We start from the raw sequence: 72,089 nt of genomic DNA on the forward strand, positions 1-72,089 counted from the left end.
CCAAACTCATCATGTTCCCTGCAGAGAAGTTCTCCAGGTGAGGCTCTCCTGGACATGCATCCAGGTGGTCACCTGCCTTGCTATCCGTCTCTCATAAGATGGTGCCAAAAGAGCCCGCCCCTGCCTGACATCTTTCTATGACTCCAGAGACCAGTCACTGAGGACAGTAAGTGATCCACAGGGAAGAAGATTCCCTGGGGAAGCTGGTTAACTAGGACCATGAGAAACCCTCTACTGTGACAATTTTCAATGATCACAGCGAGCAGTCGTACAGGCAACAAACCGAGAGGGACTTCGTCAGATTAGACAAAGCAAGTTCTACCCAAGGGCACGAAGGAAACCTCCAATTTAAATAATAAGCCAAGGGATGGTAAAAGACATAAAATTCTTATAGCACACTGATGTCAAGCTAAAGGAAGCCAGAGAGGATGCAGAGACAGCAGAGAATGCAAAGAATATTTTTAAGTATGGATTGCTTCATGTTGAAAAAGCAAGCCATTCAGCAGGAGAATTTAATAATCATACACATTGATGCACTGCTTACAGAAATTAAGTGCGTGAAGCATAAACTGCAGATGGGCAAGAAGACAAAGAAAGAGCTACAGTTATAGCCAGTGATGTCAACATGCTTGTCTCAATAAACGACAGATGGGTGGAGACGTGGCCTAGTGGTTGAGGCACTTGCCTCTGAAACCTAAGGACTCAGATGTACAAGGTGGCGCAGGCATGTGCAATTCACATGTAGAAGCTGGAGGCCTTGGTACGCCTCTTGCTCTCTCAAATAAGTAGTTTTTTTTTTTTAATAATAGAACAAATATCCAGTAATGCACATTATATTTGAGCAAAATTAATTGAATTAACTGAAACATATAGAGTACTCCACATGGAACACATGTAAAAATATTCTATTGTAGCCCACCCTGGATGGTTAGAAAGGCAGACTACTCATTTGCAAATAAAAAATACTGTCAATGAATTTCAAAGAATTTGAGCTGTGAAGTATTTTCTCTGACAACGGGGAAATAGGTGAGAAATAAATAACTGAAAGATGTTTGTAAAATCCCCAAGTGACTGGAAATCAAACAACATACTTCTAAATAACCTGTGTGTACTGTTTTCTAGGACTTCTGTACAAAATAGTGAACAGCTGTACTTAAACAGCATAAATCAATTTCCTCATAGTTTGGAAGGTTAGGAGTCTAAGATCAAAGTTCTATCATTTTAGTTTCTTCGTGTTTGTGTGTAGATGGTGCATTTTTGTTGTTTCCACATTGTCCGTTCCCTGTTCATAGGCGTCCCTTTGGTCAATATGTCTATATTTCCTCTTTTTACAAAAATAAGGGTTAGAATAAATTGGAGCTCACCAATACCATTGATCACATTAATGATGGTTACTTCCTCAATGCTTTATTTCTAAGTAATAATCGTGTTCTGAAGTTCTAGGGCTTAGGACTTAAACATACACACTTGAGGAGAATATATTTCAGTCTATAACATAATACATCAAAAAAGAAGTATAAAAGTAAGCATGAAAATGTGTGAGGCAAATGGAAATAAATAGAAATCATATCAAAGTTCACAGGAAATGATAATAGCAATACTGGTAACAGTGAGTTTCTACAGGAGAAATGGAGAGAGGCTGACAAAGCTTCCTGCATTAGGAAAATAGGCAAAGAATATCAAGCAGAAAATCAACCTGGAAATATTGAAATGCATAATTCCAACCAAAAATTTTATATATATATATATATATTCTGTCAAAGTGTAAAAGCAAAGTACACATATTTGTTTTGGCCCTACAAAGAATGCACTTTCAATGTCGAAAATATTAAATTAAATTTGTGAAAGGTATGCTCAAGATTCTACTTTATTTCAACAAAGTTGATATAGAAGGAATGGATCCAAAACAGTCATTTGCATCATCACTTCAAAAGTTTGGTAGAAAATAACTCTTTACGTGACAATTGCTTACTTAAACTGTTTCCCTTACACTTGGATATTGCACTGTATCAAACTCACCTACTTTTCTGTTAACTTCCTGGAACCAATGTCCAGTATTTGAAGGCATTTTCGTTGTAGGGATATCAAAAGAACTGAATGGGAGGCGTCGACATTAACGTTACTCTACTGCCACCTTGTGATCATTCCTGAATTCGGAAAATTTCTTTGAAAGACCGTCGTTAAATTGCACAAACTAACGAACAGCTGGTATTGACATGTTAACTTTCATGATTTTTAATACATCTTTCAACATTAAGCAGTACTTTTCAAAGAAATTCATCTGTGATTTTCTATCTGAATTTCAAATGGCATCTCTGTTACCTAGCTGTCTTAACATTATGACTATATCTCTTTTTAATGTAGACAAGTAATAGTGCATTTCATCCTAAAACTTACAAGGGTATTTGTGTGTGGTGGTTTGCTTCAGGTGTCCCCTATGAACTTAGGTGTTCTGAACCTAGGTTCCCAGCTGATGGAGATTTGGGAATTAACACCACCTGGAGGGAATGTATCATTGGGGGCGGGCTTATGGTTGTTATAGCCATTTTCCCCAAGCCAGTGTTTGGCACACTCTCCTGTTGCTATTGTGCACCTTATGTTGGCCAGGGAGTGATGTTTACCTTCTGCTCATGCCATCGTTTTCCCCTGCCATCGTGGAGCTTCCCCTTGACCCTGTAAGCCAAAGTAAACCTCTTTTTCCCCAGAAGCTTCTCTTGGTTGGGTGATTTCTACCAGCAATGTGAACCTGACCGCAACAGTGCACACGATTTTTTACAATAGATAATTTAAATAAACTGTGTGTAATTTTAGTGGCCTTGTAAATAAAAGCTGCAATGAAGAAATTTTGGTGAATGGTGACATGAAGTTATTTATTGCTGTGTTGTGCCATTTCAGAAATATATAATAAAGGACTCTATAAAAGTATTTGTATAAATTGTGCAATCAGTCCTCAGTAAAGAACAAATGTTTCATTTTAGCTACTAAGAAAATATGATGTGGAGTTAGTCTTGCCACAAACTATCAGTTATTAACTTTCTTTCAATCTTTAACTTGCTGTGTTAATAATATAGACAGGTTTACATTTCAGAATCATCCAATAATATTCATTTAACATAATCATAATTTGAGAGAGATATATGATCTCAACTATGCTTATGTTATATAAAGTAACATGTTTTATTAAGAAATGATGGGTTAATATTGGTAGAATTATCTTTCCTTAGGACATATCACACTCAATAAACCAAACACAGGAACAGTTTACACGTTTACATAATGTGACAAGGCAATGCGAATATTAATGTTAACCTTAGAATGTGCTATAAGAGGCTGAAAAGGTAGCTTAGCAGTCACAGGCGCTCCCTCTCAAAGCCTGCACGCTGATGCTATTGGCAAGTTTCCAATGCAAGCTTTAAGTACAAAGTGGCTCAAGGGTCTGTTGTGTGCAGTGGCCAGAGACCTTTGAGCACCCACGCACAAGCATGCATTCACACACACGGATGAATTTCTTGTACATTTTCTAAGTCGGTTTTACTGTTCTGTAACAAGACCTCCATGCAAAACAACTTAAGGGAGGAATTATTTGTTTGGGTTAACAAGTTCAGTTCTTGACCCATGTGTCTGGGCAGAAAGAATACCACGGCAAGAAGAGGATTGGCAGGAGAGACTCTTGACCCCACCACTGTAAATAAGCAGTAAAGAAGGGAGGGCCCGGGCCCAGATACAACCTTCCAAGTTATGCCTCCAGGGGGGGCCGCAACTCCCCAGAGTTTCCGTCATCTCACACACTTCCACGGGCTAGAAGCAGGCCCTCGGCATGAGCCTGGGAAAGAATTTTATAATCTCGCTGTAGCAAACTGTGTTTTTATGTTATAGTCTCATTGGTTTTGAACGATAATCATAAAACTGAAAGGCACATCTTACAAACCTTGTTCATGAACACAACTGCTCTGTTGCTTGTCTGTATCTTAGAAGAGCACCTTGAAGACTAGAGTGAGAAAAGCACCAGTTTCCTCCGGAGAGCTCAGCTAAACCTGCATATCTGACATAAATTGTTGGTATCAAGATGCACATAGGACAAAAATTTATTAGTATGATTAGAAAAGTCTAGAGCTCACAGTGTACGTTGGGTATGGTCACCAAAGTTAAACCCAGTTGCAGAACGATCAGCATATATTTAATTCATTTATGTAAGTCTCTTTCTTGTTCTGTTCATTTAGCTACAATATGCTATGCTATTTTTTTTTCTTTTATTTGGAATTTATAAATGACGGCAGCTTCCTGGCATTCTTGGAAGTGAAATGTTAAATTCTGGAAAGTGGGATAATTAGCTCTGAATATAGTTACAAATCCTTTTATGTTTCACACAGATATACAAAACTAATGAACATGTAATTAATAACAGCATAAAATCCTGAAATTCCATATATGCAAGAAGCAAAACTACGTTCACTAACCAAGTTGAAAGTGATAAATGAAAAGTTGACATGTTAAGCCAATTTTCAATTATTATTGTCAGTTAAAAGGCCACATTCGGATTTTTGTATCACATCAAATATTTCATGCTTTATTTCAAATAAATTCATTTCAAGTAATGTCAGATGAAATCAAATATTATCATTTGTGGGCTGGAGAGATGGCTTAGTGGTTAAGCGCTTGCCTGTGAAGACTAAGGACCCCAGTTCGAGGCTCCATTCCCCAGGACCCACATTAGCCAGATGCACAAGGGGACACAAGCGTCTGGAGTTCGTTTGCAGTGGCTGCACGCCCTGGAGTGCCCATTTTCTCTCTCTCTCTCTCTCTCTATCTGCTTCTTTCTCTCTGTCTGTCACTCTCAAATATGTAAATAAAAAATAAACAAATAATGAAGATGTGGCACATTTATACAATAGAGTTCTACTCAGCAGTAAAGAAAAATGAAGTTATGAAATTTGCAGAAAAATGGATGGACCTGGAAAGGATTATACTAAGTGAGGTAACCCAGGCCCAGAAGGCCAAGCGCCACATGTTCTCTCTCATATGTGGATCCTAGCTACAGATGACTGGGCTTCTGCGTGAGAAGGAAAATACTTGGTAGCAGAGGCCAGTAAGTTAAAAAGGAGACATAAAGGGAAGAGAAAGGAAGGGAGGAGGATACTTAATAGGTTGATATTGTATATATGTAAGTACAATGATTGTAATGGGGAGGTAATACGATGGAGAATGTAATTTCAAAGGGGAAAGTGTGGGGGTGGGGAGGGAGGGAATTACCATGGGATATTTTTTTATAATCATGGAAAATGATAATAAAAATTTAAAAAAATACAAAACAAAATTTAAAAAAATCTTTAAAAAAATATTATCATTTGTACCTGTTCATGATATACTATTTTTAAAGTAAGTGCACCTGACGAGTCTCGCTCTAGCCCAGGCTGACCTGGAATTCTTATGTAGTCTCAGGGTGGCCTCGAACTCATGGTGATCCTCCTACCTCTGCCTCCCGAGTGCTGGGATTAAAGGCGTGCACCACCACACTCAGCCAGAAACATTTTTTTTTTTTCTCTTTGAGGCATAATTTATTCTCTTTTTTAGAATTGAGTCACAAAATATATTGTTTATCAGTAACAGCTAGAAACAAAAAAAAAATGGAAGAAAAATTTAAAAATGGAAATCATATAACCAAAATAAATAAATATAAAAAGTCCAGGTGAGGGCTAGGGAGATGGCTCAGCAGTTTTAAGGTGCTTGCTTTCAAAGCCTGCCATCCCAGGTTCAATTCCCCAGAAACCACATAAAGCCAGATAGATACACAATGTGGCTTATGCATCTGGAGTTCTTTTGCAGTAGCAAGAGACCCTGGCATGCCCATACATACATATACATTCTCTCTAAGTAAACAAAACTATTTTTAACTTTTTTTTAGGTAGAGTCTCATTCTAGCCCAGGCTGACCTGGAATTCACTATGTAGTCTCAGGGGGGCCTTGAACTCACGGAAATCCTCCTACCTCTGCCTCCCGAGTGCTGGGACTAAAGGCATGTGCCACCATGCCCGGCTGTATTTTTTAATTAAAATTTTTTTTTCTTTTGCTATTTTAACTTTTTTATTTTTATTTTTATTTATTTATTTTTTTATTAGTTTTCTATTCTACAAGTACAGGCAGTTTGGTACCATTATTAGGCTCATCCATGACCTACCCCCTCCCCTTTGGCCCCTCCTTCTTGAGGTAAATGGGTCGTGCATTGTGGGGTTAGCCCACAGTTATTGGTATGATAAATGTCTCTGCAAATCATGATCCAACATGTGGCTCTGACATTCTTTCCGCCCCCTCTTCTGAAAAATTTCCCTGAGCCATGTTGGGTTCATTTTTGGTCTGCTTCAGTGCTGAGGTGTTGGGGGCCTCTGAGGCTCTGGCTCTCTGATTTGGTAGGCATTGATTTTTCTCTGTGTTGGTCTCCTTCCCCGTTGCGCTGGTATCTGGTTTATCAGGAAAACAGCACCCTTGCTTGTTTTGCCAATGTTTCTTAGTTTCAGCCGGGGCCCTTTTGAGGTTTTGATTTAGTCTAACCTAATCACTACTCCCCAATTTTCTGCTAGTGTGTTGTCTCTAACTTAAGGAATCCCATTTGCTGCCATATATAATAACTCTATGAAATTATTGGAAACTTAACCATAATTAATTAGATTTATTTTTCACTGGGTGAAAACCCTACGTTGTTGACTCAGCCTCTAAAATCGCAAGAAGGCACTTGGAAGATATATGGCAGAGATGATTTGCGCAGGCTAGGGTTTTACCACCCTTAGAGCTGTTTGGGCAATCTGGGGCCATTTGAATTAAGAAAAAAAATCCTTCTCAGAGGAAATTACTTTTATGGGTTCCATGGCTGAATAAGCCGATGAGTTTTGAATACACTCAGCTCCCTGATAAGGTCCTCAGATGAAATTTTATCTCAGTTTTACAAGATTTTCAACTGCCTTGAGCATTAAGGAAAACTTGCCAGTTTCTTTCTTTCTTTCTTTCTTTCTTTCTTTCTTTCTTTCTTTCTTTCTTTCTTTCTTTCCTTCTTTCTTTTCTCTTTCTTTCTTTCTTTCTTTCTCTCTTTCTTTCTTTCTTTCTTTTAGTGGAACTTCTTTTTAATTTTATTTTAATTTAATTTTATTTTTTATTTGAGTGAGAGAGAGAATTGGTGTGTCAGGGCCTCAGCCACTACAATCAATCTCTAGATGCTTGGGCCACATAGTGGGTATGTGTGACCTTGAGCTTGCCTCACCTTTGTGCTTCTAGTTTACGTGGGATCTGGCTTTGCAAACAAGCACCTTAACTGCTGAGTCATCTCTCCAGCCCCTTGCCGTTTTCTACTGTTACTTTAATGTTTAGACCTGTGATGGACATTGACGCCCTGAGCATCCCACAGAGAGGCCCAGTCTCATTCACATACTGACTCTCTCCCTGGACTTAACTTTGATGATGACAGGAGGACATTCGGTAAGGTCACAAGACTGCCTCATGAGACACCGGCATTTGCTTGTATGGAAGCTGCCTTGAAGTGTGCCTTAATTGTCACTTTACATTATTGCAATTTTAATGACTTGAAGATGTATATGGTGGACATGCTATGGTTCGTGATCCAAAAATGAAAGAAAAAAACCACAACTGTTGATTGTTCTTCTTATTAAAACATTGCAGACCTGGATTTATAATGTAATTTAGCATCCTCATTACCATAAAATTTCTTGATAATTATTTTTATAGTTATGGCAAAAATTTCAATGTTTTTAAAAATATATTATATTTATTTATTTGAGAGAAATAAAGAGGCAGAGAGAAACAGCAAGAGGGAGAATGTGCACGCCACGGCCTCCAATCACTGCAGACAAACTCGAGATGCGTGCACCCCCTTGTGCATCCGGCTAATGTGGGTCCTGGAGAATGGAACTGGGATCCTTTGGCTTTCAGACAAATACCTTAACTGCTAAGCCAGCTCTCCAGCCCTCATTTTTTTTTTAATCAATGTTTGTTTCCTTGAAAATATTTTTTACATAAAAGCCAGCAAATTCTTCTGTATGATTTCATGATGTGGGAAAGCAACATAGTGATAACAAAATGAATAGTCTTAAATGGAAATTAATATAAATTATTTATATATGATGCACCCAGATTTTAAAAGATTTTTTGTATTGTGATTACAGTTCTAAATATGGAGAAAAATACATAATTAGGCTAGAATCCTAAAGATATAATTAGTATTGCAATGGTAAAACAATAAAGAAAACAGCAACAATGTGCTCCCAATATAGATAAAATAATTAAATATACACCTTAACTAAAGCATCTGTATTTTACCATTGACCATCTCTTTTCAGGAGCAGAAAGCAGAGAGATGAATTGTTCTTTCCACTGCTATTAATATTGCTCTTTTTAAACCTTCAGAATGTCACATAAATTTATATATTTAATAAATAATACAATAGGCAGCAATAGTTATAAATCATTATTAAATATTAAGACCTCCTCTGTCAATCCATAATTAAAGCTGACTACAAGTGATTCCAGGCACACCGAAAGCATCTGGGAAGATGGCTCTGCAGTTAAAGGCACTTGCTCACAATGTCTTCCAAACTTGTTCAGTTCCCAAGCCACCCATATAAGCCAAACATGAAAGTGATGTGTGTGTCTGATGTATGTCTGCACTGGGAAGAAGCCCTGGCAATCTCCCTCTTTCACACACACACTCACATGCAAATGAATAATTATTTTCAAATGCTACTACAAATATATCTGCTCTGCACTTGAAAGTTAACACTAATTTTATAAGTGATAGCACCTCTGTTGAAAAATGTAATACTCTAAGTTAGACCACCAAACATTTAATGTATTTAAAACATGTGTTATTAGAAGTTTCAAATTCATTGCTGCCTACATAGTAAATTAACCAAACAAAATGAGTTACTTCCTAGAAAGGGTATTGTCTCGAGGAGCCTGCAATTGCTGTGGCTATACTGGTATTTCCATTGTTTTGCTCTTTGACATTGGTGACTGTCTTGATGTCTATTGTTTCATGTTAACAACTCTACTGACAAGACGTTTGAGTGTCTGTCCTTTTATGTTTAACTTGCCTGTGTTTTCACAGTGAAGTAGATACTTCTAGGGGCAACCTATCATCACTAACAATGAATGATGTTAGCCCAACAGTAGCACTTTGTTTTTTCAAACATTCTTGTTTCAAGACCAGGATGTTGAGGAACAGTGTCTTCCAGCTGGAAATCTGCTGTGGTCATTCCATCAAGGAAGAGAAGCCAGGGCTAGCGAAAGCCCTCTATTGCTCTTCCTAAAAACCACTTGAATTTCTAGCATCTTGGTGTAGGGATTTCTATGTGTGTTACCATAGAAACATGATTAAACTCATATATTGCTTTTTGATAGACAGAAAAATGAATACATTTTCTCATAAGTAAAATACTATGAGAACATTTGATTTTTCTGAAATGTTTCAGAATTTGCATTTGATATAAAATTTGATGTGGTTGTTTGTCCATCATTTTATTACTTAGTTTCTATCTGTTCTCTATCTTTTTATTGCTTTTCCTATGTCTATGTCCTTTTGAACCAAATATATACTACTGCATTTTTTTTTCTTTTAAATGATATGTATTTGTAATTTTGTTTTATCCATTTGTCTTCTTTATCTACACATTTATTTATTGAAGCAATCCTGAACTGGATTCTGCATCAAAATTTTCCATCTTTTAAGAATTTTTATCACTATTTGTTCCATCTGTGTTGTTACTAGTATTTTTTTCTTTCTTTTTTTTTTTTTAATACTTTGTTGTTTTTAATTTGGTTAAGGTAGGGTCTTACTCTAGCCTAGGCTGACCTGGAATTCACTGTATAGCCTCAGGGTGGCCTCGAACTCACAGTGATCCTCCTACCTCTGCCTCCCAAATGCTAGGATTAAAGGTGTGCACCACTATGCTTGGCTCTAGTATTTCTTTCTTATTGATATCAAATTCCTCCGTTTCTGTGACAGTACATTGCCATTTAATAAATAGGAATTGTAAAAATTGACATACATTTTAATATGCATAATATTCTTAATTTTGATCCAAGTGTCGATCTCTTGTCATCATAGCCTTTCATCATGAGCCATTTTCTGAGTATATATAACAGGATAAACCTACCACTTAAATTATTTTCCATTTTCTTAAGCTTAAATATCTTTATTTCATTATAAGTTTTGAAGGATATTTGTTGGATTTGCATTGTAGTTTTGTCATATTTCTTACTTCTGCTGCACTATAAATATTCTTTTCCAATTTTTGACACACTCTTTGTAATTCTGACATATATAATCATATGTATGTATATGTATACAGATATATACATGATATGTATATATATATATATATATATATATATATATATATATATATGTATCATTAGTGCTCTCAAACTTAACTGCAGTGTTCTTCAGTATGGTTTTGTGTATATCTGAATCAGAATATATTCCCATGTGTCAATATTTTTGTCATGCCAAATAAATTTAGAAAAGTATTTGTATATACCTTTTTACTACATCTCTTCTTTATATTTAATTTTTTAATTTGTATTTATATTGAGATATTTTGGTATTTCTGGTGTTTAACACTTGTTTATCGGATCTCTGGCTCTTCCTCTATTTAATCTAATCCTTATCATTTTCTCTTTCTGGTTAAATTATTATGAACTTGGGTATTTTTTGTTGTCGTGTCTTTGTGTTCATTAACACTTTGTTCATATGTCGTAATCACCTGTGATATAGATTTTATAAATATATATATAATTTACTTTGAAATACGTGTTGTTTGACTAAGAAATTATTCAACATTACAGTAGCACTAAATCATAGGCATTCAGTAGAAACCATATACAAAAGTTAAATTTTGATTTACTTGAGATCAATATCCTCCAGTGATATTATCACCAGGCTCATCAGTTGGTATTAATTTTTAGCTAGTTAGTAAGAACAAATGCTTGCCATTACCTAAAATGTTGGCTTCAAGTTTCAGTCCCTCCTGGCTGGGAATATATGGTGCGGTAGAAGGTTGGGCGCGTGCCCACAGGGAGAGAGAACAGAAGCAGGAAGGCTGTGGACAGCAGCTCGCTACAGCCCTTGAACCTGTGCTTCCAATCAGACCGTGACTCCCGTATGCTCAGCAAATCCCAAGGGCCTGCTCCTAACTAGAATTAAATCAATGTATTAAGTCCATCCGAGCACTGCCTTCATGTCCTTGCCCACCCTGGAAACGTTGCAGAAAGGTAGGTATGTTTACAAATCTCGGGCTGATCAAAGTGACAATCAAAATTAGCTATCATGTCACAAGCCCTCTCAATGTTTCATGTTTCTAAGCTAGGAAACTCATTCAGTAAGGGGACTAGTGTGTGGGTTTAGAGAGGAGAAAAACCTCACTGTACGTTTGGGAGACTCTGTATCCATAATAGCTGTTTTTGGGGGGGGCGGCAGGTTCAAGGTGGGGTCTCACTCTACATCAGGCTGACCTGGAATTCACTCTGTAGTCTCAGGGTGGGATCGAATGCACTGTGATCCTTTCACCTGTGCCTCCTGAATGCTGGGTTTAAAGGCAGGAGTCACAATGCCCCCCAACCTTTAAATTTTTTTTTGTTTATTTCTTTTTTTTTTTTTTAATTTATCTGAGAATGACAGACAGAGAGAAGGAGGTAGATAGATAGAGAATGGGCATGACAGGGCCTCCTGCCATTGCAAATGAACTCCAGGTGCATGTGCCTCCTTATGCATCTGGCTTACGTGGGTCCTGGGCAATCGAAACTTGAACTGAAGTCCGTAGGCTTCACAGGCAAGCATTTAACTGCTAAGCGATCTCTCCAGCACCCCCTTTACTTAAATAAATTCCTATCTAGTTCTAATACTGTCTGTGGCACAACACACCTGATACCTTCTAATTCCAAAATCTCTGCCATCTCTTTGAGATCCTTTTGTTGTTTTCCTAAGCTAAAAGCAAATTCTTTTGCTTTCTTGTATGCCTAAAATCTTTTTAACATGTTTTATGTATTGATTTATTTGGGAAAGATAAAGAGGCAGATAGAGCGAGAGTGGGCACACCAGGGCCTTCAGCTGCTGCAAACAAATTCCAGACGCATATGCCACCTTGTGCATCTGGCTTACATGTATCTTGTGGAATCAAATTTGGGTCCTATGGCTTTGGAGGCAACTGCTTTAACTGCTAAGCCATTTCTCCAGCCTTGTCTGGACTTTTTTTGTTTTCCTTCTTTTAATATGTACTTATTTGAGAGAGAGAGAAAAAAGGAGAGAGAGGGAGGAAGAAAGGAAGGAAAGAGTAAAGGCACACCAGGGACTCTTGCCAATGCAAATAAACTCCAGAGACATGCACCACTTTGTGCATCTGGCTTTATGTATGTCCTAGAAAACAACCACAGGCCAGCAGGCCAGAAGGCTTTGCCAGCAAGCACCTTTAACTTCTGAGCCATATCCTCAGTGAATTTCTTTACTATTTTTGTATTTCGATTTTTGGAGGCCCAGCATTGTCAATTTTAAGGTTCTGGATTGCATTACCATTTGTTCAAAGAGGTTTGCAATTGGTTCTGGAAGTTAGTTAACGTACTTGATCCCTCATTTGGTCCTTTGAGGCTTTTGTCTTTAGACTTTGTTAAGCTCCTTAGACATCCCTATTTCTGCAGTATATTACTATCATAAACTGTTCTACTATGTTGTGCTATTTCTCTGCTAGGCTTTCTCAAAGTAATGGCCATGCTAGGATCTCAACTGAATGTTCAAGAAGGTAAGCATATCTTTCTACTTTGGTTGGAAGAAATAAAAAAAAACTATGCTAGAATTGTAGGCCCTTGGAATTTCAGTTGAGCTGATGGAATTAGATTAGTTATTCTCTGAGAGTATTCATACAGATTTAACCAGCATAGTTCCATTTTAAAATACCTAACACCTAAAACTACCCTAATGTATTCTAGGCACTTCATTTCTGTAGTTCCCACCTTTGGACACTGGCATGTAAATTATCCCACCTATGAATATGCAGTGCAATCTATACTTCAGGTATCTACAAATTCTCAGTACCCCTAAGCAGAAAATAGGGAAACATCTAGAGTTTATCCTTGTCATGTCCTACTTAAAATGTCTCAGCCTCACCTTATGTTTTTCTTCAATACTAGAAGCCCATTGTTTCTTACTTTCCACCTCCTTATTGGTTATGAAGCAAAGACATGTCCAATGTCCATTATTCTGTCACTTCTAAAATCCTACTATGAATTATAAATGACTGTCCCGTCATTATTTCCCATGAATGCTCCAAGCTCTGTGAAATTTTCAGCTAATGGAAATTACTCTGGGAAGTATAATATTTTGAAATGTAGAAGCAAACATGTTTTTCTTATGATTTATATTTGTTCAGTACTATACTATGCCCTTTAAGATAAATTCTAATTTTTATGTATCATTCACTTTCATGTATGGGTCATTTAATTATTTCTTAATTGTTAACTTTTTTATTATCTTTGATTACATGATATCAAACACACACACACACATATTTGCATACATAAAATCATATAAACTAGCAAAATCCATAATAATTACTGCTTTAATCAAATGCTATAAAGGATTCAATTAAGGAATAAATATTATTAGCAAATTCTGTAAAATAAGGAATCATACCAAATATATACCTTGATTGTGCCTCATATAATTTGTCTTTTAATAAATAGAAAGTAGACAGCCATCAGGAAAAATAGAGAAAGGCCATTCCGGAAATATGCAAGAGTCAGAGTTTGGAAAGAAAACAGTAGATGTGGGGGTGGGGTGCAATGATATACTGAACTATGATACTGGAAAAGGGAATTGAAAGGAATGCATTCAATACACAAAGCTGTCTGTGTCAGGGTTAATTGGATATTTGACATGTGAGGAACAGGACACATCTATGGCAGTTCATTTATATGGTGAATTAGTTGAACAGAAAAAAAAATAATCAAAACAAGGATGCAGTAGAAAATAAGTTCCCAGAGTTTAATAAGATTCACATCAGTTTTTCTATATTTTGAGAGGACTGACAGGTAGGCATTTAGAAAAGTTGTGAGAAATCTAAAAGGCAGGTTGGAAAGAGACCCAGATTTGAAGCAGTACCGATGACAAGGAAAGGCATACAAAGATGGAAAACAATGTAAGAAGGAAACCTGAAAAATGCCACCACCTAATGGGGTTTGGAGTGAGAACATTTGGGGAGAAATCTTGCAATGAATACAAGAAATAAAATACATGCAAGAGAGGCCTTTGGGAGCTGCAAAGATGATATTCAAAGGAAAACTTTGTCTGTATTAGAGGTAATCAGATAGAAAAGAGTAATGTCCTTTGAACCTGGCCTGTAGGATGTTTATTTATTTTATTTTTCAAGATATATTGATGATAGGAGGGAATAATTGTTTATTCATGATAGGAAAGATGGTTGTTAGGAAAACATCGCATATTGAATACATATGCATGTGTGTATATGCTTGTTTGTGTTTATTTGTGTATATATTTTATCTCCTAATTTTCTTTTAGTCACCATCTGAACACTTGGTCACCCTGAAACAGCTCTCCTTTTTCTTCAGACATCGACTAGGCTTGATGAGGAAGCCAGTCATGACCAGGATCTGTGGAGCCCTCTTCCTACAGCACAGAAAGATCTCTGAGTGGGCAGGTTTCCTTCTTCTCTAATACAAACACAAGAGCATCTCACATCTTAGTGCGGGCCATATATGCACATCTTTATGGAAGTAAATGGTTCTTTTGCTTTAGAAAAAGTACCCATATATAATTAAGGTTTGCAAATAAAAATAAACTCAAGCTGTGAGCTGAGGCTGCCATTTGTATATAATTACAGATAGAAGACAATCTCCATGGTAATATCCTGACATTTTATGTATAGTTATACATATGTATATTTGTGTAAACAAAGTTCTCAACTCATTCAATTTATGAGTCATCTATATTCGCTCTCGATTGCTGCTATAAAATGTACCTCTAAGAGGATATTCTTAAACAACAAAAGTTATCCCCTTATGGCTGCAGAAATTATAGTCTCAATGAGAATCTAGGGCTGTCTTCCTTCTAGTTTCTCGGGTTCCGTGGGACTCCTTGCTTTTCGCTGAATTTTAGAGGCTGCCTTCCCTCTCCCACTTGTGACCTCCAATGCTCACAGTCTCTGCTCCCACTCCATCCTCCCTGATCATACCCCGTTCCAGAGAGAACCCCAGTGAAGACATTTCAGATCAGTAAAATAATCCTGGCTAGTTTACCCACCTCAGCATCCTCAGTTTCATTTTCCCATGTCAGATATCCCAAGGTGTCAATAATTAGTCTGTAAGATTTCAAGAGTTACCTTCTCTGTAGACTATATAATCTAAAAGATAGGAAGGTAATCTAAAAAATTCTACTTCTATCTACGTCTAAGATGCTTTTATTTTCGTTAGTTTTTCTAATTAATTTGAAGTATTATTCATTAAGACAAATCCTTTCAGAGATCTGGACATAATAGAAATTGTGACACAAAAGTAAACTTAAAATATGCTACTTTGTTAGTAAGTCTATTTTTCTTATGTTAATATTGGTGAGATATATCAAATGTGGTTTCACTGTCCTGATAGGACACATTTTTATACTAGGTGGGTTGTAAAAGCCCCATTGCACTGTAATAAAAAGTTAATGGCAGAATACCTCAATTAAACCAGCACTGAACAATGTTCTTTCCTTGCTTCCAATTGTGGCCTCCAGATGTGGTTATGAGCACAAGATGATTTCAAAGGTGAGGAGAGTTTCATTATGAAACCACAGGCTGAGCGGACAATCATCAACGTGTTGCTGAAGTAATTTCAAGTAAGTGGTTTTTCATCCATGTGTATTACTTCTAATGATATCATCTATCAAGGGAGATTGGTCTCTGCACCTTTATTAAACATCTTCCACACTTTCTATGATTTTTTTCCTTTATATTTTACAGAAATGAGGCCATGCTTTGATCATGAATACTATTTTGTATTTCTAGCCTGATGGAGCTACCCACCACCTATTAAGATTTAGAGTCAAGTTCTGAAGTGGATAAAATTGCCCACTAAGAGATCAAATTCCAGACGTCTCTTAACTACTTCATACTTGAAGATGTGGAACACAAAGCATACTAAAACAAACTTTCCGTGAGTGAGAAGGCTCAGCAGTTAAAGGCACTTGCTTCCAAAGCTTGCAGGCTCACGTTCAATCCCCCAGTACCCATGCAAAGCCAGAAGTACGACGCGGCACATGTGTCAGTGGTTAACTTGCAGCATCAGGAGGTTCAGGCATGTCCATACTTGTTCTAATCTCTCTCACTCTCTGACAACAAACAAATAAGTAGAAATGTATGTTTAACAGTTTATTTATTTAGAGAGAGAGAGAGAGAGAGACAGCGGGCACATCAGGGCCTCTGTCCACTGCAAATGAATTCCAGACATGTGTCACCATGTACATCTGGCTTACGTGGGTTCTGGGAAATCAAACATGAGTCCTTAGGCTTCTCAGGCAAGTGCCTTGATGACTAAACCATCTCTCTAGCCCAGAAATACATTTTTTTAAAAATTTTTTAAATTTTTATTAACATTTTCCATGATTATAAAAAAAAAAAATCCCATGGTAATTCCCTCCCTCCCCACCCCCACACTTTCCCCTTTGAAATTACATTCTCCATCATATTACCTCCCCATTACAATAATTGTACTTACATATATACAATATCAACCTGTTAAGTATCTTCCTCCCTTCCTTTCTCTTCCCTTTATGTCTCCTTTTTAACTTACTGGCCTCTGCTACTAAGTATTTTCCTTCTCACGCAGAAGCCCAGTCATCTGTAGCTAGGATCCACATATGAGAGAGAACATGTGGCACTTGGCTTTCTGGGCCTGGGTTACCTCGTTTAGTATAATCCTTTCCAGGTCCATCCATTTTTCTGCAAATTTCATAACTTCATTTTTCTTTACCGCTGAGTAGAACTCCATTGTATAAATGTGCCATATCTTCATTATCCACTCATCAGTTGAGGGACATCTAGGCTGGTTCCATTTCCCAGCTATTATAAATTGGGCAGCAATAAACATGGTAGAGCATGTACTTCTAAGGAAATGAGATGAGTCCTTTGGATATATGCCTAGGAGTGCTATAGCTGGGCCATATGGTAGATCAATCTTTAGCTGTTTTAGGAACCTCCACACTGAATTCCACAATGGCTGGACCAGATTGCATTCCCACCAGCAGTGCAGAAGGGTTCCTTTTTTTCCACATCCCCGCCAACATTTATGATCATTTGTTTTCATGATGGTGGCCAATCTGACAGGGGTGAGATGGAATCTCAATGTAGTTTTAATCTGCATCAGAAATACATTTTTAAAGGCAATGTTTGAAAACGTTCAAGCAAGCATGGGACATGGATTGTAATCCCAGCACTCAGGAGCTAAGACAGGAAGACTTGAAATTTCAGGGCAGCCTGGGCTACATCAAGGTGTCTGGGCTAGTCTTTACTATAGAGTAAAACTCTGTATCATGTATTAAAATGTTAACAACTACATGTATAAATAAATGAAAATAAATTATTTTAATAACCAAAAATCAAACTTTTTGGAGAAAAGGAATGAAATATCCATAAAAAGGGAAAATTTAGGGGTGAAAAATTATTCTCATTGTGTTTTTTCCAGAAATATAGAAAACTTTTGTATATACTAGGATTATATAGGAGGTCAAAAAAGACACCTGATCTATTGTTTATTATCTTGATTTATTGTGATTCCTAAAGAAAAAGTGAATAAACTGTCAATATCATCAAAAACAAAGCACTCATGCTAAAATACTTCTGAGTAGTTTGTGTTCTCACCATAAAATGGATGTGAGATGACATTTTAATTAGGTTTAATTATTCATTCCACCTTGTATACATATATCACGTTGATTGAACTCATAAGTGCGTACAATTTCATGTCTCTTATAAAAAGTATATTTTTGAGAAAATAGTAAAAAAAAATGTATGCCCCAGTGATATATTATTAGGATTTATACTCATAATTTTTCTTATGCCATATGATATGAGAGTTATGTAAATAGCACTGAATGATCCGATTACCAGACTGGGAGACAGGGAAACTTTCTTTTGATCTTTGTTTTTGTAGTTTATAACAGAATCCCTAATACCTATTTGATAATTGAAGATATCAAGCTAATGAGTACATTTGTAAAATATATTAAAATATGTTAAAGAAAGAGAATTATGACACAGAAAAATAATAAATGTTGGACTTTGTGTTCTAATGTACTGATGCTAAAATTTTGTCCTTGTTTTCTATTTCTACTCATCATAACATCATAATTCGGAGCGTGGCTGTTTCAGGAGATTCCAGCCCAGGTGAGGGAAACCTTGCAGCCATCTCTGTCCTTTCCCGCACTTTGCCAATCCGCAAAGCTGTTGGTTGTCAGCCTTGTGGGAACCCTTGACATAGGAAGGACAGAGAGCATCTTACCCCTCAACAGCAGTGCCAAGAAGCATTTGTAAAGTTCAGAGGACTTTCTGAGCCTCTGGATATTACGACAGGCCAAGATAGACAGGAGCTTAGAATTTCGGTGATCTCAGTAACAAACATGGGGTGTCCTTGATAAGGAGAGGAGCTAGGATTTAAAGTTCTACATAAGCAGAAAAAACAGAAATCATGAAAGAGAGGACAGAAAGAGAGAGCGAGAGAGAGAGAGAGAGAGGGAGAATAAGTGGCAACTACATTTCTTCGTGATCTGACAAGACGTTCTGATGAGAGATATATATTTTCTTCCATATATGTGATATCAGTGGCATTGAACGGGGCACTATTTGTGACCCTCCCTGGTAAGAACAGCCCCTAGGCTGACGGTGGGGTTGTCTCTCTACTGGACAAAGGCGTCTTTTCCCAGCAAGAAGAAAGTAGAGCCCTGACAACTGTCATTCACTGGGGCTTCTCCTCATGGAGAGATTTCTCCTCTCATCTGTTGCTACCAACTTCCTGTGTGAGCATATTTAGTTGCTAAATTGAAGTGTAACTCCATTATTTTTGTTGTTTGTTTTTTGTTTAAGAACATCAACATGTATGTGTGTGTGTGTTTTCCATGTACATGTTTGCACAAACTCATGCGCTCTATGTGCTTGCGTGCAGACCCCAGAAGAGATCACTGGATGTCCCTCTCTGTCACTCATCTGCGCACTTCCTTGATGTGGAGTCTCTCGCTTAGCTAGGAGCTATGGCTCAGCAATCATCCAAAATTCTCCAGCCACTGCCCCATGATACTGGAGTGACACATGTGCATGGCCACACCTCGTTGTTTATGTGGTAATGGGGAATCAAACTTGGGTGGTCACAAGCCCTCATGCTTTAGCAGAAATTGTACTTGTCCACTGAGACACCTCCCCTGGCCGTCAGCTCTCCTTCCTGAGTGCTAGTTATGTGATGGCAGCATTTGGTCCTCATTATGAACTTGGAAGAAAACGGATATTGTGGCACACACCAGTGATCACAGCAGCCAGGAAGCATGGGTGATCACTAAATATCTCAATGAGTGGATTCCTCTTCCATTAAAACATTCTTTTCCCATGTTTCCATATTGAAGTGCCTAGCTGTTTAAGGCAGAGATTTGCATAATTTTCTTTTACCATTCACCTGCACATTTTGCTTCAAAATTGTTTCAGTTCCTTCCTAAGATAAGATGGATCCTATCAGCATTACAGCTGCCATTTTATAGCTGATCTGACCACCTAGTTTTATGTGTCAGGCTCTTTCAGTATACTTTCTACTAATGTGAAAAACAATTTACAATGGACTAACCTCTATCTGTTTTCATCAGGAATGAGGAGCAAGTGACACTGGCTGAATTTTCCAGGAGTGTGTGATAGTGGGGACAGGATAAAGGTAAAAGTACCCCCTCTGCAAGGAGGTTAGCAGAAATTTATAGTCACACCAGGTGACTACTGGAAAAGCATGTTTGTTTGCTTTGAAGACAACAAGCCTTTTATGAAAGTATAGCACCAGTTTCTATTTATTTTGTGTGTGATGTTCAGAAATTGTTACATACTGGGTTATAGGCAGAATTGTTTTAAAAGTTTAATGTTCATTAATCCTAATTTTTATAAGCAGTAATATTTAATTATTTTATAGGATGTGTTCTGAATCAAAACATTTCTGTCTCTGTTTTCACAAATTCAACTGTAGTTATATAACTTTCATTTAAAGGGCAATTATTTTTAAATATTTTGAGGGTAATATTTGAATGATACTTTTAGTTTCACTTCTGATGTTAGATTTATGATTTTCTTTAAGCTTACTATTTATCAACTGGGACATTAATTTTTGGCTTGTTATACCAATTGTCATCTGTTTTCACAGCATTGTATGTATTAGGTTAAGCCATACAGTGTCTTAAAAATTATTGTTTCAAATTGGAAGATTCTAATTTTACCAGTGTATATAAATATATTTGCATTATATTTAAATAATGTATAAGTATATACACTATATATGCTAATATGCAATATATATGTACTCCTAGAACTCTATAATTATGCAGTGTTTTGTAAGACATATAAAATTGAGTATAATCAAAGATACAGAAGCATCTGAAAAATATAAATAGATATCTCTAATTTAGGATCAACACTTCCATTAAAGCTAGGCCTCAAGTAACTCTTCACCTTATTTAAAATAAATGTGGTGGTATATACCTTTAATTCCAGCTCTTGAGAGGCAAAGCTAGGAGTATTGCCTTGAGTTTCAGGCCAGCCTGGGACTACAGAATGAGTTCCAGGTCATCTTGGTAGAGTGAGACCCTACCTTTGAAAAACTATATCTGTATCTACCTATATCTTTATCTATATCTACAAATAAATATATTAGTGATATATGAGTGTGAAATAATCACAAAAAGTTTTCATTCAAAGTATATTTTGGAAGTAAGTTTGTTTAAAGTATTTATTTTAGACTCTGATTATGATTTAGTATTGTCACATGGCTTAAAAAAATAATCTTTTGAATCATGCACAGCTATAGATCATGCGCAGAGATTTTGTTGTTTCCTTTTTCAACCTTAATTCCCTAATAAAAACTGTTTCCATTGTTAACATGTCTCAATCATTTGTTGTGGAACAATTTCAATTCAGTACCAGAGAACAGTAACAAGGACTGCATAGTTTACAGATATCTGAACATTTGGTCCACAGAGTTAGATTGTAGGAAGCCAGGCATGGGGGCACACCCCCACATCCTAGCACGTGCTAGGTAGAGGTAAGAAGATCACTGCACGATCAGGGCCAGCCTGAGCTACATGGTCATTTCAGATCAGACAGGGTTATTCATGACAATTATGTTTCAATGGCCTATGAAACAAATAAAAAAATGAGTCTGTATGATTAATATTGATGAATCTTAACTTTCCTGTAGGCAGACAAGTGGAGGCAGCAGTTCTGTGACATAATTCCACCGGGAAGTAGTGCAACGCGACTTCTGGACTTGCTCTCCATAGGTTTCTAAATTCCTCTTACGTTTGTTCATCAAAGATAGTCCACTTTATAGACATGTATTTGACCTGTATGATAGTTCACAATGCATTGTATTTAAATCATTAAACTCTAAACCATAACTATTAACATAGAAATGTCTCCCTTGTGAAGCGCTCAAGGAAACCAATTAAATAACAGTTTTGTTTTAGCCCCTCATCAATGAGCAGCAATCGCATAAGATTCTCTGCTGGTCATCTTTCTTCTTATAGTGTATCCAAAAGGGGTTAGTATTCTGAATTTTTGGGCAGTTAAAGTGGCACAAGTGAGTCAAAATATAAAAATATATAAAATATAAAAATATATAAAAATATATAAGATATAAAAATATTAAAAAAAATTAGTTAGTATTGGGGAAGAGTGACACCAAGATGGAGAAAGCAGACCACAGCAGTCACAGGCGCCGTCAGTGCGTTTATCTTCTAGTGCGCTCCACAGTGCACACATTTGTATGGGAAGACGTGCTACTTAGCACATAAAGTTAGAAAGGGATGAAAAGTATTTTCTTATTCAAATTGGCTTCATTAGCAGAAGACATTAAGCAAGGATTGTACATTTTTCAAGGTTGGCAGAAAGAACATTGCAATTTATGTCCACTAGAGGGGACACTGTAATGCTTGAGAGAGGAAGAGAGAAGCAGCTATTTGACAGAAGGGAAGATGCATGCCTCTAAAAGTTAAACACACACACACACACACACATATATGTATATATATATATATATTACGCTTAGTAGTACTCAACTCACTACCTCACTGTACTTAGCTCTGTATAAATTCCTTAAACCAATCTTCCTGTTTAAATCCAATTTATTAATCTGCCAGTCACACCTTGGTGCGTAGAGCAGAAATTAGCAAATAGGAGCCTATGACAATGTATATTGAATTAAACATCTTACAATACGTTAATAATGACACAGATGGTTTAAAACTTATTACAGCAAGGTGTGGTGGCTCATGCCTTTAATCTCAACATTTGGGAGGCCAGGGTAGAGGGATTGCTTGCTGCAAGTCTCAGACCACTCTAAATGTCCCTAAAGACTACATAGAGAACTCCAGGTCAGCTTGGGCTAGAGAAAGACCCTACCTCAAAAACAAACAAACAAACAAAAACACATATATTCCAGTGTTTTGCATCATTTAATATTTTTTTAGAAATTAAAACAAGAAAAGTTCAAAAAGTATGACTAAGTATAATCATGTTGCTTATTTATAAATGCATTGTAAATGTTCTATTTTACAAATAACTTTAATGTGTCTGAGCATTGAAACACTGAATTTCTTTGAGAATATGGTTCCTCATTGATTTATAGCAGCCAAAATAAAAAAATAAAATAGTCTCCTTAGTGTATAAAGGGAAAAGCAATATTTTTTCCATGAGTTAAATGTGACCTTTTCCTACAAAAATACATAGGAACTCATCTTATCACTACATATTATATATGTAGGACATAGATTTAAATGACAAACGTTGATATCACTGCTATGCATTAAATAATTTTGGCTCTCTATTTAGATAACTAAAACTATTGGATGAATTTCATATATTCAAAACTAACCCCTTCATATTTTGATAAGCATACCTGTACTTGTATAAATTGTATATCTGAACCATCTTTACCCCTGTTATACAGATCACTTTATTGCATATTTCTTGATATATGGAGCAAAACTTGCAATTTTCACTATCTTATTTGGGTTTTGTATCACAAATTACTTTTCATGACATATACAATGTCTTATAACCTTTTCTAGTTTCTATTTGGCTGAAAATTTATCATTATTCTCCCAGAAAAAAATATTTTATCCTGACCCTACCAGATTGTTTTAACTGTCATTTGGTGCACTTTCTATCCTATTAAATGTGAGTAATAGCATTCTCTTCATGTTGATCATAAAATAAATTTGAGCCTGTAGTTAATAAACCATGCTTTTCCCATTATTTTGTTTATAAGTGAATTCCAAAAGTTTAAGGAGGTAATTTCATGAAGATATTTGTACACACAATCTTGTAACAATATGATAAAACTGACTAGAAAATAAGAAATACTAGCTCTATTCACATGCTGACAAGAAAAATGATTTTAATTTAAATATGTTATTTTCTAGTTGTTGTATGTAACCATATATACATTTTATATAATTTTTATACTATACTTACTTTTAAAAATCATTTATTTTATTTATTTATTTGAGAGAGAGAGAATGTGCATGCCAGGGGAAAAATGTGTCCAGTAGTGAAATAATGGCATGACTATTATGAGAATAACAACTTCTCTTGGATTTGAGACTGGATACATGGAGAAGAATTCATGGCTGATACTGAAAACCTAGTGAAAATCCTATGGATAGGAAGGTAGCTACTACAGTTTCTTGGCAATACATATGTCACCAAACAACAGTATATATAGTGTTCCCACCATATTGCCTTCTAAGTACTTAAGTTTATATTCACATATGAGTGCTTGTCTCAATTTTCGTCATGGACATTTTTCCTTTTAATCAAAAATTCTATTGTTTATTTTTATCTTTATTTATTTATTTATTAGAGGGAGATTGAGAGAGAGAGAGAGAGAGAGAGAGAAAGAGAGAGAGAATGGGCATGCCAGGGCCTACAGCCATTGTAATCAAATTTCAGATGCATGTCCCCCTTGTGCATCTGACTTATATGGGTCCAGGGAATCAAACCAGGGTCCTTTGGCTTGGCAGGCAAATGCCTTAACTTCTAAGCCATCTCTCCAGCCCTATTTATTTATTTTTTAATTATTTGACAGAGAGAGAAAGTGGGAAGGAGGGATGGAGAAAGAAGGAGAGAGAGAGAGAGACAGAGACAGAGAATGGGCATACCAGGACCTCTAGCTGCTGCAAAAGAACTCCAGACACACGTGCTACCTTGGGCATATGGCTTATTTGGTCCTGAGGAATCAAACCTGGGTCTTTCGGTTTTGCTTGCAAGCACCTTAACCGCTAAGTCATTTCTCTAACCAAAGATTTTTTTTTTTTTCCCCACATAGAAATTATAGGGAGTGCTACTCAAAACTTGTCAAAGTGCTAAGAAGTGACAAGTGAGTGTTAAGGAAACAACTCTGTCTCACTCTGCAAAGTTCAGGGCCTATAGCAGAAGTGTCAGAAAGAAAGCAAGAGCGGAGGAGGGAGAGGAGTGCTTTGATTACTCTCTTCCAGTGCAAACGTGGTTGTTGTATGCATCACCTCACAGCAGCTCTCCTCTACCATTCCTTACACAAGACTTGCATAATATGGAACCCATCAGTCATTTATTGTGGATGATGAATGAGGGTCAAAATAAGACTCAAGACCAAAAGCTGGAAAAAAGAGGTTTCCATTGAGATTGGATGGGGTAGTAGAAGGGATAAAAGAGGAAGCTGGCAGGGCATTGTGTTATTTTGAAATCAGCATATTTTGATGACTACTAGATTATGTAAGACAAGGTGAGAACCATGGGCTGGTGGTGAGAGAAAACAAGGTTATGTGGATGTTTTTTGCCCCCCCTCAGTAAAAACAACAGAAATCAGAAATAAACGTTTTTAGTACTGAAGGAAAGGTGAAATATTCTCATCATAATTCTAAGTATCCTGAGTGCAAAGTTTGCTCAGCTGAGCTTAATACTAACAAATTACTGAAAGTTGTTTTATAGTGAATAGATGAGTGTTAGAGAATGCAAATATGAAAAGTTTTGGTGTTAGTCACATTGGGTAATTTGATGGCAAACTCAAATCAAATGTATTTTCTTTATATTACTGAAAAAACATTCTCAAGAAAATGATAAATAAACATGAGTTTTATTTACAAAACTTGTACTATCCCATTTATTGTTGACTTTAGTAACTGATTTTCATATAAATATATGTAAATGAACTAGCAATATGTGTATTCTGAACTATTTTGGCAAACATGTTAGCTTAAGGGTTGTATACTAAGGAAAGTAATATGTCATGTTAATTTAATGTGTATTTTTCTTAACATGAAAAACTATATCTCCAAATAGGCATTGTGTAGTATGTCTGTAACTTTGCACAAATGTATCTGAGGTAGAAAGATTAAAAATGAGTCTCAACGTGAGCTACACAGGTCTAAGCCAGCCTTGGTTATCAAGTAAAAGCCTTGCCTGTCTCAAAAGCAGTCATACTAGCAAATAACCCCTCTCATTTTGGTATGTTCACATTTGAATTATATCACTCGAACATTAATATTCATAATCAACACAACACAATACTATCTTGAGTATATGTTTAAATTCAACTTGTTTTAAATACTCCATATGTACTTCACCCTATTTACTTCTCGTTGACCTTGAACTACATTCACCGTAGCCAAAAGCTTCTAAGTCCTGCTTGCATATTTTAAGGCTTTTGGTAATATAATTATTTCTATGATATGATAGAAATGAATTAGTGGTCTGAGAAAACAAAGGACAAGGACTATTGGGCCAGTGATTTTTAAGGTCCCTTAAAAGAATACTCAGCATATAATTATTAGACAACTCCTGTGGGATGTACATAGCAATTAGTATAAAAACAGTGGTTCCTCTTTTCTATAGCACTGACTAATTAATTCAACATGTCATTATCAACAACTACTTGTATACTGGCAGTGTTTGGGGGGTGGGTTTATGAATACAGGAATAAACAAATTTTATCCTTCTGAATTTGTTATTATCAATTGGGTTTACATCATATATTTCTACTAACCCAATGAGAGAATATTTCAGACTATATCAAGCTAGACAATTGTGTCTATATAATTCATGTCCATCTGATCTCAAAGGCAGTGACATGCAAAGTGCTTATTTAGGTAGAGATTTAAATAGTTTGTAGGCTCAAAATTTACTGGAATCAAAATCAAAGTATAGGATTTGTTTGAGAAGCTAACAGAATTTTTATTAACTTCCCATAGTTGAAACTAATAAATATAGTTTACAATATTGGAAAAATAATTGATTCTGGAATTGAGTGAACTTTACAATTTAGGATAAGGAAATGGTAATTAAACTACCAGATTTTTATGTATCCCAGCTTTACAGCAGAAGGCTAGTTAGTGCCTCATGCAAACATTACAGCCCTGATGTTTTATTCCATTTTATTCCATCATACTTATTGACCACCAATTGGTTTTAAAGAACTCTAGCCAACCATCTCATTCAAGTTATGGCTAACTGCATCTTAAAAATTTCACATCTATATGCTATGTAACCAGTATCAATATTGGCCAATTTTGATGCATACTTTTATCTAATTTTTGTTACATCTTCTCTGGCACTTTACAGTGGTGAATGATAGAACATTAGTTGCATATCATATATATTTTTTTTTCTTTTTTTTTCCTTTTGTTTTGTCCTGGGGCATTTTCAAAGGCCTGGAAGTTTGTGTTTCTTCACATTTGTATGTTGCAGTTTTAGATCCCAAGATGATAGTAACAGAAGGTGAGAACTTTGTAAGATAAATAAATCAATGTCTCATTTGTTGACTGGATGAAACGGGGTGTCATGACTGTTAATATTTCTTGCTGGTATTCACAGAAGCAGCATTTTGATGGCAATAATTGAGCCAGAACTAATGAACTTCTGATTAAATAAGCCCAGTTTACTTTTTAGTATAAACAATACTGCATTGAAAACTAGTTTTGCTTTTCTTCTTTTGGAATCAAATAATCCTTATGAAGGCTGAGCCTGGAGAAATTCAAATGCAACAACTTCCTGATATCAAGCTCCAAAGCTCGGTGTTCCATCTTACATAGTCCCTTCACCCTGGAGTTGACCATGGGCAAAAACCTTAGAAATATACTACAGTTCATACTCCAGTCCAGAGACGGGCAAAATTTAGACTTTGAAGCTTTGTTGTTTTAAAATATATTTTTGTTTATTTTTATTTATTTATTTGAGAGCAACAGAGAGAGAAAGAGAGGGAGAGAGAGAGAGACAGAGAGAGAGAGAGAGAATGGGAGCACCAGGTCCTCCAGCCACTGTAAATGAACTACAGATGCATGCGCCATCTTGTGTATCTGGCTTACGTGGGTCCTGGGGAATTGAGCCTCGAACAAGGATCCTTAGGCTTCACAGGCAAGCGTGCTTAGCCACTAAGTCATCTCTCCAGCCCTTGAATTTTTATTGTTATGTTTTTTTTTTTTTTTTTTCCGAGGTAGGGTCTCACTCTAGCCCAGGCTGACCTGGAATTCACTATGGAGTCTCAGGGTGGCCTCGAACTCATGGCAATCCTCCTACCTCTGCCTCCCGAGTGCTGTGATTAAAGGTGTGCACCACCACGCCTGGCTAAGTGGGTTTTTTATGTAAGCAAATACATTTTTTAAAAAATGTTTAAATTCTCTCATAGAAAATAATTAGCATGTCTGTAAAAAATGAGCACAATATGAAATATTGTTTAGTCATTTTGGTAGTCGAGTTCATTGAAGTCAAAAAGATTATTTAAGATAGCTTTATTAATTCTGAGAATTCACTAATAGTATGTCCTTATCTGTAAAACCATCAAAGTGCAAAATTTATCCCAGCTGTCAGGAGCACAGAGGAACTGGCTGTGTCCTTTCACAATGTCAGATCTTATTGAAAAAGAATATATTCACCAGGTAAAATGGTTGCAAAGGCAGCAATATAGCACTTCCACTTTCATTGGTAGGCCAGGAGAAAGCAAACACAGGTTTTTTGTTTTTTTTTTTAAGTCTTAATTACCAGTGTTAACTCTCAAATCACACAGCAAGTATATGTCTCTATATGGACACACACACACACACACACACACACACACATACACACGCTGAGGAATGACTACAGGGGTTAAACAGGAACAGAGTTTCAAGTAAGCCTGAAGATACCCCTTTTGGAAGAAGCAATGAGGAGTTTTGGCAGCTGGAGGGTCCCAGCTGACTGGAGAAGTCACATGGCGAGCTCTTGCGCGGGCATTCCCAATTCCAGGGCCAGGCGTCTACTCCACGAAGTGTAGGTGAGGGAGGTACATCCAGTACTTTTGAAATTCTTGCCTGGGCTTCTGCCATGTAACAGGAAGTCTAGAGAGTTTCCAGAATCAAGGTGACCCAAGCCCTTCTGTACAGACCTCCCGTCTCTTCTCCTAATAGTGAACTGCTTTGACAGTCATGTACTAAATTTCTAATGCCAGCTTTTAGGAGTTATCACACCCTTGACTAAAGTAGGGTACAACATTGTAAATTTAGTTCAGTTTCTCAGAGAAATGATAGACAATGAAGTATCTGTTTTTGACTTAGTATATTAGGGGATATTTTTACATAATTTAACAAGATCATCTTCAAATTTACATTTATCATGGAGTATATTTGTTATTTTAATTAATTAATTTATTTATTTGAGAGTGACAGGGAGAGAAAGAGGCAGATAGATAGAGAGAGAGAGAGAGAGAGAATGGGTGTGCCAGGACCTCCAGCCACTGCAGATGAACTCCAGACACGTGTACACCCTTGTGCATCTGGCTAACGTGGGGAATCAAGCCTCAAACCGGGGTCCTTAGACTTCACAGGCAAGCGTTTAACCTCTAAGCCATTTCTCCAGCCCCATTGTGAAGTATATTTGCTTGCATAACCTTTTGAATGATGCCACTAAGTGACAAAGTGAAATTGAAGTGTATTTACAGATAAGTTGATTTGCACATGATTTTGTGTTGTCTAAGTATACTCACATCACATTAGGTGTTTGTAATTGTGTGACCCATGGTAAAAGTCTAGAGAAGAAATGTGGAGGGGCACTTGGTTTTCACAGCAGGAACAACATATACATATTGGATGCATGTATTAACTAGGTTGATACATTAGAATAAAGTGAAAATCCTACCACAGAAATAACAATGATAACAATAATAAAAACACTAGTAATAATAACAATAGCAAAATCTCATGGGGCCATGGCTGTGCAACAGAAACTATTAAATTTGTTTATATGCATTTGCTAGGTTAATTTTATCATAGTGCTTCATGATAAGTAATCTTATCTTCAGCATACTTGAGATTGGAAACTCAGTCACAAAAATCTATGTCACTTGCTCAAGGTCATAAGGCAAACAGAAGATTGCATCATAATTCCAGCCAAGAAAATGCTTGACAGCATCCATGGAACCCTAACCCATGATCCACCCCACCCTGACCAGGCACCTGATGGCCACTGAGCCTCTGGTCTGGAATGGGGCAGGAAGATGATGCTTGAAGAGGCTGCTCAGTTTGAGGACTACCTGCCCAGAAATGACAAAGCACAAATACAGTTCAAAAACACAGGATTTGGCTTTAAAAAAATTAAACATAAAAATCTCTACTACTGAAAGAACATTTCTAGGAGCAAACAGCTCAGTCAAGAGATGGAGGTGATGAAAAAGGGGTGTCTACTGTCAGGTTCTAGGCACTTTTACTGGAGCTCAGCGATGTACACAGCATGAAGACAACGCACAATGGATGAATTATAATTTGGAAGATGACAGAGTTGCCAGTTTCTGATTTTCCACCAGAGGTAAGTGAAGCGCATATTTCACCTGTACTGATTGAAATATTTTCACGGAAGAACCACCACTGTTCACTTCCTTTCTGTATTTGAGTCATGGAAGAAATCTTTCAGAGTAATGAGATTCAACAAAAAAGGACTAATTTGAATGCAGACAATAAGGCATATCTGAGCTACTATAATCTGATTTTTAACTTTTTCTTTCTTGGATAAGAAATGATTTTATAATGAAAATGCCAAAATAAATAATGAGATTAAAGAGCTTTCATCTGTTTTTTTTTTTTTTTTTTTGGTGCATTTGCTCAAATATTTTTACTTGCTTTCAAAAAGTATCCATTGAATATTTTAGGTATAAAATGTTTTGTGAGGATTGGGTTGCTTCCTTTTTCATTCTGGAAGTTGTAATTGTCAGTTGATTCTTTAATATTTGGATCTGCAGGGTCATATTTTCAAAACGTCCCCAAAAGGCCCTACCTTTCTCTTATTCTTTTCTTGCAAAGAAACAAAGAAAATGAAAATATTTTTATTTTATGTTATTATTTCTTTTTTATTAAGAATATACTTTGGGGCTGGAGAGATGGCTTAGCGGTTAAGCGCTTGCCTGTGAGGCCTAAGGACCCCGGTTCGAGGCTCGGTTCCCCAGGACCCACGTTAGCCAGATGCACAAGGGGGCGCACGCGTCTGGAGTTCGTTTGCAGTGGCTGGAGGCCCTGGCACGCCCATTCTCTCTCTCCCTCTATCTGTCTTTCTCTCTGTGTCTGTCGCTCTCAAATAAATAAATAAAAAAAATTTAAAAAATAAAAAAAGAATATACTTTGTATGGATATATCATATGTTGGTATCCTCTTTTAACCCTTACCAGCCCCCTTCTGCTGGGGTCCTCCTCAGTGGAGTTGCTGATATTCCTCATGGTATTTAAGGAGTATCCAACATGGTGGTTTTTTTCCTATGGTAATATAAGAATCTTATTTCAATTTGAAGTCATATATTACAATATAATTTATTTTTTCTTTCTGAATGGAGACATCTTACATGGCTACTCTTTCTTCTGAGCTGCTGTCTATATAACAAAGAGAACCACCATTTTGATACAGGTATGGATGAAACAAATCAGAGTTACTCAATATAAGTATTAAATCCAACCACCTTTACTCGCCTTTTAAAGTAAAAAGTTCTGTGAACTTATGATAAATTAGCAATTTTCTTGAAAGTGGGAATAAAATGAGTCTTGAATCTTGCATCAGACTCCTGAGCTTTAGAGCAAAAAAGAGGAAGGTAAATGTGGCTCCTGCAGATGGTTGAGTTTTATCACCAAAACCTTACCATGAGTCTTGTTTTGGGGACTAAAGCTTCATGCACTATATTATTTTTTTTATTATTTCTTTTTAAAAATATTTTATTTATTTATAGACACACAGAGAGAGATAAGAAGGAGGGAGGGAGGGAGGGAGGAGGGAGAGAGAATGGGTTTAGCAAGGCCTGTAGCCACTGCCAATGAAGTCCATATGTGTGTGTTAGCTTGTGCATCTGGCTTATGTGTGTACTGGGAAATTGAACCGAGTCTTTAGGCTTCACAGGGGCAAATGCCTTAACTGCTACACCCCATCTGTCTAGCCCTGCACTACATTATTTCTGATAACAATCCATTGATTTTTTTTTTTTTTTCTGATGAAATCTCAGTAATGGGCAGATTTCGGATGAGCAACTGTGAAGGGTGGATAAGAGGAAGACATAGAGGAACATGCTTCACTGAGGAAAAGAAACGATTCTGAAAAGGACACAAAGTTAAAGAACTCTAAAAATACCATATGAGGAAAAAAGAGATGAGGAAATGTGAGCAGGAACACAAAGGGGAATTCAATATATAAAATGACAAAAGAATCAAGGGCATTAACTTGCTGGCATCTTCCCTCTTCACTTTTAAGACTCAGGTGGCTAAAAACAATCTCTAATTACTTGTTCTTGAATGAATGTCTCAGTCCTTTGACATTTCATTTTACTTAGAATTAAACACACATATTCACACACACAATTGAATAGAATGACACTCATTTTATAGTTCTTTGTTAAATTGCCTTTTCTTTGAGGCCACCCTTAGACAACATAGTGAATTCTACATCAGCCTGAGCTAGAGTGAGACCCTACCTCAAAAAACAAACAAAAAAAACTTGCCTTTTCTTGATATGAATGGGACACTTAACATACATGGTTGTAACCCTATGATTCATTCTTACCCAACAAAGAAGGAGAAATCTCATTATAATTAATTTTATTGTTGCATGTTCCATTAATGTAATATAAGAAGGTTATATCAGGTAATACTTCCAGAAACCACTTCTTACTTCTAAAGTTTTTGTGGGGGTTGTGTGTGTGTGTGTGTGTTTTATGTATATGTATGTGTATTTTGTGTATGTGTTATGTGTCTTTGTGTGCTTCTTTTTGTGTTTGTTTTTTGGTGTTTCAAGGTAGGGTCTCACACTGGTCCAGGATGACCTGGAATTCACTATGTATTCTCAGGGTGGCCTTGAACTCATGGTGATCCTCTTACCTCTGCCTCCCAAGTGCTGGGATTAAAGGCTTGTGCCACCACACCTGGCTGTGTGCTGTGTTTTTTGTGTGTCTATGTGCATATGTGTGCTTATGTGTTGTGTGTTGTGTGTGTGTGTATGGGTTATGTGTGTGTATGTATGTGTGTGTGTGTTGTGTGTGTGTGTGTATGGCTTATGTGTGTGTGTGTTGTATGTGTGTATGGGGGCCAGAGGCTGACCTTGAGCATCTTCCTCAATTGCACTCCACCTGACTTATTGAGACAGGGTCTTGTGCTTGAACCCAGAGCTGACAGATCGGGCTATTCTACTCTAGCTAGACAGCTTTTCTAGGGATTCTCTGTCTCTACCTCTGAGCATCAAGATTACAGGTTACCTGCCATGTTCATCCTACCTTCATGTGGATGCTGAGATTCCAAACTCAGGACCTCTTGCTTGTGCCCTATCCACTGAGCAATCTCCCAATCCATGTCCTCTAATTTTGATAAACCAGACAACTTTCTCCTTGAAGGTACTTTATAGGAACAATGGTATTAATTCACTTTTATCATTCTTTAAGTATATAAAGAGATGGATTGCTCAGATTGTAAAGGCATTTGCTTGCAAATCCTTCTTACATAGGTTTAGTTCCTGACCTACCCAAGTAAATCGAAACATATGCCCCCTTTTTATTAAGGAGCAAGAGACCTTGGTATGTACACACACACACCCAACTAAAAAAATATAATGCGTAACTGAAATCAGAAAATCAGTACAATCCAACTGTTCTTTCACATAAATATGAGCTTCCTTTCTTCTGGAGCAGTGTAATTTATCATCCTCTATAGGAATATACAGAACAACGCCCTTAGTTCATCGTGCCAAAAATCATCCTCTCTGTTATCAGTATGGACAGACACATGATAAATTATGGCACAGTGGAGAGAGTCCCCTCTTGCACTTTACCTCTCGTGGGGAAATTTTCAGCACAGACTAAGAACTATTCTGAATCATGATAACACATTTAAAGGATCAAAAAGAGGAAGAGGAAGAAGAAACAGAAAAATAAAAGAAAAAGGTCTTCAATGGGCATGATAAAGAATACTTTTGCCAGGCATGGTGGCACACGCCTTTAATCCCAGCACTTGGGAGGCAGAGGTAGGAGGATCGCTGTGAGTTCGAGGCCACCCTGAGTCTACATAGTGAATCCCAGGTCAGCCTGAGCTAGAGTGAGACCCTACCTCGAAAAAAAAAAAATGCTTTTGGTATTTGAAAGTGTCTAATGTCCACCAAGATATAAATTAAATTATCTAATTGGAGTATAATGGCATACACCTGTAACTTCAGCACTCTGAAGATACAGGCAGGAAGATTACAAGTTTAAGCCCATCTGGTATCACACAAAGAGCTAGGGGTCAGCCTTAGACACATACTCAGAGTCTGTATCATAAAAAATATCTAGCATCATATTTAACATACCAAGTACACAAGAAGATAGAAAAATAATCAAGATAAAAGTCACCTATCAAAATTGAAGTAGAAATAAGAAAGGTGAGAAGAGTACATAAAGATAGACAATAGAAGTATGATCATTACTGCTAAACAAAATGAGAAGTAACAATTACCAGCTGTGACTATACTCTGATTTTCTACACAAAAACCTACACTCAGTATTCAATCAAACCTGTAACTAATTTAAGACTATGATAAACAAGTGAGTTTCAGCCAAGTACAGACAGCTAGGTTTTAGCCAGTAACAACACAGAATTCATCATGCCACACAAGGGATTGAGAACTAAATGTAACCAATGAATTTACCTTACCTCTATGCTTGGCCTACTAGAGGTCACTTCTCACACTGCTGGGTGGAACATTCTGAATATTTGAAAATTATCTTCTTACTGTTGCACGATTCATGAATCATCACTGGCTCAACCACTAAATTTAATTAAGTTTCTTTTTTAATATTGTCATCTCACATATGTTTAGGAAGCTAAACATTTGATAGGAAGTCATTAAACAAACGTAATAACTATAAATAAAAAAAACTATGTGTCTAAAATATATGTGTAGCAAGTTAGACATTAATAATGAACAGCCAAAGAATTTATGAATTAGCATACTTAAAGATATGTACAGCAGGGCTGGAGAGATGGCTTAGCCGTTAAGCACTTGCCTGTGAAGCCTGAGGACCCCAGTTTGATGCTCGATTCTCTAGGACCCACATTAGCCAGATGCACAAGGGGGCACATGCATCTGGAGTTTGTTTGCAGTGGATGGAGGCCCTGGCGCGCCCATTCTCTCCCTCCCTCCCTCCCTCCCTCCCTCTCTCTCTCTCTCTCTCTCTCTCTCTCTCTCTCTCTCTCTCTCTCTGCCTCTTTCTCTCTCTGTCAGTCTCAAATAAATAAATAAAAATAAGCAATAAAAGATATGTATAGTAGTAGATTAATGCAATTTAAGGCACACATCATTGGTGAACACAGTGTGTGGTAGAGATTATAATGTCATGTGCTGGAACCTGAGAATTCAGCTCAGAAAAGAGGAAGAACAGAAAAAATGTTTAAGAAAAATGCCCAAGTATTTACTCAATACAATATAAAAGAGATCCTAGAAGAAAAATAAGCCTGGTGTGGTGGCACATGAATTTACTGCCAGCATTCTGGTGGCTGAGATTGACGGATCACTGAGTTGCAGACTAGCTTGGGCTAGAGTAAAACCTTACTTAAAAAAACAAACAAACAAACAAAAAAACAGGGACTGGTTATGGTAGCACAAGTCAGTAGGAAATTGCTGAAGGGGTGCAGGCAGGAGGATCAGGAGTTTGAGGTCAGTCTGGGCTGCATGTTTTAGGGCTGGAGAGATGGCTTAGCAGCTAAGGTGCTTGCCTAAAAATCCAAAGCACCCAGGTTCAACTCACTATTACCTACATAATCCAGATGTACAAGGTGGCACATACACCTGGAGTTCATTTGCAGAGGCTAGAGGCCCTGGTGTGCCCATTCTCTGTATCTTTCTCTCTTTCTGAATTAATAAATAATTTTTTTAGGTTAGGAAAATATATGCCAACAAGAGCTCAAAGCAAGAGGAAGAAATGATAATATTTTGCTTAAGGCTCATATATACCATGTGAAGATGTGTAATGAACCCTGGAATGTATGAAATATTCAATAAACAATTGTATGCTACCTACAAGTAGCCAATTTTATGTAAAACTTCAAAACAGATCTAAATTAAAAAGATATGTTATCACCAAAATAATTAAAAATAAGTCAACCTGGGTGAATTAACATAAGTTGTTTGTAGACAAAATAATGCTTTGGGGGAATAGAAAGGACGTGTTAAAGAACGAAGTAGGTAACAAGTAGTGTTGTAGTTGGGAATATTAAGTACCCAGCAATAAAACGGCAAATCTTTGAAGCAAAACCTATAGAAGTAAAAGAAGTTGAAAAATCCAAAAAAGGCCCTGGAGAGATGGCTGAGTAGTTAAGGCATTTGTCTGTGAAGCCAAAGGATACAGGTTTTATTCTCCAGGACCCATGTAAGCCAGATGCACAAGGGGGCACACGTGTCTGGAGTTCATTTGCAGTGGCTGGAGGCCCTGGCACTCCCATTCTCTCTCTGTCTCCCTCTCTCTGTCTCTTTAGGCTCACACGCTGTCTCTAAAAAAAAAAAAAAAAAAAAAAAGAAATTAAAATTAAAAAAATTTTAAAAACACAAAATATTCTTGGAAAAGCTGGAAATTGACACATTCCCATGCAGAAGAAAACGTAGAAGAAACATTGTAACTTCCGGAATGAGGTAGATTTAATCTGAGCAGATACTCAAAATATAATAAGGGCCGGGTATGGTGGCAATGACTGTAATCCTATCAGTGAGGCAGCTCAGGCAAGAGGATAGAGTTCAAGGGCAGAAGGGACAGCTTTGGAAACCGGTCTCAGCGTCACAGTAAGGCATATTATAAACAAACGTGCCAGTAAACTCGGTAATTTAAAGTGAATCAGCTCCCTGGCCGACGCGCACTGCCCGCGTCCTCCCAGGAAGACGGAGCCGGCGCACATGCCATCCTGCCTGTGTGAGCGAGGCTGTAACGGAGTCGGGAGGATCCCAACCTGGCCTCTGGCGGTTATCGAAAGCTGGACTCACCTGCCTTCAGTAGGCTCATTAAAGCTGCAGGTTGCGGTGAGAAGCAGGAAACGTGAAATGTAATCAATGTGGTCATAACGGAAAGAGGAGCACAAGAAGCAAGGAGGTGATGTGACTTGTCTCATGCCACAGTCCATCTTCGGGGTCCGGAGGGGAGGCCCAGGTTTACACAGGAGGCAAGACTCACATAACTTAGCCCTCCCGGCTGAACTCCGCACTGAGCAGCCGCAGCCTCTGCCCCTTCCTCCTGGAAGGTGCGCTGACCACCTGTCAGGACTGGTGTCCCTTCCTGACAAGCACCTCCTCTGGCTGGAAGCAGTCTTTTCCTTCTGCCCCTGTGAAGTTTCTGAGGACCTCTGACTTCTTAGTCACTGTCTCAATAGTCTTGGGGAGGGAGGGGCACGTGCGTCTCTTTAGAATTTCTTTATTCTTGCCACCATGGTGAAAGATCAGGGAATATAGACTTGTGGGGTCATGGGATTTTTGTTCTTTTTCCCATTCTGACCACCTTAAATAAATCCCTCTCTCTCCCTCCATCTCTCTCTCTCCCCCTCTCTCTCTCTCTCTCTCTCTCTCTCTCTCTCTCTCTCTCTCTCTCTCTCTCTCTCCTTCTCGCCACATCTTGCTTCTTTAATTAGCCAGTGGAGAAAGAGGTTGCTTCAGCAGGCTATGGCCTTCAAATAGATGGGAGCTGGACCTGACAAGATAAATGACCCAGCGTAGTCCACCCCTGCCCAGCTGAAACCACAAGGGAATTGGGAAAAGGAGCAAGAGTGCTGCTTTCTCGGTGAATCTGATACCAGCACCAGAGAGAAGGAGACACCTACCAAACCAGAGATCCAGAGACTCCTAAGAGCCTATCACTGAAGTAGATTTAAAATGCACCCAGCATGGTCAGGGAATTTTGCAGGAGAGGAGGCAGGAAGATTGCTAGAGCCACAAGTTGGGACATTTTTCACAGAGACATTGCCTCTCCCCCTCCATAATGCATGCCCCACAATCCCCATGACCTGCATCACCAACGAGCAAGGCTTCTTCAGCAAAGGGTCGGGGAAGAGGGAAAGCATGGTACCAACTTGTTTTGTTCACATACTAAATATGTCCATATTTAATAAAAAATATGGTAAAAAAAAAATAAAACCTCCAGGAACAATTTGGCCAGTCATGACAGGAGATGAGACACGTTGGGTGTCAGCTGCTTCAAGCTACTTAGCCCTGGAATGGGAGGTTCGGGAGAGTCTCAGGACTGCGGCACCGAACTTACCTTTCGTACCTTTCCTCCTCAGCTAGCTCGGGCCCCTTCCCACCTCTGGGGGGGGAGAGCCTTCTTGGGCGCTCAGGAAAGAGTATCTCGTGGTAGTTTCTCCCCATGGGTGCATCTTTGGCTTTGTCCTATTGACCTGGGGACTATTTGGCGGTGTTTGGGTCCTTATGAGCGTTAGTTCTACTGCACATTCTGGGTTGCCCCACTCTGTGTGACAGGCCTTGCCAATGGGAGGGATTCTGCTGAACAATTTGAGAAGCAGAAATGAGGGTATTAAGGAGACCTCGCAGTGATTAGTGGAACCTTGTCTGGCCTCCTCAGAAGAGTTCAAGGTGACTAAGTCTTGCAAATTTCCCAAGGTTTCTCCCCTTATCTTCCCTCCCCTCCCCTCCCCTCCCTCCCCTTCACCATCCCCACAGAATGCCCCGCTTTTATGTAATGAGAGAGAGAGAGAATCGGTGCCCCAGGGACTCTGGTCATTGCAGTTGAACTCCAGACACGTTCGCCCCCTTGTGCACATGGGCAATATTGCATGCCTGCCTCGCTGTGTGTCTGTCTTACATGCGTCCTGGAGGGTCAAACATGAGTCCTTAGGATTCCCAGGCAAGCTCCTTAACCATTAAGCCCTCTCTCTGGCCCTCTCATTGTTTCTGAAGCAGCATGGAGGGGAACTTTTCTGTCACCTGTGCTCCTAAAGATAACTTATAACAAAACTATGGCCATTTAATGATTTGCATTTCCTCTTTGAACTTATGTATGCTGAGCTTACTATTATCACTAGTCCTAATTTAACATGTGAGTCTATGAATGCAAATGTATTTATTCAAAAATTAAATATATGAGCTGTGGCCTCAATATTTTTCTTTTACTTTTGATAAATTGTTAGGTAAACATGCAGAAATTGGGCTAGAGAGATTGCTAAGTGGTTAAGGCACTTGTCAGCCATGCCTAACAATCCTGGTTTGATTCCTCAATATCCCAAACGCCACATGCAAAAAGTGATGCAAGCATCTAGACTTTGTTTGCAGTGGCTACAGATCATGACACAACCATTATTTCTCTCTCTCTCCTTGAAACAAATAAAGTATTTTAAACATGGAAAATTTAATACTTAGTGGCATTCCAATCTGAAAATTGAACTAGTATTATGGTATTTTATGTCACCCTGAAATTGCTAAAATATCAGTTAACTGAAATGTTAATAGAAGATATCTTTCTTGTGGCCTGTCTGTGCATGGTGCATTCAAATGTGAATTCTAGAAAGTGAAACTGAGAAGTCTTATTACAGGTTTTATGGGAAGTAATTATACCTTACATTTAAAGAGTAATTAAATAATTAAAATATTCTTTTGTGAAATGCTTAGAAAATTTCTCAGTTGATTTTTACTAGGAAAACTTAAACGTAAATTAACAAGATTAATCTTAAGATTTGTATGTAGAGATGTATTTGTATAATTTCTTAGCATTACTCTATATGAAATACACATGTTTTATATTGATATTCAATGGTCTTGTTTTAATGTTGAGATAACTGCCAATAGATAACACATTTTGTTTTGAGATTGGATAAGTTATTTTTTTTTATTTACTTGTAAGCAGACACACACACACACACACAGAGAGAGAGAGAGAGAGAGAGATAGAGAGAGAGAGAGAGAGAGAGAGAGAGAGAAAGAGACAGAGACAGAGACAGAGACAGAGAATATAGGCATGCCAGGGCCTCCAGCTGTTGTTAACGAACTCCAGATGTGTGTGCCCTTTTGTGCATCTGGCTAATGTGGGCCCTGGGGAACCCAGCCTCGATCCGGGGTCCTTAGGCTTCACAGGTAAGAACTTAACCATTAAGCCATCTCTCCAGCTGATCATTTTTTTTTAAATTTCCATTTATTAGAGAAAGAGGGGGGGAGAGATTAAGACACAGAGAGAATGGATGTGCCAGGGCCTCTAGCCTTTGCAAACAAACTCCAGACACATAAGCTTGCTTGTGCATCTAGCTTATGTGGGACCTGGAGAATTGGACCTAGGTCCTTAGGCTTCACAGGCAAGTGCCTTAATTGCTCACCCATCTCTCCAGCCCTTGAGATTGGATAATTTAATATCTAATTTGGTATTATACATTTTTAAATTACCAAAATGTTATGTTTAAGATAATTGTACTTCTGTTTTGTTTGTGGGGGGGGGGTTGACTACTTAGGGAAATATCTTAACACTATTAAGAATAATTTAAGTATCTGTTTGTGTTAAAGTATTTTAAATGAGCACTTTGTAAACAAATATTTAAAGTGATTTTAGTAAATTTAATAATCTAACTGCAAGTAGAATGTAACTATGTAGCCATATATCTGAATTTTATTTAATTTGTAACTTAATTATGTGATTTAAAGGCATATAAGCATAGTATAAGCAAAATTGATAGAGATTAGGAACAAGGTGATTGTAAGTACTTTGAGATACAGGTCCAAAGAAGGCAGACATTACCCTGTTCCTGTAAATCTAGAGGAATTTCATTCTGAACCTAAACCTGATTCATGCAGAGCAGTCAGATACAGATACAGGGCTATTTCACTTTCTGAGTCTTCCTCCTGCAAGGATTTTTTTTTTTTTTTCTTTTCCAATGGTCTCTACGAATCTGCACTCTTTTTCCTGCTCCACCAACCAAAGAAGGCACTGCACATGCACTTGAACATGTCTGGTAAAGCTCAGCCCGATGCAGTGCGTGGTCTACACCCCAAGGCTATGTGGGCACCTGCTACAGGTTGTTAGGCCAGCTGCCTACCTGGTCCCTACTGGCTCAGGAACATTCCAGCCTTGCTCTCACTCACTGCTTTACATTCCTAGAATAACTGTTTTGGTTTTAACCTGTTTTCTGATGTGTCTGCGTTTGGCAATTTTTTTTTGAATCTTAAAGGTAATGAATTCAAGAGCCATGGGATTGGTGAATTAGAATGATCGCTGAGTGCCATTAAAATGCCTGTCCAGAGTCCATCACTCACAAACAGGTATAAAGTGTCCAGCCCACTATTGAAATTACATGTTAATTTGAATAGTTTTATAAAGAGATTCTATGTATTTCTGTCCAAAATAAAAGGAAATCTCAAAGTGAACCACTTATTATTTTGTGGGATATTATCTACATGAACTAATTTCATTCCAATGTTATTTTATCATAATGTCTAGTAGTATTTTGATTTTCAAATTAATGTGGAAATATTCACCATGTTATTGATTTCAGTATGAATGAGTTGAATAAGATATATAGGTATATATATACATTTTGTATTTATAGTAAGTTTTTTAAACAAATTTTAAGATTGTATTTAAAATACCAACACTATAGGATGGGATCTGGAATTAATGAGAAAAGCTGCAAAGAAAGTACGTTACCAGAACTTCAGCATTTTTTATGCTTCCAATTATCATTAAAATACATTGTTTCTTTAGTTTATAGGAATCTAATTGTTGGTAAATGAAAATAATTTAGAAAATTTGTGAACAGTGTTCTGGTATATGCTAGCTTGGTTTATCATTATAAAGGGCATCATTTTGGCATTTGGTACAAAGTGTTAAGTGGTTACATGTGTGCATCTGTTTTTAAACAAAAATGGCTACAATAAGAAATAATAGCGGAGCCGGGCGTGGTGGTGCATGCCTTTAATCCCAATGCTGGGGAGGAAGAGGTAGGAGGATCGCTGTGAGTTCGAGGCCACCCTGACACTACATAGTGAATTTCAGGTCAGCCTGAGCTAGAGCAAGACCCTACCTTGGAAACAACAACAACAAAAAGAATGGGAAAAAAAGAGGCTCACCATGTAGTCTCAGCCAAAATTATAGCCTTTGGGAAAATGTGTTGATCTTTGTTTCAGAGAAAGAGAAGACAAGAATATACATACATATGCATACATATATGTGTGTGTGATTGTGTGGGTGTGTGTGTGTGTGTCAACCTAGAAATTTCATATAATTTCAGCTATGAAAAATGCTGTGAAGTTTCATGAACATCTAAGAAATATTTTGTAATCATATATATAAACAATTCAATTCATATATATATATAAACAATTCAATTCCTTAGGACAGGAAGTAGGAAAGTACTATGATTATTTTTACTTTGTAGGCCTTTTATTTCAATTTTAAATGGTAATTTAATCTATAGAACAACTATATCATTTCCATTTTATGGATGGCTACACAATGACAAGAATTAATGAAAAAAGTAGTAGTGATGAATTTTGAGTGTCTGAAATAAAGAATACACAAAGCTCATGAATCCTTATTTTCAAAGCATCATAAAAATTATTTGATATTCAACTTGCATTTAAACCATTTGCCAATTAGCAAAAATTCATCACTACTACTTTTTTCATTAATTCTTGTCATTGAAATGTTGATTCTTGGGTCAACACAATTTTCACCGCCTAATTTCCATAAACATTTGAGTGTCTGAAATAAAGAACGTACTGCAAAGAGTTACTCCAGTCTTTTACTAAAGTTATAGCCAAGTAAAACCCAAACTTTCAGGTGACAGGATCTTTGACACTGGCAGCTCATTTACTTCATTGTTGGTCTGAGTGGCTCCTGGGAATAGAAATGCCTCCAAATTGTCCGGTGTGCAGCCACCAACAAGAAAGTGAGAGGCGTCACTTCAGATTTCAGGTTTGTCATCTTTCAGCTGTTTGCCACTAAATTTTCAGTTTCTTCTTTTACTTGTCTTACTGTGAGTAAGTCAGAATTCATGTTTATCACAGACAGGGGTAAGAAGACTCCTGTAGAGAGCTGGAGATATACCCCAGTTAGGAAATCGCTCTCCTGCCACGCAAGAGGCCCTAGGGGAGCAATTAACTAATTGTATACACAGGAAGCACTTCAAAACGGAGCCCAGATCACAGCATTAATATTCATGCCTTATGCATGTCTAGTTCCCATGGTGTTGGCACTTCTTTTAAGTATTCATGGATGATCTGAATCAGGGCTGCCGGTTACCAGATAAAATCACATTCTCATTACTCTATGGCTTGATGTTAGAAAAATCTCCTCTGGATTGCATAATGCTAATTCCAAGTGATAAGTCATTTCATGTAAAGCATAGACTTCAGATAGCAGCCTTTCTGTCTTTTCCTTTCCAGACAACACATTATAAAATACATGAGCATCTTCTGTCTTGTCTTTAACATCTAGTGTGTGCCTGGAAACCCCAGCCACTGGCTTTGTTACCATGAGATAACTCTGTGGTTGCCTTTGAATTACTCTGCATCATTGTAGGATCTAATTGCCACTGTGTAAATGCAAATAATACTGAGCTTCTTTTAAATGTAATCTTGTATTCAAGCATAGTTCAGCTCTGTAAATTGGCTACTCTCAAATGGGGACCATAATCATAAACTCATAGTTTGCACATCTAATTTTGGAGAGCTTATTTTAAATTATCACTGCTTTGATTTCATTGCTGTTGACTGTCAGTGAGTCGATGTTTTGTTTCTCGTCTTGTTATTTAATTTTTAATTTCAAATAATGCTAGCATGGGAAATAAAGTTTCCAAGGATTCAAAAAGAGCACTAGAATATAATACTAATGTGCTTCAGTTCTACTGTTTGACTGTATTATTCAAGCCTCCCTCCTCTCTCTCTTACACAATGGCACTATGTCCTTGAACAAGTCCCTTAAAGTCCAGAGTTTTATCTCACAAATTAGAGGCAGTAAAACTGATTGTTTCATTAAGGTCAATTTCGTGAGAATAAAAGAACTAATGTATTGGAGCTGTAACAGTGCATGAAATAATAAACGTTCAGTAAATTTTACTGTATTCAACAAAAGAAGTTATGCATTAAAAATAGGCACTGTAGCCCAATAATTTGGTTCATTAGATTACACAAAATTTAGGCTCCAATATTTGACCTGTGATTTTGTATGATATTTAGTTTTTAAAAATGGTTTCCTTAGTTATTTAAGAAAAAAATAAATGTGTATACATCTTATATTAAGTTTTTTTTAGTATTTTTCAAATTTTATTTATGTATTTACTTATTTGGAGAGAGAGAGAGAGAATGAATATGGGCATGCCTCCAGCCTCCAGCCCCTACAAACGAGCTAGAGAAACATGCACCAATTTGTGGATCTGGCTTACATGGGTCCTGGGGAATTGAACCTGGGTCCTTAGGCTTTGCAGGCAAGCACCTTAACAACAAAGGCATCTCTCCAACTCTCATATCAAGTTTCTTTCTATTAAAATAGAATAATGTCATAAGTCAAATATATCAAATGTTTAAAAATGTTTTTCAGCATGATTCCTAACATCATGGTGAAGTTACTCAAGCACAAGTCAGCAGCACCCCAGCAAGCCTGAATTTTCTACAATTCATTATCGCAGTGCGCATGTCATAATAGACTATGCACCATAGAACTTCACATGATTCCTATGCATTTCTTCTCATTTACTTTTATTAGTGATATCAGAGGTGTTTACATTTTACCATCTGGGAAAATGAAGATTAAAAGAGGCCTTTGCCTCCAACCTAAAAGCTAGTGGATAGCAATCTGGAATTCAAGTTGCAGGGCATCTCGTGCAAGAGCTCAGGCTTTAAGCAAGCTAATGCATGTTTCTCCACTCTCCTCTCCTTCCCTGTGGGCCCGTCATTAAAAGAGAGAATTGCATCTTGTTTCCACACCAGCTCCAGCAATGCAAAAGCTGCTGCAAGAAATTCTTCCCATAAAGGTGAAGATATTTACCCTAAAGACACACAAATGCGCTAAGAACAAGCTGATGGGAGAAAATTCAAATCTGGTTACTATACGGTCTGGATTTCTCAATAAGGAGGCAGAAAGCAGATGTGAAAACCTGATTGAAAAATCTATGGAAGAAGTACTTAAAGAATATTGAGCCCAGATGTGGAAAGTAAAACATTCCTGATTTTAATCAAGCACCTTTAAACACTGAACCATGTCCCTAGCCCTGGGTTGCCAGTGGTAAATGGGAAAACGAGAAGTACACGAGAAAACATGAGTAAGTTCTCCCTTGACTTTTGGGTATTAACGTGGTGGCATTTTTACTCAGCTGTACGAACTGGAGGTGAGGTGGGTGGTTCACACGTGTGAATCCAGCATTTTCGCAGCACAAGTTTGGGAGCAGTCTGGTTTACATAGCAAACTCCACAATTCCATTCCAGCCACAGATATACAGTGAGACCCCATCTGAGAGCCAAGAGGGGCAGGGCGCGAGGAGGAGAAGGATGGAAGAGAATGGAAGTAATCTGAAATATAGATACAGTGGTCTGTTTTTCAAGGCAAGTGAATGGATTTAGTAATTTGCCTATTTTTAAGCTCTGCGTGAGCCAAGGCAATATGCTAACTTCTGCAGTCACAACTCATTTTAACATTCTCTTGTCTTATAATATTCTTTTGAGTGCAATCCATTTCTGAGTCTAATGATGCAGAATGTGATTGTAAGCTTCTCTTACCATCTAGAGGCATTGTGCTTCTTGCAGTCAGGCTCACATTGCTGCCAGAAAGCACCCCACCAAGAGCAGCTTTTGGGGAAAAAAAGGGTTTATTTTGCCTTACAGACTTGAGGGGAAGCTCCATGATTGAAGGGGAAAATGATGGCATGAACAGAAGGTGGACATCACCCCTTGGCCAACATAAGGCAGACCATCACAACAGGAGAGTGTGCCAAACACTGGCAAGGGGATACTGCCTGCAACACCCATAGGCCCACTCCCAACATTAATTCCCAAATCTCCATCAGCTGGGAACGTGGCATTCAGAACACATGAGTTTATGGGGAACACCTGAATCGAACCACCACAATGCTTTTTGGAAATATTAAGAAACATCCTCTGCTTTAGCACTTAGTATGTACTATTTAATAGCAATGCTGTGGTAAGGTTTTAACAGTGTTTATCACTAATCAGGTCATACTTTAAGAGTGGAGGTATGTAAATGACAAAGTTAATAATAAGTATATGAGTTGTATTAAAACATTGCTAACTGGTAAACAATGATTTGTCATTTTCATTTGAGAAGAAAAAATATGGGAAATATTTTTGCATATTTCTGAAAAACAGTTTAGAAAATAGGAAGAGCATATTTAAAGGTCAATTCGGAAATATGTTCAACACTCCAAAGGAACAGTTGAGACCATCTGTGCTCAATTGTTGTAAAGGAAGGAAAGTCTTCTTTCTTGAAAAATAATTTTCTATTGTTTCTTAAAAATAATTTTCATAGCCTAGGCTTTGTTTGTGTTGCCTTCTAGAATTAGTAATTTGATGTTTAGGCCAAAGAATGGTCAAATACTGACCTGATCTCAATTACTTATTGATTATAATATCTCAAGTATTAGCCAGGCATGGTGGCGCATGCCTTTAATCCCAGAACTTGGGAGACAGAGGTAGGAGGATCACCATGAGTTCAAGCCCACCCTGAGACTACATTGTGAATTCTAGGTGAGTAAAACCCTACCTCAAAACAAACAAATAAACAAATAAACAAAAAAGCTTTCAAGTATTTATGAAGATTGTTTGGGGTAGAAGTAGATTCTTTGTGTCAAAGAGGGGTTACATACATCAAATTCTCCCTTAAATAAATAATACTTATCCCATTTAAGTTCCCCTCCGTTGGAAAATTTGTTCTTTTTTTTTCAGAAGGTAGTGAGACTGGAGGAGATAAACCAGCCTTGCACTTCAGCCAAGCCACAGAGGAATTGGGGAGACGAGCAAGAGTGCTGCTTCCATGCTGAACCTGACAATCAGCGCCAGGGTGAAGGAGATGGACCCGAGGTCACTCAACACCTACCAAAGCAGAGATCCAGAAGCTCCTAAGAGCTCATCACTGAAGTAGACTTAAAACTCACCCACCACAGCTCAGGGAATTTGGTGGAACAGGGGGTGGAAAGATTACAGGAGCCACAGGTTGAGACATGGTTCAGAGGTTAAGACGTTTGCCTGTGAAGCTTATGGATGCAGGGTTGATTCCCCACTTCCCACAAACACAAGACTCATAATGTGGCAAATGTGTCTATAGCTTGTTTGCAATGGCTAGAGGCCCAGGCATGTCTGTTTTTACTCTCTCTTTTGGCTCTCTCTCTCAAATATAAAATATGCGATATTTTTGTTTTTAAAAAGAAAAGTAGGATTTTAGTATAAACAAGGCATTTCAGTACTTTGTAGTTGTTGTGACCAAATACCTGACAAGAAACAACATAATGGAAGCAGGATTTATGTTAGCTTCCCTTGAGATTGCAATTCTGGAGGAAGAGAAAGCCTGGTGGTGGGAGCCCAGCTGCTCCTGCTCTCATCCTGTCGTAGTCAGGACGGTGAGGAAGCAGGAGCGTTTATTGCTCTTGCTCAGCTCATTTTTCTCCCCCTTCTTATTCAGTCTGAGACCCAAGCCAAAGAACTGTACTGCTCACCTTTAGGGTGAGCCTCACATCTTAAAAGACAGTCTAGAAAATCAAAATCCCTCACAATCATTGCCAGAGATTGTTCCCATTGTCAATACTTCCAAAATGACAACTAGAGCTTCAGCATCATGTAAGGAAACGTATGATTACTTAGACAAAGAGTAAGAAAAAGGTAATGTCAGTGAGACAGTGTCAATTCATTATTTATTTATATTCTATGTGTGTCATTGTAATATATGTAACCTCACATAATTCAGGTGTGCATAGAATCTACATATTATGTGATACAGATATTTTTGAAGGTTTCCAGAGCAGAAATTTCAAAGCATGCATAATTAGCATATGTAGCAACAATTTGCTCAACACCTTGCTAATTTCCAAGTTGTATGTACTGGGAATATAGATGAATAAGTCATTTCTGACACCTTCATCTCAGAAGCTAGCAATACATTTGCATACTGATTTTCTGACTGTGAGAAACACCTTTATTCTTCAGGAAAATTGCCTTTAGGAAGTAGATGATGTTTTTAATGACTTAATTGGGGTTGTGGGCTGAGGAAATTTTGTGTCTAGATTGTACTGTTTTTGAGAAATTTAAGATAATTCTACTACATGATAAACACAAAATACCATAAGAAAATTACAATTTTCAGTTATTTATTTCTTGACCAGTTGTTTATTGCTTGAAATTTTAGTTTCAACAAACAGGTTTCTCAACTCCCTAACTCTTGACTTATAATCATACGTATAACAAATAGCCAGATGATTTAATAGTCAAGATGCATCAGAGATCGTCCTTTTAAATTATTGTCACAATTTAAAAAATAGGTACACATCTTAAGGAGCCCTGTGATAAGAAAGTTTGTCGCCCTAACAAACGACGTACTTTAGCAGTTCTGCTATTCTTCCACAAGGGGGCAGTCATACTCTAGTTTCAGGAAATTGGCACAAAAATCCAAATGCCATACACAGCTGTTCCTGATTTCGAATAGAAATTTACCTTGTTAATTGGTAACAATAATTTTTAAAATGTGTGGTTTTCTTATGACAACAGGAAAACTGAACTGGAGCGAGAAAAGTATTCAACATAAAAACATTCAAAATCAATTTACAAATGCATTGCCTCCCAAATGTGTTCTAAAAACTCAGTCCTTTCTCTGATGACAGCTAGTGCATTGCGAAAAATTTCCCAAGTTTTCTGTATTTAAAAACCTGGGACCTGAAAAGTATCCCGACTCATATCGGGAACTGAAGCCCGATCTCCCCTGGATGAGCTAAGAGGCGCTGCTTGAATCACAAGCCGCTTGTGCCCAGGGTCTCCTAAGGAAGGCCAAACACAAAAGCCGCGGATGCACTGATCTGAAGCCCTGTCATTAAGGAGGGACATTGTTCAGAGCAACTAGAATCTTCTTCCAACAAAAGCCTCTGGAAGATCCACAAAGGTCTGCAGGCTTTAAAAGGTTTCCTTACTATTTGCCTTTAATTGCCCTCCTTGCTTTGTGAAAGGGCAGAAGTGACTAGAATGACATTTTAAAAACTGGGATAATTCTGGTAGGTCTGACAGGAGAATGTTGCGGTTACCTTCCTGAGGCTGAAACAATAATAAGAGAATAACTACAAGAACAATACTCAACCCAAAGCAGCTGGTGGGAGGAGAGGGTTCCTGGGCACTTACCGCCTGGAGGGGAAGTTCCCTCACAGTGTGGACTGTGACATGCATTGGAGTGAGCACTCTGGCTCCATGGCCTTAGCGCTGGGTAAATAGACATCAAGGTCTGTGCACGGTGACACACCACCTCCAGGAAGGCTCTGGGTCTCCAATTGCTACCAGCTGAGGCTTAATCACCAACAGGTGGGGCCATTCACTCCAACACTGAGAATAAGGAATCAACAGGACTTCTGAAACGTTTTAGTACATGCTGCAAGAGCTGCAGACTTGTTTTGCAGTTGGAAGACAAAACTATTCAGAGGGATGAAAAAGGCAGAGGTAGGAAGAATATGACAGAGCCTTAAGGACAAATGCTGGACAGTGGCCTTTAGACCAATTTTGGCTTAGAAAGTAATTTTCCAGTTTGGTTTGCCCTTGTTCTGAAGTCATTTGCTACAAGTGGCAGGATTGAGAAGAAACCCATGTAGCTGAAAGGTCAAATACATTACAGAGAGCGGATTATGCTCTAACAATATCCTAAGTACGTTCATGGCCATCGTTTATGTTTTGTTTTGTTTTCTTTTTTTTCATTTTTTGGATGCTTTCATTTCTATCTTTGCTTTTTCCTTCATTTTTATTTTGTTTCTCTTTCTTCTCATTTTTATTAGGTTCTTGATTTCTCCATGTATGGCATGTTATTTCCCTCTAGTTACTTAGGTAAATACTAAAATTTTCTTTTTTTTTTTTTTGTTTTTGTTTTAAACTAGAGAGGAAGAACCAATGCTTATGTATATTAGATCAGATCAAAGGTTGAGTGTTTCAAGAGCTCATTTAGTTGATGTTTATGAGTAACTAATTTTCTGAGAGAAAGCACTCCATCTTGGGAAGTTACTTGGGTTTTTGTTATATTCATGCAAATACTGGTTCTTTAGCAATGACTTTAGTTCAAAATTCACAAAAGATAACTATTGCTATACATAAAATTAAAGTTTAGGCTTAGATTTTGAAAATATAGACATATTCTAAAATGTCTCCTGCAACAATGCCCTGTCTTGCCCATTTTCTCCCCTTCTCTTTCTGTTTTTCTATCTCTCTCTATATAAAATAAATTAATAGTAATAATTATTATTATTGTTATTTTGGTTTTTCGAGGTAGGGTCTTGCTCTAGTTCAGGCTGACCTGGAATGTAATCTCAGGGTGGCCTTGAACTCACGGAGATCCACCTACCTATGCCTCCAAGTGCTGGGATTAAAGGCGTGTGCCACCATGACTGGCTCGAAATAAATTAATTTTTAAAGAAGAGGAACAAGGCTTTCAGACACTGAGTAAAAATCTTCACAGAAGCATCTGTAGATAGCTTTCCCTTTGCCTCATCAATCTCAAATACTTGTACATGGGTGGAAATTTCATCAGAAAATAATTTCACAGACATGATTTCACAATATGAATTTCATTTATCCACACATTATGCATTCCTTGGTCATTTCATTCTTTGTTTAAAATAGTATTTCAAGAAGAGTTCTATGCTCTGAGATACGGTGGGGATCAGAGACATTGTCCAACTTCTTCATATTTTAGTAGCAGAGTCCGACATTGACTAAGTTAGCAAATTATTAAACATGAAGAAGATAGAGCTACATAGTGAAGTAAAGTGATTTTGGTAAATATTTCTACAGTGGCTGAGTCATGAATAGCTCCCAATTAGTTAACATACACATAAATGGGAAATTTTGTTTTTACTCATCCCCAAGACTAACCATGAATATGAATGTGGGGTGTAGTATCAAGTGATAACAAGAAAATATCACAGGACTTGCACAAAATAGTTTGCAGGGCATATAACTAGTTGTATAGAAATAAATGTAGATAAACAGTTTGTTCTATTTGGGTATAATTTTAAAAGTAGGTCACATATAATAGTTGGCTCTATCTTTAAAGACAATTGGCAACTCACAGAATGGAATTCAAAGAAAATAAAATGTCCTTGTTTTCCTGTGCCTATTTAACAATTCTCTCTTGCACCTTTTACCAGATGTGACTATGCCGTTGTCTGATTCTAGAAAGGGCACGATCCCCTTAGGTACTCTTCCTTAAACCCTTGGTAGGATTTACGTTCCTGAAGGAGGCAAATAACCATTCACCGTACCATTCTGTGGTTGCAGTTTGTAATTCGAATGCTTTGGTCTCCAGACAATTCATGACCTTTTCCACAGAAAGAAATGTGGCATTGCTTGCAATGCATGCAAGTGTTGAGAAGAACCACTGCCACAGAGATGGTGTGAAATAATTATTTCATGAAAGAAAGGCTACATGATGGGTGGGAATGGACAATGTGGTAAATTCCATTTCTTCACCGAATCCACATTCATACCCACAAAGCTTATCTGACCTGAAAGAAAACATGGATGTCTTGGAATATTCTGAAACTTAAATTTCTTGCTGTTGACACCCTCTGCTACCAATAGTGGTATTATTTCTACAGCTGATTATTTTGTCTCTGAAGCTTTCCATTGTGTTGCTTTTTAATGATATTAGAAAATAGGGCATTTTACACAGCCATCACTGTGGGAGTACATGTTAGGTTTCCTAAATGCCGTTTCAAATCTTATCACTTTTTCTTTAGAGAAAAACTCCTTAAAGATATTATTGATGTTCTCTGTTTCAAAGTGATTTTAATTCATCCTTTTTTTTTTTTTTGTCTGAGGCTTTTGCCCTTCACACAGCATAAATGAGCTTCCCCACAATTCCCCTGGTGAATTTCTTCGGTCAGCACTCACAACTGTTTCTTCTTAGCCGAGAAAACAATTGTCACCATCTTACCTTCTAAACATTGCCTGTGGTGGTTTGAGTTGGGCATCCCTCACACACTCATGTGTTCTGAATGCTGGGTTCCCAGTTAGTGGCAATTTGGTGATCACAGCTTTGCTTTGTTGGACGAGGTGGGTTGCTGGGGGTGGACTTATGGGTGGAAGAGCCAATACAGTCTCGCCAGTGATCAGCACATTGTCCTGCTGCTGTTGTCCACCCGATGTTGGCCAGGAGGTCATGCCAAACCTCTGCTGATGCCATGTTCCCTCTGCCATCCTGGGGTTTCCCATAGAGTTTTAAAGCCAAAATAAACCCTTCTCTTCTACAAGCTGCTTTTTGCACAGGTAATTTACTCTCTTCTTCCTGAGTCACTGATCATTGGTCACTTGTGTTTGCCATTGTGTTTGCAGGTTTATGGGTATTTTGGTGTACTTATTCAATGGTGAGAAGGTGTGTGTGAGTGTGTTGCGGCTCAGATAGCCCATGGCTTTGTACTCATTGAATTAAGATGCCGCTCAGATGTTTACCATTCTGAACAGCAAAATCTTATTGTCCCGATGTCCTCACTGGGTGTCTGCAGCTATCAGACTGTGCTCTGCTCTACGTTGTGACGTGTTATGCAGAACACGAGGTTTTAATCGGGGCCCGTCTCTGAGTGACCTTGTTGTATAAATCAGCTCCGTCTCTGAAGGTAAAGAAAAAATTGTTATCTACCCGCCACAAATGGTGATACACGGACTGTATACGAACTCGTGAAATTAAATCAGGACCTGTTAACTTTGCCTGAAAAGATACAATATTTCCTCCAGGCAAGGTAATGAAAACAGATCAAAGTAAAGATTCCACCAAAGTTCATGTTGATGAGCCAGTGCATTGGGCTGCGCTTCCAGAGCCCGAGTGGCTCAAAGGCAGCTGTGTGACTGTCGGCGTATCTGGCGCAGCTGACAGTGTGCAGATGCAGACTTGCATCTTCCTGAAGGACTTGCGGTCAGATAGTTTGGTGGGACAAACGCTGTTCTCTCTGAGGGTCCCTGTCTACTTCACCAAAACAACAACAACAACAAAATGACAACTATATATATATATATTTTTCCCAAACTAGTCCAATATATTGTTGCAACCTGGTAATCATTATCCTTCTTACAGAAAGCCTATGAAAATACAAATGCTAATGTAAGACTGCTATAATTCATCATATAAGCCTGTTTTTAGTAAATTATGCATTATGGATATCCTTTATATCAGCAGAAAGTAGTTAAGAAACACATTTGTTAACTTAAGGCAGCCAGCACTGGATTTATAGCATGTTGTTAAAATTTTAGTAAGCTCTAGAAAAAGGTGAAATAATACCCAATATCAGGAGCAACTTGTGGAAATTTTCTGTAGAAGTTTTCACATGATAAAGATTCTTACTGCATTTGTACATATATTTCACATTTTAAAATGTATATAAATTCTGATGTCACTTCAAGTTGAGAATTTTCTTCTTTTCTTTTAATTTAGTTAGAGTTTTATTATTTAACTTCATTCTTCACCATAGTTGTAAAATAATTGTTTTATTGAAAATAAACACTTTCATTTTGAATGCATATGGATTTATACTCTTTTATTTCAGTATAATAATCTACATAGTTAGGTTAAGTTTCTTGTTGTCCATTAAATTTCTACAATAAGACCGAATTAAAGTCATTTTTACTGCAATTATAACAAGTTCTTAATAATCTGTCACAATATTGATATTGATATATTTCTCCTTACAGAGAGATACAAAAATACTTCTTAGAACAACCTCTGATTAGATTCAGAAACTGTGTTGTATCTGGACAGCCTCAACAAAACAAGCAGCAGGTTTTAGTCCCTCTTTACTATGTTCTTGGCCATGTGTGAGGCACAGGAATTATAGGTTTATATCCCCAGTTGCTAATGCATGCAATCTTATTGGGGAATGCCTTATAGATTATTGTTATAAAGCAAAATTTAAGTAAAATTTGATACAGTATACATTTGAAGAATGAATACATTAAGGCAGCAGCAAAAAGATGGAAAATGTAAACTCTATTTACAACATAACAAAGAAATTAGAGGAAAAAACAAACGTCTCATGAATATATATAAAATTACTATTGTACTCAGTGAATACAGTCAAGTTGGTACCACTGTGAGGCTCATCCATGTCCTACCCCTACCCCTGGCCCCTCCTTGTTGAGGGATATGGGTTGTGCATTGTGGAGTTAGCCCACAGTTATGGGTAGGAGAAATGTCTCTGCATATCATGACCCAATGTGTGGCTCTGACATTCTTTATACCCCCTCTTCCACAAAATTTCCCTGAGCCATGTTGGGTTCATTTTTGGTCTGCTTCAGAGATGAGGTATTGGGGGCCTCTGGGTCTCTGGATATCTGATTTGGTAGTTGATTTTTCTCTGTGTTGATCTCCTTCACCCTTGTGCTGGTAACTGGCTCACCAAGAAAACAGCACCCTTGCTTGTTTCACCAATTATTTAAGTTTCAGCTGGGCCCCTTTTGAGGTATGATGGGGTGGTTCTCTCCTTAGGATATGTGTCTTTCTGAAAAAGAGAAGCAGATCCTTCAACGGAGAGTAAAGTGAGCACCAGAAAAATGAGATAACCTTTTTTTTTTTTATACAGAATTTAGTAGGTGTAGGCCCTCTTATAGCCCACGATTGATGGTAGCTTGAAAATGGAGAGTGGGCTCCTGTTTGGATATGGTTCTGACTTGTTGCCCAGCTCCAGCTATGGGTTCCATTCCAACTGAGAGGATCAGTCAGCCAAATCAAGAGCAGTTGGTTTCCCACCATGGTTGTGTGCCACTATTGCACTTGTGTGAGCATCATGACAGGTTATTTGCTGCTAAGTAGGCTAGACCATGAGTTTCTTGGACAGATATTGGTCATTTTCCCCTAGTTGCCCATGTAGTACCTTCTAGCACTAGACAAGCTGACTGCCTGGGGACTGACTCTCTTCCAGCTTCCAGCCATGCCATTCCATTTTACATGTCAACCACATAAGGTATCTTCAGCAGTAGGGTCTTACCACTAACCTTTGGTGGGTCATCAAGTACTCTGACAGAAATTGTCTTTCTTTTAGGAGACCTTTTAGGTCTCTCTGATCAAAAGCTCATTGTGGATATATATTTTAAGCAGTGCTTTAAAGTTAGATGGAAGGTGAATTTTCCTAATGTAAACTAGCAGTTAAGAAGCAACAGCAGGAAGAGGAGAGTCAAAGGCTCAGCAGGAGGAAAGCTATGTCTACTACACAGGACTGTGTAACAAAGTAGGCCCAAAGAAGTTATAATTATAGAATCTTAGGGAGAACCTGCAAAATTCACCTGCCAATGTTGAAACTTATTTGAGGAAAAAAAGAAAAATGGAAGATAATTTCTTAAGATAAAACATCACATGAAGCTAATTTTCTGAACAACATTATTTGGACAAAGATTTTAGCCATTAATACTAGTTTCTTATCAGGATTTATTATGGTTGACATATCATAAGACCCTCTTCCATTTTTTTTTTCTTTATGTGAGAGAGCAAGAGCACGTGTGAGTGCAAGAGAGAATTGGTAGGCCAGGGCCTCCAGCCACTGCACTCAATCTCCAGACACGGGCATCACCTTGTGCAAACCTGCACACTTGCACCACTTTGTGCATCTAAGTGGGACATGGCAAGTCAAACATGGGTCATTAGACTCCACAGGCAAGTCCCTTAACCACTAGGCAATCTCTGTTACAATCCTCTTCCATTCCTTTTACCCTCAATCTTTCTTCACTAGATATGATAAGTGCTAGCATCTATCTGAAAATGAAAACTGAGATTCAGAAATGTATTTTCAAACCACCATATAGGTGATAAACAACAAAGCTGGTATTTGGAGCCAGATCTCTAGTTGCCATAATTTTTGCTCTTTGTTACGCGACACCAAACTCTTTGTAGGGTTAGTAATTAGTAACTTTTAATAATTTTAGTAACTTGATAATCTAAGTGCTCTTCTTAAAGTCAAACTTATTTTTAATCTTTACAACACTTTTATGGGTAATTGTGCGCTCTCTCTCTCTCTATATATATATATATACATACATATATATATATATATATATATATATATATACACATACATATATATATATATATATATATATATATACACATACATATATATATATATATATATATATATATATATATATATATATATATGCTTATGTGTGTATGCATTATCAACACCATTGACACCTAAGTTTCTAAAAGGTGTTTCTAACCAACAAATCACTATCATTCACTATGGACATTTCCCTAAATAATAATTTTATGAATTAAGAACATTTTAGGTTCCTGGGAAAATAGCTCAGTTGATAAATTGCTTGCTTCATGAAGTGTGGACATGGTTTTAATCTAGAAACTGGGTAAAATTACTGCCTAGTCTAGCACATGCCTTACTCCAAGCACTGGAGAGGCAGAGACAGGCAGCTCCCTGCTCAGCCAGTGTAACACTTGGCCAGCTTCCAGCCCATGAGAGTACCTGTCTCAAAAAAGGCATGGGAGGGCTGGAGAGATGGCTTAGCGGTTAAGCGCTTGCCTCTGAAGCCTAAGGACCCCGGTTCGAGGCTCGGTTCCCCAGGTCCCACGTTAGCCAGATGCACAAGGGGGCGCACGCGTCTGGAGTTCGTTTGCAGAGGCTGGAAGCCCTGGCGCGCCCACTCTCTCTCTCTCCCTCTATCTGTCTTTCTCTCTGTGTCTGTCGCTCTCAAATAAATAAATAAAAAATTTATATAAAAAAAAAAAAAGGCATGGGAAGCGTGCCCGAGGGAGACACCTGTGGTTGTCCATTGGCCTCCACATGTGCGATTCACGCGCACCTATCTGCATACCTGCATGCACATGCACATACACACACATCTATATAAAAAAATCTTAGCTGAAAGTGAATTGCAATTTTCTTTTTGATGAGACTGTGGCATATAATAATGCAATGCATCTTGAAAACAGTTCCTACTGTTTTTAAGTAAATAAGTGGGATTTGAGAATCGATTCTGAAAGCTTCCCATGTGCTATGCATATCTAAAGCATCTGTATCTGCTAACTCTCGCTAATCCACAGTCAGATGGTGACTATGGCCCTGCATCCTACCTTCTCAAAGCAGGTCCGTAAGCTGCCTTGTTACTGCAGTATTGACATACACATTTGTAGCACCTGTTTAATCTGTCTGATTTACAAATCTCCTCTTGTCTTTACAGTTTTATAGAGGGTTCATTTAATGCTTTCTTTTATTAGTACTTTAATACTCTTTTTATGTGTGTAACAGTGTTCTCTCCCAAAGGGTTTTTCTTAGATGTTTTACTTTGTTTCCACAATCAATTTCAAGACACTCAGACATTTCCTAAATAAATTTAACTTTCATTTAGTAATTGAATTTTCTTTGAGTGACACAGATTTCTCCCCAGTGCAACGCAAGCATTTCTTATACTTGATGCAGATTTTCTGAAACATTTCAAATATAAGCTTCATAAAAATAAGTTCAGAAGGTAATTGGTGTCAGAGTCCAGTCTTATTCCAGGTAATTAACTGGTGGGCAGTGGAGGGCATGGGTGGGTGGCTTTCCTCCTGAAGCGGGGACACTCCAGCGGCAGGGTTATGAAAATGGTGGGGTGTCCATCCAGACTGCCTCTGGTTGCTTCCACACATGATTGACTATATATATATTTTTTTCCTCAAATGCACTTAAGCTCTCTGACTCTAGGTCATCCAGGTGTAAAAACAAATGCAGTTATCTTCCACTTTCCAAAAGTTCCATGGAGATCCTAGTCAATTAGAGTTTTCAAAAAGACAGAGAATTTCAAATTTATGTAGGTACAAAAAGCCTTTTGACTTTTCCATCATTTAAATATATGATACCTAGAGAAGAATGACAAACACAAAAGAAACAATTGTTTCTTCCAACCAACATTCTTTCATATTTTGGAGAATACACAAAATGTTGCCAATATTTACTAATAATATAGAAATTAATAATACTGAGGAAGAGTTTCAGTTTTACCGTTTTATTTCCTTGTCTATTAATCTTTCCTTCCTGCCATCCTCCTACCAGTACCTACTAAGTAAGTCTCTTAAACTGATCAAATTCTATGAATGTCTCAATATCATTTTCTGTATTTCTGGTGGCAAGCTTTTTACATACTGTGCATCTCTTAAATTAATTGGTGACAAATTATTTAGCTCATGGACAAATACTTCTCTATCCTTTCAGCAGAAACTGCATTTTATACTCTCTGGAAAGAGTGCCCCATTCTTTCATTTATTTTATAAAACAGGAACTAATATCTAACATAACTTCATTTCCTTTTTAGTCTCTGATTGGGCATAATTTGTTAGCGTTGTGTCAAGTGAAGAAGAAAATGTCAACATTCCTTTTGCCACCAGGGTTGTCTAAGAGCTGAAGATAATGAGCTGGGTTAATTAAAGCCCTGCTTTAGGATTATTTTGAAGTTGATTTTGGAGAAATAACCCTTTTGGTTTTGATATCTTAGTGGTGAGATTATCAAAGTTAAGCTTCCCACTGGCCATCTGTTTTCTGTCACCTCCTCCTCATATTACTGCCCTCTTCCCTCTCTGCATAGATGAGGACACAGTAGGAAAAAAAAAAAAAAAAAGAGAGGACAGTTTATCAAAAGATAGAGTGTTACCTTTCTAGATGTGAAGTGACAGCTGTCCTTCCTGCATGGCCCCTGTGACCACACTCGAAGTCAGAGCTGTTCCGAAGCCAGCCCCTGCAGGCAGATCACTTTACATGACCCCTGGACAGCCAAGTCTGATGGCCTAGATGGCAGATATTGCAGCTGGCGTGGCTACAGGGACATGCCATGACTGGGGGCTCAGGTACAGATAGTGAAGCTGAGCGTTCAAAGACTAATATCAGCTACCGGAGCCCCAGTGAGCCCCATCATGACTGACCCCTTCTAGTGGCCATTGCTTTTGTGAGATGACACCCATATTTGGCATGGGTCAGAGCCAGGGTTATGTAAACCTCCGAGAAGATTTCCAGGGGGCCCTGAGGCAGATGGACTTATAAATGGGCTAACTTCATTAACATGACAAGTAGAAGCAGAAAAAGAGCCCTGGAGAGGGGGTCGCTGTGTTATAGAAGTGTAGTGACTGGCGATTGTACAAATCCGTAAGCTCTTCCTCTCTCTCACTTGCTATTAGCAGTTTCATTGCTTCCATGTAGCCATGGAAGATGGTTGCTGGTATCTCAGGAGCTCACGGATGTGGCTAAGACAATGTCTCCATGGCCCATTTAAAGAAGCCCAAGTGATGAAATTATGTCTGTTAATTGGGATGAAGGTATTTTCTTCCAAAACAAAAAAGTAAATTGATAGCATTTCAATCATCACTACATATCCCGGAATTTAATCATAAGATAACATCTCCCAAGCATTAAGACCCAACTTTAATTAGCCTTAAACTTGTGCTTGCGTCTGTACCTTAGGTTCAAAACTGGCACCTGCCAGGAAACTATGCATCTAAGAGAAAGACCAAGAAAATTCACAGAAGTGGCATATTTATGCAAGAATGGTCCTTTCCAATTTCCCTTCTGTTCATTTTTTTTTATTTTTTAAAATATTTTATTCTTATTTATTTATTTGAGAGAGGGAAAGAGGCAGAGTGAAAGAGAAAGAAAGAGATAGAGAGAATGGATGTGCCAGGGCTTCCAACCACTGCAAACAAATTCCAGACACATGCACCCCCTTGTGCATTTGGCTTACATGGGTACTGGGGAATCAAATTGGCATTCTTTGGCTTTGCAGGAAAGTGCCTAAACAGATAAGCCATCTCTCCAGGCCCTATTTTTTTTTTTTCATTTTAAATAGTACTATCTGAACATGTGGCCAGGTAATAGTTACTCAGTATAACAAGAGAACCCAGCTAAGTTGTGGAATGTCTTCCGTGTTCCGAATGGGCTTAGTAACGGAGGAACAATAAGGAGAAATATGGATCCATCAGGCTAGTCGCATAGTGGCATTTTGTTCATCAACACAGTTCAAGGTGTCTTCACACTTGTTCTCACCCCTTTATTTTGAATACCGTATAATTTAGTTTTGAGCAAGCTATTTCAGGATTAGAATTCCTCCTTTTGTGATAAACGTTGTATAAGCTTGCCTTCTGTCCCCAGTATCTGATAGAAAATTAAGTGAATGAGCTTGAGCCAACTAATTTTCTTAAGAGTACATCACAAGGGGGCTGGAGATATGGCTTAGTGGTTAATGCATTTGCCTGCAAAGCCAAAGGATTCCAATTCCACTCTCCAGGACCCACATAAACCAGATTAACAAAGGGGCTCATGTGTATGGAGTTGATTTGCAGTGGCTGGAGGCACTGGAATGCCAATTCTCTCTCGTGTTCTCTCTTTCTCTCTCTCACATAAATAATTTATTTTTTGAAAAGAGTATATTCTAAGATAAACATTTTCTACAAAGTAATAAATGCAAATCTCAGGAATGCTAGTTTTAGCACACTTTTGTATCAAAGTCGTACAACATTCGTTGGTATTAAATGCCATTTTAAGCATTTCTTCCCAGAAGAATACCAGATAAACATAAATGACTAGTATGATGAAAAGATTAGCAAGGCTTGAAAGCTCTTGTCAGGATAACTTCTAGAACCATTTTTTGATATTATGACAATTTGGTACTGATAAAATTATTCTTCTAATCAATAAAATGATAAAAAAGAAGAAATAAATGTGGGTGTGGTCACACATGATGTCCAAGACTCCTTGATTCAGATATTTCAATGCAATATATTTCAGTAATGTTACACACACACACACACACACACACACACACACACACACATATATATATATTCATATTAACTACCACAGGTGGACATTGGAGACAAGAAGTTGATTACCACAGGCAAGAAAGTTTTAGGCAAATCAACACCTTCTTCCCCTTAATCATTCAGTACATAATTCCCCTTGTTCTGGGGTTCAGTGTCATACAGGTAAGAACATTGACTCATGGAAAGTGAGGCAAAGTTCAATTGGGTAAAAAAAAAAGAATGAAAAGAAAAAGAAGAAAGACTGGTGCATCAGGAATGCACCCCAGAGGTCGAGATCTCAGCATGCAGCCCCCAAGTGATGGGAGTATCAGCTTTTACTGGAGAAAACCACAAGATGGTCATCTCAAAAACAGGATGGAAGTTAAACTACAAAGTTACATTAAGTTACTGTTAAACATGGGATCATTACAAAAGAAGTCACAAGGTATTCATTACATAGGAGGTCACATAGGCTGAACTGAGGCAAGAAGAAACATTCTATGCTGTGTTAACACAAAGGTATTTAGAAACAGGGAAGTACAGGAAGGTCATGTACCTTGCACAGAGGGGTCATCCCATTACTTAGATAATGGAAAACACCTGCATTTTGCAGTAAGCCCTGTGGTAACAATTTCTGGGACTTCTTTTTCTGTCAGGAAGAACAAGTTGGGTGGTGGCCTCCATTATGAGTGCCTAAAGGCAAGGGTTTAACCAGATGTATTGTGTCTCTTTACATTCCATTTTCCATTATCCTAGTCCCTTGGGGGGGGCACTAACCCCAGATGCTATGGTTTTTATCAATTGCAGTAGTTGTCTGCACATAAACCTGGCTTCTATCCACCTCTTACATCAGGGTCTTCTAGCCTACATGTTCGAGTAGGTCTTGAAGAATACTAGATGATCTACTGTCAATCATGATTCATTTGTAAGTTAGGATAAGCTTGGAGGTAAAGAAGCAATATAAAGTCAGTGAGGAAATATGCAATCTACGATATCTGTCTAGGCCCTATGTTAGTAGGTTTTAATTTGTATCCCTAACAGGTTTTGTTTGATTTTTTTATTTTTATTTTTATGTGTATGCCTATGTATGACTGTATATCATATGAGTTTGTAAGTCCAGATCTAGAGGTAAGAAGCATTATACAGCCTTAGAGGAGAACTGAACTTTGGATTGCCAACTTGCAAGCAAGCAACTTGAACCACTCAGCAATCTCCTCTGCCCCTATCAGGCCTTTCACTAAAATATTATTTCGTGAAAGGTCAACACTTCCCTTACTATAAACATTAAATAACTATTTACTACTGATTAAATAATTGGTGTAAGTTGACATTAACTGTGGTAAAAATATATATACTTAAATGTTTAAGACTCAAACTATACATTGTAATAAAGAAGGCATCTTTTACCTTCTTCTCCACTTACACCATCCTTCCATTACCCAGTCCTTCAGCAAGCTGGTTAGATTTACTGCCAAAAGATGTCCATATCAACACATAGTGACATATTGTTGTCACCATCATTAGAGTCAACAAAATCTTTTAATTTTCATGAACTCTATTATTCCTCTAGCCAGGTACTAGATTACAGGTAAGATGATATTTACACAAAAGAAATTAATTACTCTCATTAAAATTCCTTAATATTATCTAGTATGTAGTCATAACAATTCCAGTTTCCTATGATACACAAGTTACCATATGGTAGTTCAATTCTCTAAGCTGCAATTATACAAACCTTATTAATATTTTTCCTCAAAGGTTTCAGCATTTTTATTATTATTATTATTATTATTATTATTATTATTATTATTATTTTGTTGTTGTTGCTGCTTATGTGCTTACCTTGGTTTTATTGTTGTTGCCAATCCCTGAACATGTCTCCAAACCTGAAGGCAGATGTATTAAAAATGAATATTGAGGGCTGCAGAGATGGCTTAGCAGTTAACCGCTTGCCTGTGAAGCCTAAGGACACTGGTTCGAGGCTCAATTCCCCAGGACCCACGTTAGCCAGGCGCATTTGCAGTGGCTGGAGGCCCTGGCACGCCCATTCTCTATATCTGCCTCTGTCTCTCTCTGTCGGTCACTCTCAAATAAATTAAAAAAAAAAAAATTAAAAAATGGATATTGGCACCTATTTCTTTGGTAGCTTATTGAAAGCTAATTTTAAAAAGTTTCAATGGAAGTGACCTATGTGGGTGTATTATGCTGTTCCCCGAAGCCGTGAGTTATGAAAATAAAAACCTAGGGCTAAGGACTGGGAAACCCAGTTACTTCCCTCTCAGGGAGACCCTGAGAGTCCCAAAGTAATATAGGCCATGCTCACTCAGCAGCCCTCCAGAACTAGACAGTAAGCGTGGCGGGGAGAGAAGTGGAGACGAGTCTGAGCTGCGCAGGGCCCCTCGCCTAACCCGCCCCTGGATGGGGTGCGGTCGGGAGCGGAGCTCTTCCGGTCTTTGGCTCATTAGGCCTTGTTATGTACCGTGGGTTTGCTTAACTGCTGTGTCCTGCGGGAAGCCTGCCTGAGAGCATCGTGTTCTCTAGTACTGCGAAGGGTTGTCACCGCTGGGTCTGTGCTTGAAGCATAAGGGGATTTTTTTTTTTCTTTGATTTTATGATATTTTCTCTCCGAATTGTTGACACTGAGTCTCCAGAAATTTATCAGTTATGGTTCAGGTTCTTCTGCCCAGGACCTGTTTCCCACTGAGCTTCTGCTTATGGATTTTTGATGGAATAAGCCACAACTCCAAGCAGTCACCTGTCTGTTCTTATCAATCTTGTGGCTGTTTTTTTTTTTTTTTTTTTTTTTTCTCTGTCTTTTAAGGATTCATGAAAAGCTGTTTTTTTTTTTTTTTTTTTTGTTGTTGTTCTATATATTTATCTGTCATTGAGATGGTTTGATGATTTTCAGCCTCTGTACATGGAGAACTGGGAATTCGAAGACACTTTATGTTCTAAATACTAAATTGCATATGGTTACATATATACATAACACAATTTTTTTAAATTCACAACCATTTATACTGACTTAGAATTATAAGTCAAAAAAAAAAAAATAAGAGTGGGCTGGAGAGATGACTTAGTGGTTAAGTCATTTGCCTACAAAGCCAGAGGATCATGGTTCAACTCTCCAGGACCCACATAAGCTAGATAGACAAGGCCTTGGCACGCCCATTCTCTCTCTCTTTCTCTGCCTCTTTCTCTCTCTCTAATAAATAAATAAATAAAATGTACTAAAAAAATTAAGAGGAATAAATTTTAGTTTAAAACTTCATGAAATTCTAGTGATATAATTTTAGTACTTAGTACTAAAATTATTTTGTTGTTCTTCTGTTATAAAAAAAAAGTCCATAGCATGGAATAATTCAAACAGAACCTTCAAAACATTTTCTTCCCTTAGTTTTCCTGACTGTTATATATTAAATTAATTTTAAGTGTTCATTTGCATGCCCATAATAATGAAACCAGTTCTGAGGGCAATGCTACATTCACCTAAAGCTTTTTTTTTCTTTTTTTCAATAGAATTTCTTGTGTAACCATTCTGTTACAAACACATCGTGTCAGGTTTCTCTCTGGTAAGTCAACTCCTGGATGGCCAGATCAAGCTTCAGGAATCTACTGAGGGACACGTTGTCTCTGTGTCACTGTAGAGCACACCATTAATTTGATAGGGAAGGTGTCTTGCACTGTTTACCCTGATAAGTTTGTGAGTGTCAGTGACATATCTCATACCTGACCCTTAGAGAGTCTGACGAAGGGAAGGCCACAGATTAGGCATTTTTAGCTCACAGAATACTGAAAATGCTTGAGAGTTTTTAAAGTGTATATATTCTTTTTATTGCCATGAATCTTACTAAATGTTTATTGCCTCATTAATGAAGACAATATTCAAGGCATTAAATTAAAAACAAAAGTTCATTTGAAGAAGATTATTGAACTTATATTCTTGTTGCTATTAGATGTTTTTCACTGGCATGTAAACTTTCTGAATAAATGCAGAACATCATCTGTAAGGGGGAAATAAGAATTGTGTTGAAATATTTTATCATTCAGAATATATATATATATATATATGTATATATATATATATATATGTGTGTGTATGTATATATATATATATATAAAATGTTGATATTATAATTAAAAAGTGGTAGATCATCACAATAAATTCTGAACTGTGTTTTGCAAGTCATTTTTAGCAATGGTTGACACTGATTTCCAAAATTAGCGCTATCATTTTTTTAAATTTTTTTTGTTTATTTATTTATTTGAGAGCAACAGAGAGAAAGAGGGGGAGAGAGAGAGAGAGAGACAGAGAGAGAGAGAAAGAAAGAGAATGGGCATGCCAGGGCTTCCAGCCACTGCAAAGGAACTCCAGATGAATGCGCCCCCCTGTGCATCTGGCTAACGTGGGTCCTGGGGAATCGAGCCTCAAGCAGGGGTCCTTAGGCTTCACAGGCAAGTGCTTAACAGCTAGGCCATCTCTCCAGCCTGCTATCGTTTTTTTTTTAATTTTTAATAGCAGAATTGTATATAAAAAATATAGAGGGAGGGCTGGAGAGATGGCTTAGTAGTTCAAAGCCAAAGGACCAGGTTCAATTCCCCAGGACCCATGTAAGCTAAATGCACAAGGGGGCGCATACATCTGGAGTTTATTTGCAGGGGCTGGAGGCTCTGGAGCACCTGTTCTCTCTCTCACTCTCACTCTCTTTGTCTTTTTCTCCCCCTTCCTCTCTCTCTCAAATAAATAAAAAAAATATTTAAAAAGAACATATAGAGGGAATGTATCAGCTAGACCCCTTATTCAAATGTTTCTTTGGAAAGAAATGCACATGCATATTTATGTGTGTTCTCCTTTAGTCTCTGCATATGCTGCCTTCTTTTGTTTCCTCTTCATTATCTACAAACTTTGATGCATGTGAAATACTATAACCTTTATTCAGTCTTCAACTTCCTATTATTAGCCTCAATTTTTATGATAGTGATGTTAAAAATGATCATTAAATTATCAAATTAAATTATCATTGATCATTAAAAAATGATCACTGTTCATCTGATTGTCACTTATCTTTGAAAGTCTGATCCTCTTTATCTTTGGGCCAAAAAAGGAAATTTCTGCAGTTCCTGTTTCAGACAATTCAATGATTCACTCTATGAATTATGGTAGAAAAATATCTTTAGTCCTAGTTATGTTACGTGAAAAAAGAATGACAAAAAGAGCCCAGAAAAAAATAAGCATATCTCCAATATTCAACAGTCAAATAATTCCAATATGACTGTTATGTGGCTTTTGTGTTTTATACATTTCATTATTATGCAGTAATGTGTTAAATGCTAAGAAAGTCCCTTCTTCTCTAATCTTCTTCAGTAACTACCAAAATGCAATGAATTAATCCACCAATAACTATGACATTATACTTTGGCATCATTTAGAATATTCTGACAAATGCAGAAATGACACCATTGCTATTTTGGCTATGAGCTAGAATTTGCAACAGTATTTTACATTTAGGCAGAAGATATCTTGGGAAAAATAGCACAGGCTTGATAGCTTATGATTCATTTTCATAGTGGCAAAGATGTTAAAATTGTCATTTGTAATATTTTAGGAGGCAGAACAACTGTACTTTCTAGTCTAATAGGTCCAGAAAATTGTGGAATAATACCACTTTCTGTGGTATGTCCTGGCTACTAAAGATTATTTTGGCAAGACTTTGTAAATGACAAATGAACAGGAATAAATTGAAGGGTTAGAAGGAATTCAGAGGTATTGTATTTTATTGGACTAGAAAAGTTTCCAATTGTTATAGAGGAAATTAGGATTGAAGGGAATCTTGAGTGACAATTAACCAGCAAAATTAAATGCTGAGTAAATGACTTACAGTTAAATTTGAATTTAAGTTAGTTTTCAGTTGTTCCAGCCTAAACTACAAGTAGTGAAGTGAAATCCACCTTTCAGTGGACCTATCACACTGAACTGTGATTACCAAAAAATACTGAAAAATTTCATGATTTTATGTAGAATCTATTGTCAAGTCTTACCTACAATGACTTTCTCACTATTTTTAAGAATAATAAAATTGTTGTCATGTATTATCACTACATTTTTTCTCAGCTCAAATAAAATGTCATTCTTTGATTTTTTTTTTGTTTTTGTTTTTGTTTTTGGAGATAGGGTCTCACTAGCTCAGGCTGACCTGTAATTCACTACGTAGTCTCAGAGTGGCCTCTAACTCTCTGCGATCCTCCTACCTATGCCTCCCAAGTGCTGGGATTAAAGGCATGAGCCACTATGCCTGGCTCATTCGTTGATTAATTATCAATTACTTAATGTGTATTGTTTTCGTATGTGTCCAACTTTCTTTGCTGATCAAGGATAAGTTTGTGGAGTGAAAACCAGACAAGTCACACTGTTGTGAGGCTAAGTTTACTCCAAGTTGGACTATGAGACACAGCATCTCCTACACAAGGTAGAGATCTTTCTTAGGAAGAATTGTAAATTTTCTTTCAATTGTATTCTTTCAGCTTTTTTTCTCATAACCTTTATTTCTTTATTTTTTCTTGTTCCTTTCTTAGATGTGAAGAGGTATGCATACTATTTCAAGTGTTAAATGTATGAAATAGACTTGATTAAGATATGATAAGCACTCATTAGTGAGAATAGTATAAGGACTATTAAAATATCATTTATATTTTAATTTGCTGACTATTCCCACCATGATATATCTTCTAGTAACATTAGGACTCATCTCCCATAACTATATTAATGGTCAATATATTTATATTCAAATTGTTATGTTTAATTGCTCATTGTATATTATTTATAAATCTTGTAATAGCAATTGAGAATCCTATTCCAAGTTTTTTTTTTTTACAAAAATGGATAGTTTATACATCCATTAATTAGATTATGTCCTTGGGTATATTGATACTCTTGTGTAACATGTCACAATTATATTGCATGAGGACTTCAAAGTTTGAAGATAGACTATATGAATTTTGGTTTATTTAGATACATTTGGTTATTGTCCCTTAAAACTAATAAATAAAGACTGTGTCAAGTAAATTGTATGCATTGGAAGCATCAGTTTGTGGCTAAAATAATAGGTAAATAAAATGATGTGGATATTGCAAAGTATCCACAGTGTTGAATGGGATTACTTCCATTGGTGAAATTTTGAAGATAATGCTAAATAATTACAGTAATAATTTTCAGTCTTTCAAGTTATTTATGTCCCTTGTGTCTTTTACATATAAAATAATCAAGTAGGATGAAATGATGGCTCAGCAGTTAAAGCTCTTGCCTGCAAAGCCTAACAACTGGGGTTCAGGTCCCCAGTATCCACATAAAGCCAGATGCACAAAGTGATGCATGCATCTGGAGCTCATTTGCAGACGCTAGAGGTGCTGACGTACTCATTCTCTTTCTTTCTCTCTTTCTCCTTGCAAATAGATAAATAAAAATATTAAAATAATCAGGAAAAGTGGTAACATGCTCTTGATATTAAAATAACTAATAAAATAACTAATTATAATTAAAATAATTAATAAAAAGGAAATAATTATAATTATACAAAAATTGTAAGGTGTTGTGGCAAGAAATAATGTTAAAACAAATGGATATAATGTTGGTGATGGGGGATATTAATATTGATACAAAATACCCCCATCTTAAAACTGCTTAAATATTAAATGTGTAAGAGCTAAATTTAGATGGCATACTTAAAACAAGGATCCAAATTTTCCTGCAAACCAGTATAAAAACTCAATATTCACATGGTAACATTTAGTCCAAGAAACACCCCCACTTTGACTTATTGCATCACTGTGACCAAATATCTAATAAAAGGTTTCAGGAAGGGAATTGTTTTGTGCCATGGCTTCAGAGGGTTCCATATGTAATTTACACTTGGTCACTGCACTAAGTCTGAATATCCTCATGCCAGGGACATCTGTGAAGACCAGTGTTCACTAGTGGGCACCAGAAATAAAAGAGAAATGAAAGGATTTTGTGCCAGCAATATCCGTTAAAAGTATGACTATAGGGCTGGAGAGATGGCTTAGCGGTTAAGCGCTTGCCTGTGAAGCCTAAGGACCCCGGTTCGAGGCTCGGTTCCCCAGGTCCCACGTTAGCCAGATGCACAAGGGGGCGCACGCGTCTGGAGTTCGTTTGCAGAGGCTGGAAGCCCTGGTGCGCCCATTCTCTCTCTCCCTCTATCTGTCTTTCTCTCTGTGTCTGTCTCTCTCAAATAAATAAATAAATAAATAAAATTAAGAAAAAAAAAAGTATGACTATAGTAACTCTCTTTTTCCAGATAAACTCTACTTCCCAAAGTTTCCAATACCACTAATATCTTAGTCCAGGAGCTGGGGATTAAGCATTCAACAATGAATTCATAGAGGGCTTTTGATATTCAGATCATAAGCTCCTCTATTTTTTTAATAGAGAGAGTTGGCTCACCAGGGCCTCAACCACTGCAAACGAACTCCACATGCTTGCACCACCTAGTGGGCATGTGCAACCTTGCACTTGCCTCACCTTTATGCATCTGGCTTATGTGGGATATCAAGAGTCAAAAATAGGTTGTTAACTGTTAAGCCATCTCTTAAACTCTTATAAAACAATGAATTTCTTGGGCTGAAGAGGTGGCTTAGGGGTTAAGGTGCTTGCCTGGGAAGGCAAAGGACACATGGTCAACTCTCCTGGTCCCATGTAAGCTAGACATATAAAGTGACACAAGCATGTAAGGTCTCACATGTGCACAATGTGGCTCACATGTCTGGAACTCGATTACAGTGGCTGGAGGCCTTGGTGCACCAATTCTCTCTCACACACACATAAAAAAAAAAAAAAAAAAAAAAAAAAAAAAGGTCAGTCCTTTGGGCTTGCCTCAAAAGAAAACAATGAATTTCTAAGTGGTGAATACATATCAAGGAGACAAAAATGAATGAAAAATAAATGTAATGTGTAATCTTATATTAGTACTTTAATCAGAATATTCCAAGAGAAATTTTGCACAAAATTGACTAAACATGGAGTAAAATTATAGCTTTGATAATAGCATTGGATAAAATTCAAGTTTGTCAATTCTTATTGCTTCATTTTATATATATAAGAAATTTAGTTTAACATGGAAGACAGATGTTTCATTACTTTTGTAATTCTCAAGTGAATCTCAAATGTCCATTATATGTATGTATGTGTGTATATATATATATATATATATATATATATATATATATATATATTCATATATATGTAGTGTTTATATGTGCTTATATATTTTTTCAGACATATTTGAGAAGGAATTATAGATAAGAGATGGTAAATTATTTGTAATAAGTAACTCTGCCCATTCAATGCTGTATAAAAGTTCATTATATCCCTAATTACTTTTCTCTGGGACAAATCTATCTTGAACTTGTTTCAAAATTAAAAAATGCATTATGCATTTGTCTCCTCAATTCAAATGTATCATCATTTTGAGAATCGACTATGCTGTTAGAGTATGACAGTGCAGCAGGGAATAGATGGATTTCCTACCAGTGACAAACAGGCCAACTACTGCTTGGTAAGAGAAATAACACTTAAAGTAAACAGTTGCCTCTGTTATTTAGGAAAATACTTTTCTTGCTTAGACAACTTCAGACTTCTAGTCATTTTGGTTGGAATCAACACACTGTAAGTTAGTGAAGAGGTGATAAAAATAGTAAGGTATGAAGTACCAGGAATCTAATGAATTAGAATGATGTCTCTAAAGTTCTGACACTTTCTTTCCAATGTAATGCTTGCCTAGAGAAAAAACTCACATCCTGTTGAAATTTGCCAGAATATTATTAATGAAGGCTGTGCACATTTCAGGCCAAATTTACTTTGACATTTATTCTAAACATTCCAAGACTGATTTCCTGGCAATATCATTCTTGGGAAGTTGTGTTTTCATGCACATGCAAACTAAACAAGCTGATTGAAAATTGTAGTACCTAGAGTAAAGAAAGAATTAGACCACCTCTAACAAGTTTGAAAAAAAAATAAATATTCTGGATTCAAAGTGCAAACATCGACATCATTTCTTTAGCATTTTCAATGTAAGTATACATGCACATGGTCATGTTTTCAGAGGGTACTACTAGTGATTAGAGATGAGAACTTACTACCATAGTTTCCTCACTAATTATACCATATTAATTTGTCTCATAGTTTCATTTATTTTTTTCAGTACATTGGAGTGGATAATTTCTTCAGACTTATAAAACAATATTTGCATCCTAGATACAATATGAAAATATTGATTGCAAATACTTATAAAATAAATGATGCAATTAATGTTACTTGTGTGAAACAATGAATAGATATGAATGAACTCAGATATAATTGTTTATTTTACACTGAATTTTATTTATTTATGTAACAGAGAAAAGGAGAGAGAGAGAGAGAGAATGCATCCACCAGGCCTCTAGGCACTACAAACAAACTCCAGACACATGTGCTCCCTTGTGCATCTGGCTACTGTGGGTCCTAGGGAATCAAACCTGGGTCCTTTGGCTTTGCAGGCAAATGCCTTAACCGCTAAGCCATCCCTCCAGCCTTCACTGAATTATTAATATCAAGTTCTTGTCACATGTAAAGTTATGTCATATATCTGGTAAAAAATGTGCTTATTTTGACAAATTATGAAAATATATGACAGCCTATTAATATGCATATTTAATTGAAAATTCAAAATAAATTCATTGTTTTCTCTTGCATACACTTAAAAGCTCAAGATAAACTGTGTAAGGAAATAAAACATTTGTATTTTTATAAATGTTACCATCAGTCTAAGAAGCACAGCAGTATTCAATAGCTGTGGTGGTTTGATTCAGATGTCCCCCATAAATTTCTGTTTTTTTTTTTTTTTTTTGAGGTAGGGTCTCACTCTAGTCCAGGCTGACCTGGAATTCACTATGGAGTCTCAGGGTGGCCTCGAACTCATGGCAATCCTCCTCCCTCTGCCTCCCGAGTGCTGGGATTAAAGGCATGCACCACCACACCCAGCTTCTGTTTTCTTTTAAATATTCCCTATTTTCTGCTCTACTGTAGAAAGCATTGTAATGAAGAAAATTAACAGAAGTAATATAATAGATCTCTAAGCATAATATATTGAATAAATTGGCTGTATCTTTGTAAAATATGTTTTTATACTAACTTATTAATTTCTCTTTACAATGCATGTTGATTCATTTTCATGATTCAAAGATTGTGTTCTGTGGGCTGTAATTGCTCATATAAAGTAATAAATTAAGGTGGAAAGTTGACACTCATCATACTAATTAAATCAATTAAATTTGATTCCTCAACATTCTCTGTTCATTCATATTAAATAGTATGTGAATTATTCAACTGATTGTCAGTGC

The sequence above is a fragment of the Jaculus jaculus genome, chromosome 11 (assembly GCF_020740685.1).
Source record: "Jaculus jaculus isolate mJacJac1 chromosome 11, mJacJac1.mat.Y.cur, whole genome shotgun sequence".
In the NCBI taxonomy this organism is placed as follows: Eukaryota; Metazoa; Chordata; class Mammalia; order Rodentia; family Dipodidae; genus Jaculus; species Jaculus jaculus.